The following is a 57,102-nucleotide window of genomic DNA, read 5'->3' on the forward strand; positions in this document are numbered from 1 at the left end:
CTTAATTACATAGTAGAATTCGCCTTTTGGAAATTTAATACATACATACTCATAAATAGAAATTTAATACATAGACACACATATATATTTACATAGTTATATTCGTTCTTAATTACATATATATGCGTATATTGTCATATTTACTGTGATTGTCAATATTAGATATTCCATCATAGTAGAATTCGCCTTTTGGATCGAGGACTTGCTCAACAATAAATCCGGAGAATTGTTCTTGAATCGCCATAATCTTTTCCTCCGGTATGAGTTTATCGCGCATCTCCCCGACCTATGGAAAAATGGGATAATTAATTTCGACTAATTAAAATACGAGTTCAAATATTAACAAGTTTTTTTACTTACTTCCTCCTCCCAATCTGTCCAGCCCTTTGGAGGACCTACCAGACCATGGATGTTCTCGCATACATAGTATGCGCACAATACAGTGCCTGGTTTCTGCCTCATACACTTTAAGAGAGAAGAAATTATCAGGTATTTACATGAATATATAATAAAACTAATGAATCGTGCAACGAATCATCCAAGCGCGTACCGGAAAATCTGTCTTGATCTTCAATTCCTTGTCAAATTTGCCTGGTTGATTTTTAGCGAATTCTTTCCAAATCCTGTGCATGATTAGAACAATTATAGTCAAGTAACAAAGTGATTCAAATTATCGGTCATGGACGGAGTAGTGGTAGAATTACTTTTTCATCATGTTAAGAAGATTTTCGTATTGTTCTGGAGGTCTCCTCAATGAGTCCATAACCACGAGTAGGCTCTTCTCGGGAATTATGACAATTAGGACAAAGTGTTCACTGCAAGATTATAGGAGGCAGTTCTTGGTAGTTAAGGTTTAAACAATTCGATTATAGAATAGAAAGAGTTAGACAGAAGGAATCACTCACGCAAAATTGTAAGGAAACAATATCATTTGCTTGTTGTGATGAACGCTTATGTACTTGAACAAGTTTTGGAATATGTCATCGGGTTTGTCCCGTAGAAGCCTCCAATTACAAGTAATTGGGTCGATGAAGCCGAGGTGAGAGTATCCCTTTCTTCTGCAAGTATGTATCTCCATTCTACATGATACCGAATAAATCAAGAGATCAGTATGTTGAGATCATGCAAAACAATACGTAAGGAGAGTAAAATACTTACAGAACCCACAAGCCGACCATAGAGATGTCGAGGGCCTCCTGATGGAATAGTTGGTAAATTTCTTCCCAGTTTATCCATATAATGGCCTCCCCCCGTAAGAAATCGTCATCTTTAATCTTTGCGCCCTGCATGAAGATGCAATCGGCCATCGCACGCATGTAGTGCTGGTGCAGCTTATACATTTGTGTTGGAAGCACAGACACTACTTCGGGGGGTACAAGAGTTTTGCCGATCTCAAACGTCCATTTGACGACCACATCGGCCTTTGGAATATCTTCTCCCCCTGCAATCTGAGCGGCTGTCAGGTTTGATTCTTTCAGAAATGTAACAAAGTCTTGTTCTTGCGTCGTCTGTCCCACTACGAGAGGCTCTATTGATTGTTTCTTTTGGGCTCCGAGCTGTGGAACGTCGGACGACGACGACTTTGATTGTCTCTTCTTTTTCTCAGTAGTTTTGATAATTGTGCGTTCGTAGTCTGAAGGGGGGTCTCTCGGAATGAATTTTCTCTTATTTGCTTCGCACATTCCCTTAAAAAATTTCAAATCTATCGGATTTATGACTTTCTCAGGCTCCGGCTTCGGCTTCGGCTTGAAGTGCTCTTTAACTCTTTCTTGAGTTATCCGATCGCATTCTTCAAGGCTCATGTCCCAGGGTTTAATAGGAGCCTCCTTGGTTTTCTTCTTCTTTTCCTTCTTCTTTGGAGGCTCCCTAGCCGGTGCAGCTACCTTCTTTGCCGGCGGCCGTTTCTGCTTCTTTGCCGGCGGCGGAGGGGGTGACCATGGAGGCGACGGTGACGCTTGAGTGTTCATCGGCGCATGAGATGATGGTGATGGAGAATGTGCCGGCGAACCTTGCCGAGACAGTGCTGCCCTTGGGGAGTTTTGCGGAGATGCCGGTCTTGGAGAGGCATGCTGAGATGCCGGTCTTGGTGTTTGATCATCCGACTTTAGGACAATAGAGCGCTTATCCCATAGGATGTAGCCATGAATGGCTTCTGCTAGTGTCCTCTCCCCATCGCCTCCAGGAATATCAAGCTCGAGCGTCTCCCAACCCTGGCACACCTGCTCCACGCCAACTCTTGTGTATCTAGGCGGAATTTGCTGCCCGTGGTACACGTCGCCTGGTTCGGTTGGCATGGCGGTACCGTACGCAACAGTGAACATTAAGTTCTTAACGGCAGTCTGCAGGTCACAAGGTGTCCGGTGGGTGATCTCATCCACTGGAAATCGCTGCGGGGCCGACGCTTCAACTGCGGCCTGGATCCCCGTGGGCTCGGCGGCGGCGACGTCTGTGGAAGCGCAGCTGCTTTTCCGCTGAGACAGGTGATCGGCTGCGACACTAGGCTCTGGAGGCAATGTTTGCGCTTGCTGTTGCTGGCTCATTGCTACGGCCACTTGGCGTTGAACCTCTTCCTCCAGTCTTTGATCGTGTGACATGAGCCGTTCCTCTAGCCTTCGCAGGTGCTCCCGCTCATCATTCTTTCTTCTTTGCCGGCTTCTATATGAATCAATGTAATCCCTGAACCCATACTTCCACGGAACCACGCCTTTGCCTTTTGTGCGGCCCGGATGCTCTGGATTCCCAAGGGCGTAAGTCAGCTCATCCCTCTCTCTATCCGGCTGGAATGTTCCCTCGGCCGCTGCTTGTACGGCCTCCTGTAGTCTCTGGGCTGCTCGCTGGATGTTTGGCCCATAGATGCAGTCACCAGTCAATGGGTCCAAGCTTCCCCCGTGACCATAAAACCAGGTCCTTGACCTTTCAGGCCAGTTCATGGTTGCAGGTTGGATGCCTCTGTCAAGCAGATCCTGCTCCATCTTCTCCCATTTGGGTACTGCAAGCTTGTAGCCTCCTTGGCCTAGAGTGTGATGGTACACTTTCTTCGAGACGTTGTCTTTGGCCTTCTGCACCTTCTGAAGCCCAAGCTCTGAAGACTTGTATTCCACAAATGCATTCCAGTGACCCCTGAGCTTTTCGAGCTCGCCGGTAAATACGGGTGTGGTCCCGGTCTTGATATATTTCTTCGTCAAAATTTTCTTGAATGATCGCAGTTGTTCGGCCATCTTACTCAGGGTCCAGCGCTTGCATATCTCTTCAGATTCAGCTGGAACCGTGAAGTTTTTCTTAAGCTCCCGCCAGCACCATTCTTTTTCTCTTTCGGGTACCGCATCCCGTTCCTCGCTTGGATTCGAAGCTTTCCAGAGCCTGAAGCTGATCGGGATGTGGTCCCTGACAATACATCCGGATTGTCTTATGAATTTTTTGGCGGCAGCTTCTGGAGCGATCGGTTCGCCATCTGGACCAACTTCCGTTATAATGAACCGCCCTTCCAGTTTTTTTGTTGGGCCTCGCTTCGTCTTTTTCTGCTGCGACGATGATCCAGACGGCTATAAAAAACATTCATAGTATTCATATAGATTCAGATGAAAATATGATTGTCACTACAAATAATTATAGTTGTGATATGTACATTAACACTTTGTTCAGCAGCAGCGTCATCCTGAATAGATGGTGCCTCAATTCCATCACCGGACATATTCAAATATATGTCGGTATTGCTGCCATCATCAGCTTGTTCAGCGACATCTCCTTGACCTTCGCCAATCATATTCAACAAGAACTGTTCGTCTTCCGCGTCTGTGTGTCGCGGGTCCATCGTAACTAAAATATGAATACAAATAAAACCCTTAAAAAATTATCTAAATAATCCACATATTTGCGAGCATTTGACTAAGTACCGATCGATGGACGAGGTCGAGTAATATTCTCTAAGTAATTCAAGAAATGAACTTGAAATATTCTATCGATAATTTCACTAAGTACCGATCGATGGATGAGGTCGAGAAATATTTCACTAAGTAATTCAAGAAATATACATGAAATATTTAAAAGAAATTTAAACTCACTTTACACATACATACATACATACATTCATACATTTAAAAATTTGTAAATATACCTTTATTTACACAACAAATTATGATTTCACTCTTAACAACAAATTATGATTTCACTCTAAATAACATGAACTCTAAATTATGATTTCAAATTATGAGCATGTCCCAAAGTTACATGAGTGTAGCTTCATAGCTACTGAAAATGAGCCATAATTGGTCGACGATGTCGATCTCAGTGCTGCAAACACTCGACACACTCTGAAAACTAAAAATTAAATAACATTGGCGAACTATATATACAGAGGCAGGAGCTTCCCAACGTAGCGAGAGGTTCTGGGGTTCAATGGAATGGAGAAGGTGTTGAGGGGACTCTCGTAGTAGGACGATCTTTTAGGAGATGAAACCTCGGTGTCAAATGCAGTGGGATTCGGCCTTTCTCCAGTATGATTCCATCTATTTTTAGGTACAGGCAGCTTTAGTAGTTTATGTACCAGGCGGCTGCATTACTTTTACCTTTTAGGTATAACAAATGTATTGTTGAATGATTGATCGCTCTTATACTAGTTTACCATGCTTCTTAGTACACAATTCTCGTAATTTTCTAGACCTTCATTGATCCTGTACAATGCTAAATTAACCATATAATTTGCTACTTTCTTTGAATTGTGCCGATTTCATCAGGTTCTTTTGTTGTGGTTGATTTTATGGACTTAGGTCTAAGTAGCACGAAACTAAAAGTTTTTTTATTAGTAATTAATGTTATAGAAAATTTATGGATCCATGTTACTTACTTGCCAAGAGTTTTCTTTCTAGTAAATCGAAGTCAGCAATTTACGTCAATTAAGTTGGACCCTGAATGTTATTATAGTAAATTCATAGATTCATGTCAATTACTTATCAATAATTTTTCTCTCATGCAGATCATAATTAGAAAGTTATGTTAGTCATTGTTGTGGTACTGTAAGTTTGACAGATGATTTACACGGTGCATTTGTGTCGATCCGTGAGCTTATTTCCTTCATTTCCTATTTGTGACAGATGATTTAAGTCAGATTCAGGGTGAACACTATAATAGTTTTGTGAAGCCTCATTTCCTATTTGATGACCAAGCATCAATGCACCTACATTTGAGAGCAGCAGACAAGCATGGTGACCAAGCATCAATGCACCTACGTTTTGATGACCAAGAACAGCAAGAAAACAAGTGAGCTGAATGGCTCGGGCGGGGGGAGAGGGAAGGGGATAAGGGGCGCAAGGCCTTTTGTCCCGGTTGGAGGCACCAACCGGGACAAAAGGGGGGACTTTTGTCCCGGTTGGTGGTTCCAACCGGGACAAAAGGCTACGCGGGCCTTTTGTCCCGGTTGGAACCACCAACCGGGACAAAAGTCCCCCCTTTTGTCCCGGTTGGTGCCTCCAACCGGGACAAAAGGCCCCCGTCCCCCCGCTGGCCCGGCTAGCCGTTGGACCCGGGACAAAAGCCACCTATTGTCCCGGGCCCAAAGGCTGCCGGGACAAATGGCCAGGAACATAGGCCTGTTTTGTAGTAGTGCCCCCACCACCGGGCCTACTGCCATTGCCAATCTCCCCTTTAAGTTTGCTCGGCCATGAAGCCCACTGCCCACCTCGAAATTCAAATCCCTAATCCTAACCCCCTCCACCTAGCTTCAACATCCGCCCCTGTCGGCGATGACCTTGCTGCCACGCCTATCCGCCCGCCTTCCACTGCTGCCCCCTCCAAGCACCCTCCTCTTCCACTCTAACAGCAATGCTCTGGAGGATAATGAGCTCATTCGCTGCTATTGGTAGCAGCAAATGTTCACTATCTAATCTGCCATGAGCTTAGATAGTCTCCCTTTCATGTTGGCGCGTGCGCTCGGTATCAAATGTGGCGGGATCACCGGTCACAATTCAAAACACAATAAGCTAAGAACAAGATGTGGATCACCACTTGCAGCCATCTCGTGCTTGCATTGGTGGTGTCCTGCTGGTCACTTCGGCAGGCCGTTGGAGTAGGGGATTTTTACATAGTTGCCATTATAACGGTTGCCATTCGCCTGAAAACTACTCTTGGAAGGGCTCCTACATATTGGCCACATGAGAAAAGTTTTACTCTTAGCTTTACCATTTTTGCTTAGTTGGCACGCCACACAGGAACGAAAACTAGCGCCCAGTCAGCGAGGGCAGGCGAAATGTCCTCCCTACCCTTGACCTGCTTCTCTCTCTCTGATAGCCAGGTTCTGCAAATCCTCTCCCTGGTAGGTGGGCCCTACCCATCAGCTTTGTCTCCCACCCTCGGACCATCCACACTCGCCCTATTCGTCACACACGGATGAGCTCCGCCGCCTACTGCGGACCTCGACGAGATCCTCCACACGCTGTCCCCGACCCTTCTCCCTAGCACGCGATGGCCCCGACCTGCTCCTATTGTGCCGTCACCCCCAGGTTCTCCTTCGCATGCCCGAGCACCATCGTGAGCGTGCAGTGCCACGGACGGGCGTGAGCTCCTCCGCGCTCGGGCTCCGCTGCTAGCGGCCGCCACCACGGGCCCGAGCTCCACAACGCTCACGCCACTGCTAGCCACCGTGTGCGAGATCCGCCGCGGGTGGGCGTGAGCTCTACGACGGCCGTTGGCAGGCTTCGCCCGCCGCGTGCGGGCCACCGCGAGTGGGAATTCCACTCGCGGCACCGCCGACGCGACTACCGCCGGTGCGCGCATCCCGTATGGGGATTCATTCCGAGCCCGAGCCCCTCGACAAGTTATGAGACCTCGAGACAGCGATGCTCGGCGGCGTGGATAGTCCGGCGGCGTGGATAGTCTGAGGGTGGGAGACGGAGATGACATGTGGGGCCCACCAATCAGTGAGAGTATCTGCGGAACCTGATTGTTGAAGAGGGAGAGGACGGGTCAGGGGCAGGAAAGATATTCGCCTACCCTCGCTGACTGGGCGCCAGCGTTTTGTGCCTGCGGCATGCCAGCTTGACAAAAATGGCAAAACTAAGAGTATAACTTCTCTCTTGTGGCAAGTATGTAGGAGCTATTCTTAGAGTGGTTTTCAGGCAAGTGGCAATAGCTATAATAGCAAATATGTAAAAAAACTATTGCTGCGGGATGCCGACCACCGCCAGTGAGGGCTTAATGAATGGTGCCAGCCGAGCGGTGCACGACGTCCGACCAAGGGAGACCCTCCTGCGACGAGTGCTGCAAGGCAGGGCGGGCTTACCCGACGTACCCATGCCCGCAGTCGGTCACGGGGAGCACCAAGACCATCTTGATGCTCAACGACTTTGCACTACTGCAAAAACGATTTGTAACAATGCTCTGAATTTTTATTAAGGACATATCAAAATTTGACCTGTTGCTATAAATGGATCGAAATTACTATAGCAACAGACCCGTCCCAAAACTTGCATTTTTAGAGGCGGGTCACCCCCTCACCCACCCCTAAAAATGGTCCATTTTTAGGGGCGGGTGAGGGGTGATCCACTCCTTAAAATACATTTTTAGGGGCCGGGTGAACCACTCACCCGCCTCTACAAATTTTTTAAAATTTATTTTAGAAATCCATTTAATTAAAAAATAGCAAAACACATTAAAAAAGTGAAATTTGTACCATAAGTCTATTGTGATCTATAGAACTAGAAAAAAATATTAAAAGTATATTTCGATATACATAGTAATTATGTGTGTGGAAATCATAAAGTAAGTCTTGAGTTGTATGAGAGAGTAGAGTGAGTGAGTCATATATTATGGTTTCACACTCTTAATATTATTATGTACCCTGAAATATAGTTTTGATATTGTTGTTAAATTCTACATGTCATAGTAGGTTTATGGCAAAAAATTCACATTTTTTAAGTGTTTTGCTATTTTATCAAATTAATTGATTTTTTAGAATAAATTAGAAAATTATTTGTAGGGGCTGGTAGGGCCATCACCCACCCTAAAAATGATTATTAGGGGCGGGTGACGGCATCACCCGCCCCTACAAATCATCTTCAGTGTTAATATAAAAAATATCATACCATATGGAGTCACAAAGGGATTGTGTGGTGCGGTGGTAAGAAAGAAGCGCGAGGCATCAGGTAGGCGGTTCGAATCCCAAGTGATTCAAGTGTGTATATTTCGCCAAAAAATGGTATCTCGGTACTATAGGGCTTGTGGTGGTGGCTGGTTGCCTGAAATATTTTTTATTTTTATTTTGCTGTTTTCGATTTGTTTTTGAACTTTTTTGTTTTCGGGACATGGATTTGTACCGTCCCTAAAAATCAATTTCTAGCAACGGGTCACACCATGACCCACCCCTAAAATCGATTTTTAGGAGCGGATCATGTCATGACCCGTCTCTAAAAATCATTTTTAGGGGCGGGTGCGTTACCCGCCTCTAAAAATAGCATTTTTAGCATCCAAAACTAGAGGCCGGCCGGGTGCAAAGTCCGTCCTTAAAAATAGATTTTTATCCGACCCTACAAATTATTTTTGCAGTAGTATTGAAAAACGCGGCAACTGTGGCGATCGGTCGGAGTGCTGACAGTAGGTTCCACTGGAAGCAGCACATGGTGGCGTGGCACGGGGTGGTACGCAGGGGCAGGTGCTGCGGCAACATCATAATGATGAGCGCCAAGGGCAGGTCCATGCTCGTAAGGTTGTGGATGAGTGCGTGACTCCCTCCAGGCCTCCACGGCTGCGATAAGCCGTACTCCTACCAGCTGCCGTGCCGCCCCCAACATCGTCGATGCATCTCAGGCCGGATTAGAGATGGCAACGGGTACGTATCCGTCGGGTATTGCCTACCCATACCCGTACCCGCTAGAACTGAGTTTTATCCGTCGGGTTACCCGTACCCGTACACGGGTAGGAAAATGTTTTCATACCCGTACCCGCCGGGTAATTTATACCCGACGGGTAACCCGTACCCGAAAAGCATACCCGAGAATTACATATAAATATCACATATTCATATGAAAAATAATTCATTTCAAACTAAAATTGGAGTGAGTGTGGAGTAGGATTTGAAGGAGAGTTCAACAATATATATACTAGGAGAGATTAATTGGATTTGGGCCAAATTCATGGGTCATATGGGCTAAAATGAGTTAGACACTTAAGATGGCTTATTTTTTTTGTGCGGGTATTTCTTACCCGCGGGTAGGCGGGTATGGGTAGTATACATCGGCACTCGTACCCGCCATACCCGACGGGTACAAGATTTTGCCCAATAATATACCCACGGGTAGAAAACTCATTCCATACCCGTCTTATTATCGGGTAAAACCCGTCGGGTACTCGGGTTTCGGGTACCCATTGCCATCTTAAGGCCGGATGGGATAGGCTAGGCACCACCGGCCGGGGAGGACGTGGGCTTAGGGGTGGTAAAGAGTCTTACAATTTGGCCTAGAGAATTTAAGAGCCGGATTTTAAAGAGTCGGACTCTAATTTTATATAATTTTAAATTAAAATATTTAAGGGTCATGGTGGGCTATGAAGAAGCCATTAGGGCTATGGCCCATTACCACCCCTGCGTGGGTAGTACCCCCATCATCTGGTCCGACGCGTGAGCCATATGGCCGTTTGGGTAGACTGCATGTTCTTTACCGCATTTACTATAACTGTGAGCGTGGCTGGTGTTGTGTGCTCATAGTATGGAACAAACCATTCATGTGTCAATCCCAGTTGATGCGTGATATATTTAGTATGTCATAAATGAATAATATATGTACAATAGCTGATTTGATTCCTTAACTTTTTTACTTTAGGCTCATAAACTATAAAATTGGTCAACCTAATCCTCAAACTTTCAATTTAGGCTCGATTTCATCCCTAGTTTTATTTTGCGTAACATGTGATGTAAAAATAAATGAATAGATATAAATAAATTCTTTAACTCAGGGCCGGAGCCAGCTAACGTAGCCACCAAGCTAATAAGCTCTATTACACGTTGATGTCAGCTACACATATCAATAAAGCAAAAAAATGATTCATCATTGATTTTGCATAAAGTCACCCATGTCAGCCGAGAAACTATGGTTGACTGTAGCTACGCCTCAGCTTTAACCCCCAATTTTTTCACGTGTTCTTTGATATCTAGTAAAAAAAATGATTCGATAGTCAATTAGAATGCACAAACAAATAAAAGTGTAAACCATTTATTCATAGATATATGATCAACTATAACTTTATTTTGCTACATTAATGAATAATGTGTTGGTATAGCACTTGAATTGATACTTACGGCACTTGGTAACATATCAAAAACTTTACATGCATTCCGGGATGATTTGGCATACAACATAGACGTGCCACGTCACACTAAAGTTGAAGTTGGACCCAAATGAAAAGTTTGAGAACTAAATTGACCTTTGGTGTAACTTAAGGGATGAAATTTGCTTATTTGATCAAAAATATAATAAACTTATGTGCTTTCGCGTACATGTTTGTGAATATTTATGCTATGCAATACAGGTAACAGACTTGGGTCAGACACCATGCATATGAGAGGCTTAGAGGTTTGGTTAGGATATCTACGGTTTGCCTCTCTGAAGGGACATGGAACAAGTCTATGTGGCCTCTCTCATGATTGTCTCGCAGGAAGTGGAACCGGATATCTATGTGTTTGGTTCTGGAGTGTAGGACAGGGTTCTTTGCAATTCTAATAGCGGACATGTTGTCTACAAAGATGGGAACCATATTAAAACTCAGTCCATAATCCTGCAAGGTTTGTTTCATCCAAAGTATCTGGGAGCAACAGCTAGCAGCGGCAACATACTCAGCTTCTGTGGAAGAAAGCGCTACGCTAGCCTGCTTGCGAGAGGACCAAGACACCAAAGATGTATCGAGAAATTGACAAGTGCCGGATGTCGACTTGCGATCCAACCAACACCCACCGAAATCGGCATCAGAAAAGCCCACCAAAACCAGAGAAGAATCCGCAGAGTACCAAAGACCAAACTCAGGGGTGTATTTCAGATACCTGAAGATGCGTTTCACCACCTGCCTGTGGGAGGTGCGTGGAGAAGCCTGGTACCGCGCACAAAGGCCGACGCCGAACTGAATGTACGGCCGCGTCGCCGTCAGGTACAGGAGGGAGCCGATCATGCTCCTATATTCCTTCTGGTCCATCGCCTCACCGTCCAAGTCCTCATCAAGCGCCGTCGATGTGCTGATCGGAGTCGGCTGAGGAGACAAGTCACTCATGTCGAACTTTCGCAGCAAGTCCCTAGTGTACTTGGCTTGATGGACGAACGTGCCCTAAGGAGTTTGCTTGATCTGCAGCCCGAGGAAGAATTACAGCTCACCCATCATACTCATCTCAAACTCCCTAGACATCTGCTCAGAAAACTTGGAGACAAGAGCGTGAGAAGAACCACAAAAAATAATATCATCCACGTATATCTGAACTAATAGAAAATTAGTGCCAGACCGCATGAGGAACAAAGTTTTATCCACACATCCCATTTTAAAGCCCTGAGCCAGCAAAAATATTTTCAGTCTATCATACCAAGCTCTAGGTGCCTGTTTCAAACCATAAAGTGGTTTCTGAAGTTTATAAACACGGTTTGGAAACTTGGGATTTTCGAAACCAGGGTGTTGTTTCACATAAACCTCTTCTTCGATAAAACCATTTAAGAATGCAGATTTAACGTCCATTTGGAAAACTTTAAAACCCATAGAAGCAGCAAATGCAAGAAAAATCCGAATCGCTTCCAAATGAGCCACTGGGGCAAAAGTTTCCTCAAAATCAATCTCTTCTTTTTGGCAAAACCCCTGGGCAACAAGACGAGCCTTGTTTCGAACAACCAACATATCCTCACCTTGCTTATTTTTGAAAGCCCACTTCGTTCCGATGGGATTACAAGCAGGTTGAGGCTCGACTAAGACCCAAACTTGGTTTCTTTCAAAATTTTCGAGTTCCTCATGCATGGCATTGACCCAATTAGAATCAGAAAGAGCGTGTCCAATATCTTTGGGCTCAAAAGAGGCAACAAACACTGAATGAGCAAAGCCAGCGATACTTGTTACCTTGGACCGTGTGACTCGCTCGTTGAGGTCACCTAGCATCTGTTGAGGCGGATGACAACGCTGAATGTGTCGCGGTGCTTCCCTTGTCGAAGTCGCCTCCTCCTCAACCAAAACTGGTGCCTCCTCTGGTGCAGCTGGTGAAGGCTGAGTCACCTGCTCGACTGGCCCCCGGGAAGTAGACGTAGTAGGATCGGGGCCGTCATCATCGTCCGAGCTCGTGGCGGAGGCGACTGGGTCCACAGCACGCGTGGTAGCCTCAGCATCACCCTCCACAGCTTCTTCCTCCTCATCTTCAAAGATGGAGGTGCCGAGCTCATCCTCTCCTGTAACTTCAAAGATAGAAGCATTGCACGGTGCAGTCTTGTCGAAAGTGACTTCACACGTCTCTCTGATGATGTTAGAATCAATAAGCAACACACGGTATGCTCTGGAATGAGATGCATAACCGATAAAAATGCCGTCAGACGAGCGAGACTCAAACTTATAAGATTTCCTTCTTTCAGCACAAAACACCGGCAACCGAAAACTCTGAGATGGTCAACACGGGGCTGGTGTCCAAATCGCAACTCATAAGAGGTCTTGTGCATGAAAGCACGCAAGAAAATGCGGTTGGACACATAACAAGCGGAATTGACCGCCTCAGCGTAGTACTTTCTAGGTGTCCTATGCTCATCGAGCATCGTCCTAGCCGTCTCAACCAGCGTCCGATTCTTCCGTTCTATAACTCCATTCTATTGTGGAGTGTAGGGGGAAGAGTACTGGTGTTCAAGTCCTTGATCACTGCAAAAGGTGTCAAAACGAGTATTTTTTGAATTCTGTGTCATTATCACTACGAATTGCTCTCATGGCCTGGGGTATCTCGTTTTTCAACCTCAAGATCAAGTCTCGAACAAACTCGAAAGCCTCATCCTTGGTTCTCATGAAAAAGACCCAAGAATAGCGAGAAAAATCATCTACAATCACAAGAACGTACCACTTCCCACCAACTGACATTACCCGAGAAGGACCGACTGTGTCCATGTGTAGCAACTCTCCAGGGTGAGTGGTCATCACCTGATTGACAGACGGATGAGAAGCGGCAATCATCTTCCCGTGGTGACACGGATGGCAAACAAGGTCCTTTTCAAACTTCAATTTGGGCAATCCTCGGATTAGGCCAAGTGAGCTCAGTCTCGACAACAAGTCAAAACTCAAATGTCCAAGTCTCCTATGCCACTTCCACAGATCAGAAGAAGGACCAGCCAACAAGCAACAAGAAGGACCAAAAGGAGTTCCAGAGAAATCGACCAAGAAAACTTGGTCACGAGGAACGATCCGGCAAACCAGGTCTCCTCTGGAGTCCAAAACTCGAGAACAAATCTCCTTGAAGCGAACTTCAAACCCCTCATCAAGAAGTTGCGAAACAGAGAGCAAATTAAAGCCAAGATTAGAAACCAAAGCAACCTCTCTCAGGGTGAAACGATCAGAAACTCTAATAGCGCCAACACCACGTACCTTGCCCTTACCATTATCCCCAAATATGATGTATTCTTTGTGGCGCATTGGGGTGAGGCTGGAGAACCATTTGTCATTTCCGGTCATATGGCGCGAACAACCGGAGTCCATGATCCACCTGTTCTCCAAGCCTCCATTCTGCACATCAGTAGTGAGACAAAGGGTGAGCAAATGTCTCAACACTGGGGTTAGCAAAGTGTGAAGCAAACCAGTGTCGAGCCATTTGCTCTACAGAAGGGTTAGCAAAATCGGTAAAAGCGTATCCCCTGTCCCGTCTACCGCGAGCCTGACGACCACCACCGCGAGGAAAGCGTGGTGCATCGTAACCTCCTCCAAAGCCTCGGTCTCATGGTCCATTGCCGTACTGAGGACGACCAGGACCACGACCGGCAAAACGACCACCCGCTGGAGCACGGTAACCACCACCGTCTCCCTGTCCTCCACCTACACGGCGCGCCCTAGCATCTTGCCTACCACCACGCCGAGGAGGACCATGCACCCGAGCAGAGTACATGTCCGAGTTGCGTCTCTCCTGCTCACGCCTCACAGCCCGCTTCCTCCTGAAGCAAAACTCCTCCAGGTGACCCTCTCTGTCATAGTACTCGCAGTGGTACCTCACCTCTCTCTTGGGAGGTGGAGGCCTTACCTGCGGACGGGGAGGAGCAGCCCCCTTCTTCTGGGCAACCTGGGCTGTGGCAGTAGGGAGCGTATCGAGGGGATTCCTCAGCTCATTGGGCTTTGAAACCCAAACCTGCTTCTGTGGAGGTGCTTTTTATGGTTCTTTCAGCACATTATCCACGGGGTCAACAAGCGAAGGCTGCGTGCTCGTGCTAGCAGTGTTTAGAGCACTTGGAGCTCCAGCAGCCTTGCCGATCTTACCATACAGCTTGTCAAAGTCTGACTTCGTGTATGTGTAACTGACCCTAAAACCATCACCATGCTTAAACTGCTTGATCATCATGTCCAACTGCGGCTCACTGCTAGAAACCCAACTCCGAATCGAACTAAGATAGGTATTCTCATTCTCCAAGTTGGCTTTCTCTACCGCAAGATTATCCAAATTAGAAACCAAACCAGGGCAAATATTACAATTAATAGGTGGGCTAGACTTCCCGACCTTAGTCTTCCCCAAAGACTTAATCAAGGCGTTCTTCTCATCTAGCTCCGACCTAAGCATGGGACAAAGCTTACAGGCACCAAGCAGAACAGGCCTAGATCTAAGCTCCTCTAGCTCACAAACAACAGTGGCAAACTTAGACTGCAAAGAAGCTAGATCAGACTTAAAAATGGGACACTCATCGCATTCAAGCACATCACTAACGATGGGAGCGTCCTTAGACAGTTCAATCTCATGCTTGGCCTTAGCTAGCTCATGAGACACGTCAGCAAGCGAAGTCTTGGCAACATCCAAGTTCGCAACGTTCTCATCATGCTTGGCACAGAGAGCAACAAGATCATTCATGTGAGATATGCAGCCAGCACACTCATCCTCACCAGATTTCTCTCTAGCGCAAGCCAGCTCAGCCCTAAGCTTTCTACGCTCTCTAGATGCTTCCTTAAGCAGCCTCTTCTGATTGTCGAGAGCGGCGTACAACTCCCTAACCTTAGTATCAAGCAGGTCAATAGTGGAGTTTACCTCTGAATCACTCTCGGATCCAGGTGAAGAGCCGTCGTGCGTCAGTGTAGCATGTCCACCTGGAGACGCACGAGCACCATTGGCTTCACCCGCCATGGTGCAGAAACCCTTGCGCCGACCGGCCGCCAAGCAAAAGCCGATGAAGCCAGTGGCATCCTTGTCCTCCTCCTTCTTCTTCTTCTTCTTCTTCTTCTTCTTCTTCTTCTTCTTCTTCTTCTTCTTCTTCTTCTTCTTCTTCTTCTTCTTCTTCTTCTTCTTGTCGTCGTCATCAGAGGTCGGTGAATAAGAGCGGTCGGTGTCGGAGCCCTTGTCGTGGCCGCTGAGCTGCGCCAGAAAAGCCTTCTCCCGCTTCTTGGCCTTGTATTGGAAGCGCTTCTTGAGCGACTCCTTGTCGAAGCGTCCTCCCCGGTCACGACTGCGGTGCTTGTGGCACCGACGCTCCTTGTTGGACCCTCCCTCGTCGCGGTCGCGGTGGCTGTAGTAGTCGAAGTTATTGTTCTGGCCACCGCTAGACTTCTTGGGGCAGTCGGCGATGAAGTGGTTCAGATCGCCGCAGTGCTAGCACCCGGGGTTCTTCTTTCTCTGCCTGTTGTGGTAGACACGTTGGAACAAAAGGCAAAGAGGCAAGAGAAAAGCCAAGAGCAGAGTTAGCGTTAGAGCCTGATCCACCTAGACCAGTCACAAGATCGATGCTCTTGGAAGGAGGGGCACCATTGAGCTTGGCTCATGTCTGGTTATCCACCTCCGTGGCCTTGAGCTTGTTGAAAAGCTCATTCACGGTCAGAGTCTCATAGCCTTCAGACTCGATGATCGTGTTCACCTTGAAATCCCACACAGAGCGGTCAAGTTCGTAGAGCAACTTGAGAGCCTTCTCGTGCTCTGTGTAGTCAAGGGTATCAGCAGATCTGTTCGCACTGACTTTGTTCACAATCAATTGAATCCGACTGAACATATCGCCAATGCTCTCACCCGGCCCCTGTGTGAAGTTCTCATATTCACGCCGGTGAGTCTCGAACAGTCTATCCTTCACTTGAGGTGTGCCCTTGTGGTAGTTCTCAAGGCACGTCCAAACTTTGTGGGCTTCCTGAAAACCCTGGACGCGTGAGAACTCCGCACGAGAAATGCCAGTGAACAAGGCATTGACAGCCTTGGCGTTAGCCTCGTGCTTAGACACCTGAAAAGGAGAGGTCCGAACGGCAAGCACCTCATACGCCTAGTTCTTGGTGATATCCCAGACCTCGGCTCCCATGCTTTGCAAGAAGGCACGTATGCGAACCTTCCAATAAGCATAGTCCTCGCCGGAAAACACTGGGATCTTACCAAGACTCGCCATGGTCGCCATATGGTTTTCGAACCAGTTAAGGTACTGAAAACCTCAACCAAGCTCTGATGCCAATTAAGGGACCGAAAAGCCGACCAGAGGGGGGGTGAATGGGAGCCAATTGAAAATTCTTGCAATCGGAAGCTCAGCCTAAGATCTCAAGTTCGCACCCAACCCTCAAATCCTAGGTGAAGTGTAGAGTAGCTATGGAGAAGCTACACTAACACAAAACAGCCCTAGGAACAAGCGAAAAGTAACGCAGAAGCAAACAGCGAGAAGAAGCAGCTGAGGAACACACACGGTACACACACCAGTTGAACCGACGTGCACAGGGGCACCTCGTCGGTTTAACCGACGCACAGAGCCGGCAGCACGAGAACGCAAGCACCGGTTGATCCGACGCAATGGTTTGAACTACGTCGGTTCAACCGAAGTTACACACTGGATGATCCGGCAAAATCAAATTTAAACACCAGTGCAGTTGTCCAGAGAGGCAACAAAACTGAACCGAACACCCACCGGTTGAATTGACGTTCACCGAAGCCTATACGCCGGTCAAACGGGCAGAACAACACCAAAAAGACACTCGCCGGTTGAACCGATGCACTTGCGAGAGAAAGCACCGGTGCAACCAGACGACAAGCAGAAAACCCTAACGTGAGAAACACCTATACATCGGTTGATCCGATGCATACAACTTCAAAGCGTCGGTTCATCTGGTGCTAGATGAAATAGAGTCCAGAAACGCTTTTCAGCCCGTGTTCTTTTGAAAACTTGATGATCGAGTGACCAAATCAAGTTCAAAACTCACCAAATTTCGTAGGCATGATCACAATGGACTTGTGAATACGTCCACGGAAGGAATCGACGAATTACTACATGGTTTGGGAGAAATCGACGAAATTCGAAGCAAGATTGGGGTTTTCTTAAGAACGCAAAAACTTCGATTCGTGGTGACTCGTGATTCCGGGGGGTTTAGCACTAGGCTAGATGGTTTTGAATCACTACAAAGAGTCACGAAAACATCAAGAATCAAGTCATCAACTCGTGCTCATGAATCGACAAAAGAAAATCGAAATTCAATCAAACGAGGCACAAGATGAACAAGAACGAGATGAATTCAAAACCCCGGAGGGCACAAAGAGGGATGGGCCTCCTTTCCCGAACAATCTTAGTACAAAATCCTCAAGTATCCATGGCTAAAAACCCTAGGCCTAGAGAGGTGAGGGAGAGAACCGAGAGGGAGAGAGGGGGGTGGTGCCAGGAGAAGGGAAAGGCGGTTCTGTTCTGGTTAGCTGGCACACACGGAGAGAGAGGAGAGGGAGAGGGGTATTTAAGGTGCCCACGCAGGGGTCCAAAATACCCTCGACTCAAACTAGACACTAAAACGCCCGTAGGGGCAAAACCGGAAGTATGTACACGATCTCATCCGACGGCGGAGTTTCTTTCTTCGACTCGAAGCCTTCTCCGCGATGCCGTCATGTCGATGAAGATCCGGTTCGCAGTTTGGGGGGGTCCGCGAAACCCGCAGCGAGCCCCTAGACGCCGTCGACGCCCGTCGCCTCCATCAGTCCCGAGACCGACGCCCATGCCTCCACGACTTGGCGTCTTCAACCGCCGTCCGCCTCCTTGGTTTTGTGGCACAAACCAAGAAACCCGCCTTCCGTCACCGCTTGCGCCCTCGATCCAGGAGTGGACGCCACAGCTGCCGCCCGGCCCGAGCTCCAGTCCCGGCTGCCCTTCACCGCCGTCCACCGCACGGTCCATCGGCCACAGCACCTCCACGGTAGCTCTCCGTCGACCCTTGACGCACGTGTACCTGCAATCCAAAGACCAAGCGCACGATCACACCGCACGGTTGACAATTCACTCATCACAAGTAGGATAGAGTACTCAACATTCCTCATTAATTGTCTGTGGAACGAGTAGATAGATACGATGTCAGTAGGGTACTTAATTAATCAGTCATTATCCCATGCTTAGAAAGAGTAAGGTCAGTTGGTTGGCCCTTCCATGGGCCCGTCGCTCTCCGACGGCCCAACTTTTTTTTCCCGTCCGACGTGTCCATCTTCCTCGAACTCACAATGGCTGACCGCGCGGAACGGACCATGCACTTGGCTCGTTGCACGTTTGTGTATCTTGTTGCTCGAGTTATGCGGAGCCACAGAGGAGAGGGTACGGAAAAAAGCCTTGCGCTCTGCCTATCTATGCTGCATGGCTGCATGCATCATGGAAATTTAATGGAACTCCGATCAAGTTATACCAATTCTAAAGCACACGAGAGTAGCTTAGATGGACAGATGTCACTCACTCGCTAGCTATAAATAGGGTAGGGCAGGGATCTCCAGATCAGTGCTCAAAGGCTCACAGCTTACTCACAAGAATGAAGATTTATAGGACCAGGGTACTCGGGTACCCGTTATCTGTACCATTACTATTAATCCGAGATCTATGCCAGGGACAGCAAGCTGTCAGGTAGCGATGGATGTAGTCACGTCATGTACATAGCTACGGTATGGTATATGATGTAACATGTACCCATTAAGTATATGGTATCGATTCTGTACCGCACACTCCGTTCCTTTGTACAGATTTTATCCCCCAACCGATCATTTGAACCATTCCTCCCCCTCTCTCCTCTCTCTCTCTACACCGACAGTCGCTCTTGCTTCCACCATGGCGGCGGTGTTGGTCTTCTTGGCGGAGGCGGCGCGGCATACCAAGGCGATGGTGGCGACTCCATCGTGAACACCGCCCGCTCGGCGAGACCTAGATCCAGGGCCGGCGAGGCTGGATCCGGTGGCAGCGGGTCGAGATCTGGCAGTTGATGCGGCCGGAGGCGCTTGCCTCCCGAGCCTAGATTCGGCGCCGACGAGGTCAGATACAGTGGCGCGGGTCTGGATCCGGTGGTTGCCGTGGCCGGCGGAGCGTAGGCGGGGCGAGATCCGCGCTCAAGCTGCGGATGCGCGGGTGGCCCAGCTACCTGGCGCGGCGGTCGGCGCGCGGCGCGGATAGCCCAGCATCACGGAGAGCTGTGCGGCCACGCGGGAGGTGGCGCTGTCGTCCCCATGCGAGAGCTCCCTGTACCATGGGTAGCGTAGCAGCCTGTTGCTGATGTTACCGCCCAGGGCGCGGTGACGGGCGGGGACGGCGACGTCCGGCTGTGCTAGATCTGGTGTCGGCGGCCCGAGATCTGCAGGCTCCACGGGGTACCGTGGCGAGACGACCTCCCTCGAGCTTGTCCTCAACGGCGAGCTGGCACCGCCCCAAGAAGCGGACAGCCCAGAGCCCCCACGCTGCCACGCGGTGCTCACCCCGGCAGAGAACCTCTGGCTCGCCGAGGGCAAGGTAGTGCCCATCGCCACATCCGCGTCGGCGCTGTCCAAGGCCGCCGCGCAAGACGACCGAGCCCTCGGGTTGCCGCACCGCCGCCCAGGGTCAACGAGGCCGAGCTTGTGTGCCACCATCAGGCCCAGGGTCGCGTGGGTGCCCGTCATCGATCCGCAGGTGGACCTGACCGCTGACAAGCTACGAGCTCAGCCACACCCGCTTGCCCCATCCCGACGGTGACTTCATGACCGCCCCATCCAGCCACGGTGAGTCAGTGACCGCTCAATCGAGCTGAGCTCTCTCTCACTCTATGCGTGTGTGTGCGCGCATGTCAGCCAAAATTTGAGCAATTCATGTAGTAGTAGCATACTAGCATCCGTGTATGGGCCTCCAAAGAATTAGTGGAGATTAGCTCATTGAATGATTTCCTACTGAATAAAAATAGGTTATGGAGTTGGTCAGAATGGTTGGTGTTGCATGAACACAAGGAAAAGTTATCATTTTTTTAATTTTGATTCATGACTTTGTTTTTGGCTCATTTTATTTGCTCTGTACCAGCCCCAAAAATATCATGGATGTTTTGTGATTTTTGCCTTCCTACTTCACATTAGTCCGTAAAAAATGCTAAACACTATGAAACTCCGTGTGTTGGTGTGGTAGCCAATTTTAGTCACAAAGTTACAAGTCAGAACTATACATATGTTGGATCCTTTTGCACATCGACAGAATCAATTTGTTACGGTGGATCTGTTATGCTGGTAATCTATAGTGTGTAAATTTCATACTGGTACATGAGCCATTTTTTCTTGCCAATTGCTTTTATTGGGTGGAATTATCCTAATTTTTGTTCTGATATGTGTGCAGCTGGGCAACACCCCCCAAAACTTGATTCTCTTTGCTCCGCTTCCTGCCGTCCTTGCTTCCTTGACCTGACGTCCTCACCTCCGTGATCTCTCGTCGCCATGACCGAGTCCTGTGAAGGGATGGCCCCCCGAGCTCTGTACCAGCATGGCTCCGTTCCGTCGAGGCACACCATGACCACGACAGTCTGCTTACCGTGGAGTACATCACACTCCCAGAGGAGGTTTGTGCACTCCGCTGATCTGATTTTGGTTCTAAAAAAATTTTGATTCGTGAGTTGTAGATCTCATCGGCACTGTCGGAGTGTGGTTGTGGCCTTTGAGTGTGGTTGTCTAGGTATGTATAAAGTTCTGGATTGTGTAGTGTAATCAGCGAGAAAATGTGTATTGGCATGTATAAAGAAACATATGCGAAATTCCGGATCATGTAGATTAATCAATAAAATTCTCATCAGTTCTCTGGTATTTGAAGGTAGAAGGTATGCGCTTCATTTACGGATGATGTTTGTCCTTTCCCATCCTACTATTTTGGTTGGTTAATCGTCTGCTTGAGTGTACCTGCTCATTCAGTTTTTTTGCTTCATATTCAACATCTCTTTCTGTGTAAATTGCCTAAATGCACTCCTCTAAGGCTCTAATTGTTCAACGTCTCTTTCATGTGCGCATTGCTTCACGTGGTACTATGATTAAAGCATGTTGTTGTTTAACTAGTTAATCTTTCTCATTTGAGATGAATTTTTATTGTTGTTTTCAGTAATTCAATATTTAAATCGCTGCTTAGGTGTGCTATGAGGGATGAGGCAGTACTATCAGGGTTTGCTATCTGAATAGCAACCAACAGTCTGCAGATGTGACGCCTTGCCTGAGGCCACACTATCACTTTCTTCCCCTTCAAGCTGAGGGTGCTAGCTAGGCTCACCATCGAAGCCAGCCACAATCCTCATGCTCAGGTTTGTCAATTGTAGCAATATTTTGGTTCTTCAGGTTGGTCAGAATGTAGTTGAGTTTTGGTCTAAAATTCGCATTTTTAGTTCTCAGAATGTTTGTGCGTATTGGTACATGCACATTGTTTGTTTTGCTTAATCATTCAAGAGAAAAAAAACCCCGAAACAAGCATATTCTGACAATAATTGCATTATTGTTGTCTTCTTGTACAACATTTGTGCATTCATGTTTAAATAAAGTGGTACACATTGTCGTGGTGCTGCAAACCACAGCCGGGTGGTGGAAGGCACCCGCCCTAGCCCTGAGGGTGTGTACTCGGGGGTTAGCTGGTCTTAGATCGATCTCACTCAAGAACACGATGAACACAGCAGGATTTAGAGTGGTTCGGGCCGCCGGAGCGTAATACCCTACGTCCACTGTGTGTTGTATTGCCTTCCCATGAGAGTGAGAAGGTTGCAAGAGCTTGAGTCTGTCTGAGAGATCCCCCCATAGAAGGAGGGTGTGCTCTCCCTTTTATATGTCCAAGGGGAGCACGTACACTGAGCGGGGCCCCGACATGTGGACCCGGCGATGTATTATAAACTACACTTTGGCCTTCAATGCCTCAGATCCGGAGATCTTGTCATCGGCTTCTGTGTGTAGCTTCTGACCAGGGATGGTCTTGAGCTGTCCTGTCAGAGTAGAGTCTAGCCTCTACAGCCGCGCGTCGAGGTCATGATGAAGCGCCGAACTACTGACTCAGTCCACTGTAGCAGCGTGCACTGTTGCTCCAGTCAGTAGCTGGTCATCATGACTCGTCGCCCATGCGCACGGCGCTGAGTCTTTAATGCTTGTCTTGGTAACTGTCGAGCCGCCTCGGTAACTGGTGATCCACAGTGTGGACTGACAAAAGCTGCCCCGTGCCCAGAGGCAGCAGAGCCCACCTCAACCACTCGCACTTAATGCGGGTGGGTGAGGGAGCTTCCAGCGGAAGGCTTGCGCCCGCGCCCGCGTGACACGTGGCGGCTCCGGACCCCTCCCGAGCAGCTAGCTGAGCCGAGAGCTCACGGGGGTCCGGATAGGCACGTGGAGGTCCAGGACCCATCTGCGGGAGTCCGGATGGCACGTGGAGGTCCCGGACCCATCTGCGGGGGTCCGGATGGCACGTGGAGGTCCAGGACCCATCTGCGGGAGTCCGGATGGCACGTGGAGGTCCCGGACCCACCTGCGGGGGTCCGGGTCCGCGGCCATAGGTACTGAGTATTTCCACCTCTAGGACACGTGGTGACACCGGACCCGTCCCCGAGCGGGAAGCGGGTCCGGGACCGTTGGTCCGGTGAGATGGAGTCGGACCCCAGGGGTCCGGCTGCTCAGCTCCTTAGGGCGTAGTTACGGATAACTACGCGAGTCTTGGCACAGTAGGAGTGGGTACCCCAGTTGCAGGGTACCGACAGAGGCCCCCGGGCCCGCCTCGGGAGAGGCAACGAACCCGCAGGTGGGGCCACTACTGTGACCAACTTGGCTGCTTCTGGCACCCAGCGGTGCGCACCGCAAGGGTCTTGCCCCGCGTCGTCCATCCTTTGGGTCACCTGCTGCATCATCACGTTTGGACCTGCACATGACTCAAGGTAGATGCTTAGTAGCGTGCCCACGGGTCCCAAATCCTGTTGGCTGTAATCCTTTGAGATAGACAGCTAGGTTCAGTGATCGGAGCTCAAGGGGCCGGCCTTTAGGTTAAGAGAAAGTCCGGACCACCAGGTTCCCAGTCCTAGGTACTACGGCACTCATTCACAGGAGGTGGTGCGTGCAGGCTTAGGGTACGGAACCAGGCTAAGCGGCTACACGGCTCCGGACCTCCCCAGAGAATGAGTGCGCTTCCCTGAACCTGCAGGTTCCCAGGGGTCCGAACCCCTCTCTTCCATGAGGGGTCTCGAGCTAAGTCACTAACTAGCCAACTCAATTCGGACCACAATCACCGCACAAGAGTAAGAAGCCATGTGGGGGTTAGCGCAAACAGAATGCGTAGATCGAAATTGGAATGTAACATCCTTAGAGGCGAACTGAGAATAAACTTTTCCTTTATAACTAGATGTACATGAGATGTGCGATGTAAGCCAGAACACGGGTTTATGAGGCCGGAGCTGTCCGGACCTCCGGGCCCCCAGTCTTAGGTACTACGGTACTCACCCTAGGGAGGTAGAGCATGCAGGCTTAGGGTACGGAACCAGGCTAAGCGGCTACACGGCTCCGGACCTCCCCGGAGGGTGAATACGCTTCCCTGAACCTGGTTCGCAGAGGTCCGGACCCCTCCACGGGGGAGGCTCACCGAACTGGACCACACGGAAGTACTACATAGTTACAAAGGAAAAGGTTTTATTCCCTGCTGGGCCTCTAAGAGTAGGACTTACAGAGATGTAGAGTCGGGGGTACGACCGGAGTCGGCTTTCCGCCGGAGAGAGCCACTAGAGCCGGCTTTCCGCCGGAGCGGGCTTGGTGCGACCGGAGTCGGCTTTCCGCCGGAGCGGCTTGGTGCGACCGGAGTCGGCTTTCCGCCGGAGCGGCTTGGTGCGACTGGAGTCGGCTTTCCGCCGGAGCGGCTTGGTGCGACCGGAGTCGGCTTTCCGCCGGAGCGGCTTGGTGCGACCGGAGTCGGCTTTCCGCCGGAGCGGCTTGGTGCGACCGGAGTCGGCTTTCCGCCGGAGCGAGCTTGGTGCGACCGGAGTCGGCTTTCCGCCGGAGCGGGCTTGGTGCGACCGGAGTCGGCTTTCCGCCGGAGCGGGCTTCCTCACATGAGTGAGGTATGCTGCGAGCTGGGATTTGTCGCTCCGCCGCTCGCAGCTTGTGAGGGGGCCCTTGACGGGCGCCCTGACTCTTGCCGACGTGCAGCGCGCGCCGCTGCCGACGGTGGCTGCTCCACGGGCACGGTTGCACCTGGCGCAGGAAGGCGAGAGGCGTGTGGTGCGGATGACGCCACACCCTCCGTCATCTCCAAATGTCGTCGTGGTGGGTGTGCTCAACCATCCGAGCCATGGAGGTGACCAAGAGATGAACTAAAACTAGCTAAAGCACCCCCTACCTGGCGCGCCAAATGTCGTGGCGCTGCAAACCACAGCCGGGTGGCGGAAGGCACCCGCCCTAGCCCTGAGGGTGTGTACTCGGGGGTTAGCTGGTCTTAGATCGATCTCACTCAAGAACACGATGAACACAGCAGGATTTAGAGTGGTTCGGGCCGCCGGAGCGTAATACCCTACGTCCACTGTGTGTTGTATTGCCTTCCCACGAGAGTGAGAAGGTTGCAAGAGCTTGAGTCTGTCTGAGAGATCCCCCCTAGAAGGAGGGCGTGCTCTCCCTTTTATATGTCCAAGGGGAGCACGTACACTGAGCGGGGCCCCGACATGTGGACCCGGCGATGTATTATAAACTACACTTTGGCCTTCAATGCCTCAGATCCGGAGATCTTGTCGTCGGCTTCTGTGTGTAGCTTCTGACCAGGGATGGTCTTGAGCTGTCCTGTCAGAGTAGAGTCTAGCCTCTACAGCCGCGCGTCGAGGTCATGATGAAGCGCCGAACTACTGACTCAGTCCACTGTAGCAGCGTGCACTGTTGCTCCAGTCAGTAGCTGGTCATCATGACTCGTCGCCCATGCGCACGGCGCTGAGTCTTTAATGCTTGTCTTGGTAACTGTCGAGCCGCCTCGGTAACTGGTGATCCACAGTGTGGACTGACAAAAGCTGCCCCGTGCCCAGAGGCAGCAGAGCCCACCTCAACCACTCGCACTTAATGCGGGTGGGTGAGGGAGCTTCCAGCGGAAGGCTTGCGCCCGCGCCCGCGTGACACGTGGCGGCTCCGGACCCCTCCGGAGCAGCTAGCTGAGCCGAGAGCTCACGGGGGTCCGGATAGGCACGTGGAGGTCCAGGACCCATCTGCGGGAGTCCGGATGGCACGTGGAGGTCCCGGACCCACCTGCGGGGGTCCGGATGGCACGTGGAGGTCCAGGACCCATCTGCGGGAGTCCAGATGGCACGTGGAGGTCCCGGACCCACCTGCGGGGGTCCGGGTCCGCGGCCACAGGTACTGAGTATTTTCACCTCTAGGACACGTGGTGACACCGGACCCGTCCCCGAGCGGGAAGCGGGTCCGGGACCGTTGGTCCGGTGAGATGGAGTCGGACCCCAAGGGTCCGGCTGCTCAGCTCCTTAGGGCGTAGTTACGGATAACTACGCGAGTCTTGGCACAGTAGGAGTGGGTACCCCAGTTGCAGGGTACCGACACACATGTACTGAATTTCTTCTATATTTATCTTTACTCTTGAGTTTTGAAAATATTTCTGGTTTATAGTAGGTACACCGGGGCAGCTGGCAATCAGGGGGCAGCGTTGTGCGTTATGCGCGCGCTGCGATGGTCATCGGTACCACATCTGCGTCTTCCTCCGCGAGCAGCAGTCGATAGGTACTTCTAAGAGCAACCTCCTCTCCTTTTATGTCTTCACATTTTCTCGGTGTTTATATGCCAATATGTACTTGTATGTCATATGCTGATTTGTGTTTTGTGTTTCTCTCGGCATGTGGAGGAGGAAGGTGCGAGCAGTTGAGATTTGGGGAAAACAAAGAGCAGAGCGAGGAGTGCTCCTGCCCTGATACTACTATTTTCGTGGAGAAGAAATTGCTGAGACAAAGGGAGAAGACTTTCTTCGTGCTTGTCGATTTGAGAAATGAGAAGCAGATAGAGCTGCTTCTTGCTGTGCTTTGCCGGTGAGGAACATAGAGCTACATATGGTACTAGTGAGTACTTACACAGATGGTCCTAGTGCATTCAGGTACCAGCGAGCACATAAAGTTAGAAAAAAATATGGTATAGATATGATTTCAGGTACCAGTGAGTACTTATTTTTCTCCCGCTTGTTGCTGGGACTCCTGCGCTTCAGTTCCGTCTCGAGGCCGTGATCTCACGGAGCATCTGTTTTCGTTTTAGTTTGGTCCAGATAACTATTTCCATTTCCATCTGTAATCAAGTGGCAGTCGTTAAGTTGAGAGTTGAATGTATGCTTTCACGTTCTGTAGGTACCATCCCCTCCCCAGTGCTTCTCCAATTGTAGATCAATCATGTATTTTGCTACTAGATGGTACCGGATAATGTCTCTTAAATAGATGTTCTTGCTATTTTCCGAGAAGCTAATCTGTTCTTGTACGTCTGCTACTTCAATTCAAAATTCAAAAAAAATTGCAATTCAAAATTCAAAAAAAATTGCACTGAGTTTAGTTGGCTTCGTTCTATAACACTTGCTTAAAAGAACACTAATAAAGGTATCACAATGTACCATACAAATGAGTACTTGTATAAATGACACTAGTGTATTCGGTACCAGCACACGTAAATTCAGAAAAATGGTGTAAATGTGACACTACAAGTATTTATTGTTAAGGTAACAGCATGTATCAACCGGTACATGCTTATTCCACTATCAACAAAATATTATCGCTGGCAGGAACTACAGTCCAAAAAAATAATAAAATAATAAAATATTAGTAACAGCTAACCACAACCACACGTTAGTGAGCACGCTACTAAGAAAATATTATTGCTGGCAGCAGCTGCAGTACAAGATAAAGAGTTGATTGAACGGTTAATAAAATAATCTCCCACGCGTGAAGAACTGCAGAGGGGCTGGCAGAAACGGTCTGGCTTTCTCTCGCATCCATGCTGTCCTTCACTCCGTGCATAGAAGAAATACGTTAGTGAAAAAATAGAATACAAGGAAATACAGCCACATAGGACAAGAATGCACAGATCTCGGTGCAGACCGTGCGGACAGGATAACGACTACTCGAGTAGCCGGGCTTAAAAACGAGTTTTCGGACGGGTCACCGCATTTCGTCGACACCGTTGAGCATCATGACGTTCTTGGTGCTCACAGTGGCCGGCCGCGAGGACGCGTATGTGGGGTAAGCCCGCCCGGCCTTGCAGCACTCGTCGCACGAGGGGACGCCCTTGCATTGATCAGCCGCAGTGTGCCGCTGGCTGGCACCTGTCTGTCGGCGAGTCCTCGCTGGTGGTGGTCGGCATCGTTGCTGCAACGGCCTGCCAAGGTGACTTGCAGGATGCCAGCCAATGCAAGCACGTGACGTACAGCTTCTGCGGGTGGTCCACATCTTGTGCTTAGCTTGTTTTCTTACGAATTGTGACCAGCGAAGGTAAGAAGGTAAGAATGAAGCAAACATACCATAAGGAACTAAAGGCTAATCAATTGGAGACTAATCTATTTTCTTAGCCATCAAGGGGTGCACACGTTTTAGGTGGGAGAAACTGTGAAATGCAAAATGCATGATGGAAGAAAAAGAATGGATTTGTAGTGATAAGAACAAAGGAAATGGTGATTGGGTGAACTTGTACGGCTACTTGCTTGTTTGAGTTATTGGATGCTTTATATTTACACACACACATCGTACGCGCGCGCGCGCACACACTAGTAGAAGTATATTGGGTTGGGGACCCTTAGCATCATGGGCCCTGACGGTTGCCTCGGATGATTATACTACAGGGCCGGCCCTGGCCTTACGCTAAAATGGCTTCGTTGGTGAAACCAAGGCCGCTGAAGGGAAAAACTGGTTTCACCCGGCTTCTATTTTATTTTATCACTGACTTATAAACGGATTCATGCTATAGTACCTCGATTTGCGTGAAATGAAGCTAAAATAAGCCATATCAAATGGGCACAAAGTATGGGTCTAGGCGGTACGACAATGATACATAATGGGTTGAAGTGAAATCGGCCAAAAGCTAGAGAGGAAACTCGTGGTCGGGCAATCCACCAATCAGCTTTATTTTTCTGAGGAAGTCCAATTGACCCTTATACCTCTGCCCAGCGAGTCCGATATGCTTCAATTAGACCAATGGTCTAAATTGATGAAATGAACAAAGATAGGGCTCATGACATAAACTAGAAAGAAAATAGTCTATCAGCGTAGCAATTCGAGTGAAACAGAAATGTCCACAACTGAACACTAAACCTCTAGACATAATTTAAAAACCATCAGGAAGAAGAATCTCGCAGTTTAACAAGTTGAGTGAACAGGGTTTTCCCCATGCTTTGTTTATTCATTAAAACAGATTTGGTACAACATGACATTCAGGACACACAGAACACTCAAAACATTCACGAAGAACTCAAAAAACTGTAGTACACAGGTAGTTGTTTTAGTTCAAAGAAAGTGAGGATGCAGTCTGGCCAGAGATCAAGTACTCATCATGCGTCCGACCAAGTGATAGGGTAGTCGCCAACATCGTCACCGGTGATGTCCAACGCGTCCCACACGGACTGGGACGCGTCGACAATGTTGGGCTCACATGGCGGCTGGAAGGCATGTGGCTTGTCGCAGCCGTGCAGGCTGTCACACTCGTCCACTACCTTGGCGAGCACGGACCTATCCTTGGCGCTGATCCGTATGTTCTTGCCGCAACGCTTGCCCTTGGCATACCACCCCGTGGAGAGCGCCACCACGTGCTCTGTGTTCAGGTGGTACTTGTTATCGCACTCCGACGGGCCACCGCCATCACCACCCTCCTCAAAGTTGTTGAGCGTCATGACGGCCCTGGTGTTTCTGGTGACCGGTGGCGAGCACTGGTACTTCGGGTAGACGTGCCCGGGCTTGCAGCACTCCCCGCAGATGTGGCCCGTGCTCGGCCCCTCCAACGAGCCGCTCGGGCGGCACTTGGCAAAGAGGTGATGAGCTGCGATGGTGCCGGCGCAGAGGCTTGGGAAGGTGACGAGCAGGATGCCTGCCAGAGCAAGCACGAGGAGGCTGGCTGTTGAAGTCATTTTTGTGATTGTATTGTTGTAACTTGTGTGGGTGAGCTGGGGGCATTGATCCTGAGATCCCTGCCTATTTATAGGTAGGGAATGAGCAACGTCTGTCAATCTGAGCTAGTCCCGTGCATAGAATCGTCGTGTCGTGAGCAACGATGCTTGGAATTGGTAACTTCTCTATAGAGACGCAAGCCCGCCATTCTTTACTTGATCGGAGTTCAGGTGGATTTTACGGCGTTGTAAATTTTCAGTCAGATGATGCATGAAGACATTCAGCATAGATTGGCAGAGCGCATGCCTTCTGCAGTACCCTCCCCTCCGTGGCTCCGCCAGAGATGCAACGAGCCAAGCGTACGGTCCGTTCCGTGCCGCGGTAAGCCATTGTAAGTTCGGGGAAGGCGGACACGTCGGACGGAGAAAAAAAATTTCGGCGCCGGCGGAGAGCGACGGGCCCATGAAATGAAAGGGCCAGCTGCGAACTGACCTCACTCTTTCTGTAAGCATGGGGTAATGACTGATTAAGTACTCTAGATAATTGTGTTATCACTAGTAATTGCTTTTATTACGATTTTTAGGAGATATAATTATGTTATTATTTTTTTTAGAAAGTGTCCGAGTACGTATTTCATTATGAGGGAAGCAATAAGACCAGTACAAATCTTAATAGGCAGAAGCTATTAAGGTGGTTACAAAGCGCCACCAAGCAAGTGGCAGACGACCCAACATTGAAGCAAGAACAACGGGGGACACAAAGGAGCCGACAAACCTAGACACGACCGCAATTGAACCTACTATATGAAACACGAACATTAAAAGAGTGCAAAGGTTACCAAACTCAAAGGTGGCAAATCATCCACTCGACGAGCTAACCTAGGCAACAAAGCATCCGCTCGAAGCGACTAACAACTTGCACGACCACAGCGGCAAAGCATCAGCCAGTGACGAGGGGCGACAAAGTGTCCGCCAGCGAAGAGGGGCCACAAAGCATCTGCCAGATGACAATCTTGGCAACTGGACAAGGTGGACGAAAAAGGCAAAGGTAGGCCCAGAAGCATAAACTCCCCAAGGAGAGCTGACTACCACCACCAGGTTCAGGCGAAAGAGGGCTGACCAAGGCCGCGATTGCAACGGCAACCAGTAGATCTTCCAAGGTGATGCCTCAAAGGAGGGAGTGGCGCCACAGGTGCCGCCATTTTCCGACCAGTGGTCAAGGCTTTTGCTCGGAAAGCACACCACAAGTAGATCATGGGCTTTCCGAGCAAAAGCCTTGACCACTGGTCGGAAAATGGCGGCACCTGTGGCGCCACTCCCTCCTTTGAGGCATCACCTTGGAAGATCTACTGGTTGCCGTTGCAATCGCGGCCTTGGTCAGCCCTCTTTCGCCTGAACCTGGTGGTGGTAGTCAGCTCTCCTTGGGGAGTTTATGCTTCTGGGCCTACCTTTGCCTTTTTCGTCCACCTTGTCCAGTTGCCAAGATTGTCATCTGGCAGATGCTTTGTGGCCCCTCTTCGCTGGCGGACACTTTGTCGCCCCTCGTCACTGGCTGATGCTTTGCCGCTGTGGTCGTGCAAGTTGTTAGTCGCTTCGAGCGGATGCTTTGTTGCCTAGGTTAGCTCGTCGAGTGGATGATTTGCCACCTTTGAGTTTGGTAACCTTTGCACTCTTTTAACGTTCGTGTTTCATATAGTAGGTTCAATTGCGGTCGTGTCTAGGTTTGTCGGCTCCTTTGTGTCCCCCGTTGTTCTTGCTTCAATGTTGGGTCGTCTGCCACTTGCTTGGTGGCGCTTTGTAACCACCTTAATAGCTTCTGCCTATTAAGATTTGTACTGGTCTTATTGCTTCCCTCATAATGAAATACGTACTCGGACACTTTCTAAAAAAAATAATAACATAATTATATCTCCTAAAAATCGTAATAAAAGCAATTACTAGTGATAACACAATTATCTAGAGTACTTAATCAGTCATTACCCCATGCTTACAGAAAGAGTGAGGTCAGTTCGCAGCTGGCCCTTTCATTTCATGGGCCCGTCGCTCTCCGCCGGCGCCGAAATTTTTTTTCTCCGTCCGACGTGTCCGCCTTCCCCGAACTTACAATGGCTTACCGCGGCACGGAACGGACCGTACGCTTGGCTCGTTGCATCTCTGGCGGAGCCACGGAGGGGAGGGTACTGCAGAAGGCATGCGCTCTGCCAATCTATGCTGAATGTCTTCATGCATCATCTGACTGAAAATTTACAACGCCGTAAAATCCACCTGAACTCCGATCAAGTAAAGAATGGCGGGCTTGCGTCTCTATAGAGAAGTTACCAATTCCAAGCATCGTTGCTCACGACACGACGATTCTATGCACGGGACTAGCTCAGATTGACAGACGTTGCTCATTCCCTACCTATAAATAGGCAGGGATCTCAGGATCAATGCCCCCAGCTCACCCACACAAGTTACAACAATACAATCACAAAAATGACTTCAACAGCCAGCCTCCTCGTGCTTGCTCTGGCAGGCATCCTGCTCGTCACCTTCCCAAGCCTCTGCGCCGGCACCATCGCAGCTCATCACCTCTTTGCCAAGTGCCGCCCGAGCGGCTCGTTGGAGGGGCCGAGCACGGGCCACATCTGCGGGGAGTGCTGCAAGCCCGGGCACGTCTACCCGAAGTACCAGTGCTCGCCACCGGTCACCAGAAACACCAGGGCCGTCATGACGCTCAACAACTTTGAGGAGGGTGGTGATGGCGGTGGCCCGTCGGAGTGCGATAACAAGTACCACCTGAACACAGAGCACGTGGTGGCGCTCTCCACGGGGTGGTATGCCAAGGGCAAGCGTTGCGGCAAGAACATACGGATCAGCGCCAAGGGTAGGTCCGTGCTCGCCAAGGTAGTGGACGAGTGTGACAGCCTGCACGGCTGCGACAAGCCACATGCCTTCCAGCCGCCGTGTGAGCCCAACATTGTCGACGCGTCCCAGTCCGTGTGGGACGCGTTGGACATCACCGGTGACAATGTTGGCGACTACCCTATCACTTGGTCGGACGCATGATGAGTACTTGATCTCTGGCCAGACTGCATCCTCACTTTCTTTGAACTAAAACAACTACCTGTGTACTACAGTTTTTTGAGTTCTTCGTGAATGTTTTGAGTGTTCTGTGTGTCCTGAATGTCATGTTGTACCAAATCTGTTTTAATGAATAAACAAAGCATGGGGAAAACCCTGTTCACTCAACTTGTTAAACTGCGAGATTCTTCTTCCTGATGGTTTTTAAATTATGTCTAGAGGTTTAGTGTTCAGTTGTGGACATTTCTGTTTCACTCGAATTGCTACGCTGATAGACTATTTTCTTTCTAGTTTATGTCATGAGCCCTATCGTTGTTCATTTCATCAATTTAGACCATTGGTCTAATTGAAGCATATCGGACTCGCTGGGCAGAGGTATAAGGGTCAATTGGACTTCCTCAGAAAAATAAAGCTGATTGGTGGATTGCCCGACCACGAGTTTCCTCTCTAGCTTTTGGCCGATTTCACTTCAACCCATTATGTATCATTGTCGTACCGCCTAGACCCATACTTTGTGCCCATTTGATATGGCTTATTTTAGCTTCATTTCACGCAAATCGAGGTACTATAGCATGAATCCGTTTATAAGTCAGTGATAAAATAAAACAGAAGCCGGGTGAAACCAGTTTTTCCCTTCAGCGGCCTTGGTTTCACCAAGGAAGCCATTTTAGCGTAAGGCCAGGGCCGGCCCTGTAGTATAATCATCCGAGGCAACCGCCAGGGCCCATGATGCTAAGGGTCCCCAACCCAATATACTTCTACTAGTGTGTGCGCGCGCGCGTACGATGTGTACACACACACACACAATCAAACAAGCAAGTAGCCGTACAAGTTCACCCAATCACCATTTCCTTTGTTCTTATCAATACAAATCCATTCTTTTTCTTCCATCATGCATTTTGCATTTCACAGTTTCTCCCACCTAAAACGTGTGCACCCCTTGATGGCTAAGAAAATAGATTAGTCTCCAATTGATTAGCCTTTAGTTCCTTATGGTATGTTTGCTTCATTCTTACCTTCTTACCTTCGCTGGTCACAATTCGTAAGAAAACAAGCTAAGCACAAGATGTGGACCACCCGCAGAAGCTGTACGTCACGTGCTTGCATTGGCTGGCATCCTGCAAGTCACCTTGGCAGGCCGTTGCAGCAACGATGCCGACCACCACCAGCGAGGACTCGCCGACAGACAGGTGCCAGCCAGCGGCACACTGCGGCTGATCAATGCAAGGGCGTCCCCTCGTGCGACGAGTGCTGCAAGGCCGGGCGGGCTTACCCCACATGCGCGTCCTCGCGGCCGGCCACTGTGAGCACCAAGAACGTCATGATGCTCAACGGTGTCGAGGAAATGCGGTGACCCGTCGCAATGCGACGGCGTGTTCCACTAGAAGGAACACGTGGTGGCGCGGTCGTCCACAACGGTGGTACGCAAGGGCAGGTCATGCTCGCCATGTCGAGGATGATTGCGTGACTCCCTCCACGGCTACGACAAACCATATGTCTACCTAAATTATTATTATTATTAATTAGAGGTTCCATTGAAGCCTCCATTCTAAAAAAAATCTAAAATAACATCATAATCTTCAGATAAATTACCCATACTCACCTATAATATTATAAAAATAATACAAATAACTCATAAATCATGTATATAAATTATCAAATTATATCATTATTAAATAACCCCTAAATCAGAATCCAAATTATATAATTATATCAAAATATTGAAGTGTATAATAAATTAGTATAAAAATATTACCCTAATATGTGTCACCATGTAATCATGTACGATAAAAGATATAAGAATATCAATTCACAAACAATTGGTTCAATTAAATATATATCTAACACATGGAGGTATGATGCAAAATAAAATCTATTGCGACTAGATAATAATAAATATGTATTTTAGAGTATGTGTTAGTATTTAATATGTGAAATGGACGTAAAATAGATAATGATAATTATTAACTGTAAGTCTTATTTTTATATTAATTCTAATTAGCCCGTGCGGAAGCACGGGTTGATAGGCTAGTATAACAAACTTATGCGTATTTGCGTACATGTTTGTGAATATTTCTGCTATGTACTATAGATGCTACAGAGTAACACACTTCAGTCACACACCACGCATATCAGAGGCTTGGATAGGGATGGCTGCGGATGAGAAACCCGGTGGGGGGCAGGGGAACGTACCCGCGCCCACCAGGGTTGAAATTCCCCACCACCCGACCCGCGACTCGTCTCGGGTCTCAATTTCTCCCCATACCCGTCACCCGCATGCATAGTGGGTACCCATTGGGTGACCCACCCTCGAATAACAAACGCGAGACGAAGTCCCTAGCTTGGATTTACAGCGGTAACGGCAGCGAGCTGGAGCTCGGTGCTCCTTCTTTCGGCGGTGGCGGGCTCAAGCTGCCAGCTCCAACCACCAACGCCACCACCAGCAGGGGGCATGATTCACGGGCACGGGCTCGAGCCTCGAGTTCCAGCAGTCGAGCTGGAATAGGGAGGGCCGAAGAGGGGCGGGGCGTTGAGTGTCAGCGGCGTGCGTTACACCCCGGCGGCGAGCAGGAGCACGACGCCCCTTCTTTCGACGGTGGCGGGCTCGGGCTCCCGGCTCCAACCAGCGACACCATTAAAGGCAGCAAGGGCGGCGAAGGCCGAAGTGGGGCAGGGAGTAGAGTGCCAGATCCAGAGGCCAAAGTCCCTGGCGGCGGCTGGGTGGAGGGGTGGCGGGATTTGGATTGGGGTGGCTGGTGGGGAGTTTAGGTTAGGGTTTTTGGTAGATATATATACACAGGGTTTGGAAGCTGGGTCCACATGTCATACTAAAAATGATTGCCCCAATCGAGTAACGGGTCTAGCGTGTGAAAGAATGTACCCGCATCCGCTTCACCCGATGGGCGAGGAAAATACCCGTTAGCAAGCCCGTTGGGGCAAAAACTGCCCATACCCGCACCCTAATAGGGTTTTTACCCACGGGTTATCGTGTTGCGGGTCCCCATTGCCATCCCTAGGCTTGGAGCCTATGTTTCCACTAGGATTATGGAATCCATATTTTGGATGGTGGATCATGTGGGAAGCCTTATGGCACTACTACAAAAAAAGTTTGTAGGGGCGGGTGAAAATATATTTTTAGAGACGGGTACCACACCCGCCCCTGCTTTCCACAGCTAAAAATAGCTGTTTGCAGGGGCGGGTGCGGTACGCGCCCCTGGAAACCAATTTGTAGAGGCCGGTGACCCCCTCACCTGCCCTTGGAAACCAATTTGTAGAGGCGGGTGACCCCTCATTCGCCCTTAGAAACCGATTTAAAAAATAAAAAAAACACACCAAACGGTGCTGGCACGCGGTGCGGCGGTGGTCGGCGCCCTTGCAACTCTGGTCGACCCACACATCTTGCTCCGGCGTGTCCAGGAAGAGCTTCACGTCTGCCTCTTGCTCGCTCGAGCTTGACCTGGCCTCGCACCTTTGCGTCGGTCGGAGCACCGCCGCTGTGCCTCACACAGGACAGTCTCCGCCGACGTCCTTGCCGTTCCTGATGGCCACGCCGCCACCGCGGGGCCCATGATGCAGGTACGGCCGCCGTCGCTCGCCAGTCCGCTATTATATTGTGATCCAAATTCTGTACAAGAAAAAGGCCAACTTTCGACGGAGCGGAGCGGAGGCCCACGCCAAATGGTCATGATGAGTGGGTACTTGATTCTGTATGTTCCTTTCATATCTGCACTAACAGAGATTGGTTCAGTTCCTATGAGTCTTTGTTTTGCAGAACGGTGATTTTGTGCGCATGGGAGATGATAACCCGTGTGAAATTGTTGGCATCGACTCTGTTCAGATCAAGATCCATGATGGCATGATTCGCACATTGAAGAATGTGAGGCACATAACAGGGATGAAAAGAAATCTGAGCTCGTTGATCACTCTTGATAAAGAAGGACTCAAATACACCGGTTCAGGTGGAGTTGTGAAGGTATCTAAAGGTTCTCTTGTATGTTTGCTGGGTGATCTCAATCTTTCAAATTTATATGTTCTCAAAGGTTGTACTTTGCATGGTTCTATTTCTGCTACTGCTGTTACTAATGCTGAACCTAGTAAGACTGACCTTTGGCATATGCATCTTGGACACATGAGTGAACTTGGTATGGCAGAATTGATGAAGAGAAACCTGCTGGATGGCTGCATTCTGAGTGGCAAGAAGTTCTGTGAGCATTGTGTATTTGGTAAGCATAAGAGGGTCAAATTCAATACCTCTGTTCATACCACAAAAGGTACACTTGATTATGTTCATGCTGATTTATGGAGTCATTCTCGTAAGCCTTCATATGGTGGTGCTCGTTATATGCTTACCATTATTGATGATTACTCTAGAAGAGTCTGGTCTTATTTTCTGAAAAACAAAGATGATACTTTTGCTGCTTTTACAGAGTGGAAAGTCATGATAGAAAGGCAAACTGAGAAGAAGGTCAAAGTGCTTCAGAATGATAATGGTGGAGAGTTCTGTTCAGATGCTTTTGATGATTATTGTAAAAAAGAAGGCATTGTTAGGCATCACACCATCCCATACACTCCGCAATAGAATGGTGTGGCCGAGCACATGAACAGGACCATTATCTCGAAGGCTCGTTGCATGCTGTCAAACTCCCGCATGAACAAGCGTTTTTGAGCTGAGGCTGCTAATACTGCATGTTATTTGATCAACAGGTCGCCTTCTATTCCACTCAACAAGAAGACTTCTATTGAGGTATGGTCTAGTACACATGCAGATTATTCACACTTGAGAATTTTTGGCTGCACTGTTTATGCTCATGTTGATAATGGAAAATTAGAGCCTAGAGCTATTAAATGTCTGTATCTTGGTTATGGTTCGGGAGTCAAAGGATATAAATTGTAAAATCCTGAAACTAGAAAGACTTTCATGAGCACAAGTGTTGTTTTCAATGAGTCTGTGATGTTTACTGATAGTTTGTCCACAGATAATGCTTTAGTTGAGAAATTGCAGCCACAAGTTAGTGTGCAGGTGGGGCTTATGGATGATCAGAAAAATGAAATTGTTGGTAATGATGTTTCAGATAGTGTTCTTGATACTGTTCAGCACTCACCTCTAGTTTCACAATCTGGTTTGCAGCACGAGAAGGATGTAGATTTAGCTATTGCTCTTCGCAAATCAAAGAGGAGTTGTGGACCTCCAAATCATTTAATTGAGGAGTGTAATCTGACTTATTATGCTTTGAGTTGTGCTGAACAGGTGGAGGATGCTAGTGATCCAGCAACGTATTCTGAAGCCATTGATTCTGTTGATAAGAAGAAGTGAATCTCAGCTATGCAGGAGGAGATGCAGTCTCTTAAGAAGTATGGCACATGGGAGATTGTGAGCTTACCTAAACAAAAGAAGCCTGTTCGCTGCAAATGGGTCTTCATAAGAAAGGAGAGTTTGTCTCCTAGTGAACCTCCAAGATTTAAGGTAAGGTTAGTGTAACACCCCGGTGTTAATTTTGTGCTTAATTTGCTAATCATGATCCTAATTTGGTCATTAGAGTTAATTAAGCAAGCATAGTGTTCATCAACTTAGCTATGTTCGATCTTATTTTTCTCCCTAATCCGAGCTCCAAATCAACTTTCGCCCAAAACAAAAGTTGTAGATTTTCTCTTCCTCTACAACTTCTATTTTGGTCAAATTTCAAGTCTCTATATAAAATTTTGAGTTCTGGACGGTCATAATCGGGGTAAAATGTTTCAAGCATGGGCACTGTGCTCCCCTGTTCTTTCCCGTACGCTGCCCATACCACGACCCGGCGCCGACGACTCCACGCGTCACCGTGCCGGCGATTCTCGCTCTCCGTGCGGGCGTCCTTATCCTCTTCCCGAGGCCGCGTTGCCCGTTCCCGAATCTTCTCAAGCTCGCCTCCTCGCCACCTCCTCTGTGCGCTCGCTGGCCGCCTGCTCTGCACGCCGCGCGCGTCCCGTTCAGCCGCGCGCCATCCGCCTGCCTGCGCCCATGCCGCACCTGTGTCGCTGGCGCACGCCATGCGGTGCTCGCCCTGCCTTCCAGCGCTGAGCCATGGCCGCCGCGGCCACAGGCCGAGCTCGCCACCGCCGCACGCCATGGCCGCCGCCTCGCCGAGCTCGCCGTGGAGCCCTCGCTTCGGCCTCCCCCCACCCAACTGAATCCGTTAGCGAGCTTCCCCGTCTTCCGCGGATACTCATCGGCCCGGCCACCACCACCCAGGACCTCCGGTGCGCCGCCGCCGCCGCGACCAAAGCTCTGCCGAGCGCCGCCCCAAGCTCTGCCATCGTCGATCTCCTTCATCGACGCTTCTCCCCGACAACAAACTACCACCGGAGCTCTGCACGTGGTGAGGAAGCCCCCGGTCTCGTTTCCCCTCTCTCTCCTGCACCCGTGCCTCAGCAATTGCTCGCCGGAGCATCATGCCCGCACCCCGCCACCGACGGGCATGCTCCGGCCGTCTCCTCGCCGTTTTGACCCCGCCATCGCCTTCCCCATGCTATCCTCTCCCTCCCCGGCGTTTTCCCCACCCGAACCGGCCCCGGAGCGCCATCCACGGCAACTCCGGCATTCCCGCCACCGCACGTCGCCGACTGCCGGCGCCCCGCGCCGCTCGCCCGCCTGGAGCCGCCCCTGAGCTGCGCGCCGAGCCGCCAGCCGCCCGCTCGTGTCTAGAGCCGTCGAGCCGACCGCCCACTGAGCCGCAGCCGCGCCTGAGCCGAGTCGAGCCGCCTCAACCCTCGGATCTTGATCCAACGGTCTAGATCAGATTTAGACCGAGCCAACCAGAGCCGTCCCTGGTGCTTTTGCAAAAGAGACCCTATGTTTCTTTAGAATCAACCCGCAGTCCACACTAGTTCAAAAGTAATTCCAGGAAGGTCCTTTTCTTTCTGTTTTAGCCCCTGAGCTTTTTGAAAATAGAACCCGCCGTCCAGGACCCTCCTTTTTGCTATCTAGCCCCTGGATCTAACCTTTATTTATGTTCTAGCCCCCTCATTTCTTCAGATCCAGCCCCTGGAAGCTCTGTTTTTTCGCAATCAAGTCCCCAGAACCTTGTTTTAGCCATATCTTCCTCGTTTTAGCTCCGTTTAAGCTATTTCTTGTTGCGTTAGTTTTGTTTTAGCGTAAGCCATCTTTTAGTAGTGCAGTTGTGTCATGGTTCCTGGTTTTAAAATTAAATATAGATTTAATTTGATTAATATTCTCTCATCTAGTTTTTCTAATTACAAGTTAATTAGATGTTTACTTTGGTTGTCATAACTAGTGTTAATATGCTTAATGCTAATTTAAATGTGTTGTCTAATACTTTGTCTAGTTCCTAACTATAGTTTTCTTTTATATTGTTAGGTAAATCCTTTTTCTGCATGTGCACTTTTCAGAAATATATTTTGTTCAGTTGTAGGTTATTCCAACTCTGTTATGATCAGTTCGTAGGTTGCTTTTGTTGGGCTTGCTGAAGTTAATTGTTAGTAAAATAAATTGTTCTATTTGTTCTTCCTTGCTTTATATCCTTGCTTAGCCTTTTCTAAGCAAGCTAGTAATGCTTTTTAGTAGGAAACACTTCAGGCTAAAATAAATTGAACCTGAACTCTCGTATTGTAGCACCAACTCCTTTGCCTTTTGAACTTGGTTGTTGTATTCACTCGATAAATGATTGCCCAGTCATGTCTTTCCTTTAATTGCATTGCGTTTGCATCATTGCATATCATTTAGGTACACTAGATGTGCGACATGTGGAACCGGAGGGCAATGTTGAAGCCGAGCCAGAAGATGGTGCACGGGTGGACCAATCCAGAAGACGGAAGGACCGACTGGAGTGCATGCTTGGGCTGGGATGATGTCAAGCCGGTGCAAGATTACAAGCTAACTAACTGACTTTGTTTCAAACCCAGGCAAGCCCCGGAGCATAACCCTTAATTTCGGTATTCAATGTTTATTATATAATTATTGTGCATTTCCATTTCTAGGAGTTGATTGAAATCGTAGATGCATGATCCTTAGGTTTCCTCAGTTACTCTACTAGTGTGCAGGTCGTTAGTACTTCCATGCTTAATTAGGAATCGGTAGAAGTCAAGTGATTCCTGTCACTCACGAGCTATAGGTCCTTGTTACTTATGGTAAAGTGGTTTGAGAATGAATATGTGAGAAAAGAAGAATGGAGACCGGGAGGACAGAAATTGGATTATGGATATGGAATGTATGGAAAGTGGACCTCCGCCTGTGTCGATTGAGGACCGTACCGTTGTTGGCACATTGATCGATGATTGAACAGTACTAACCACATGCCGGAAGTAGGAGGTAGTCGAAACCGGTAAGCTGTAGACCTGAATTACAACGATAGCTCGAACTGCGACCTGCTACTCTGGGAGTGGAATGATGGCGGGTGTTGGAGTGTATGCCGCCTCCGGGTACTCCGGGAGTTCACCGAGAGGGGCCCTTCACCCGGGTTTTGGCAGGCGTGGTTTAGGTGTCGTGGTAATGACGAGAACAGTTGACGCGTGTGGCCCGGCGTGGTTTGCATGTGTCGTGTGAGTTAGGTCCACCTTGCGAGGTTAAATCGGATCGATTCGCCGTGACTCGCGGTTATGAAAGCCTTCATCTCTCTGTCACATCGTAATAAACCAGTGGAACGAAAATGGCAATGTGATGAGATATGTTTGGGTTACTCTTGAGAAAAATATAACGTGATACACCATGTTTGCTCTAATTGTTATGCAAACCTAGTTGATATTTTTATATTAAATTTGAGCTAAAATATTGAAAGTAAGGATCCACTATTAGTCGCTTTCAAGCAAAAATAAACTTCAGAGCCAAAAAACTTTGCATGTCTAGATAGTGGGCTAAGTATACCCATGTCGGGTAAATCTTGCTGAGTATTAGTAAACTCAGGGTTTGTTGTTACCCTATTTTCAGGTAGCTGTTGCTGGTTGGAGCTAACCAGGGTTCACATTGGTGGGCTCGATGTGACATCCTCCCGTCTTCGTAGTATCGTGATTTTTGAATCAAACTTCTATTTAAATTCCGCTGCTTTTTGAACTCTGATATTTTTAGATAAATTCATTTTGTTAAGCTCTATTTTGTAATTTAAATGTGAGAAACTTCTGTTTGCATGTAATCATCTGTGCTCGCCTTCGGGTGAGACTTCCAGTGTTTTTTGATCCTTAAACCGACAAACGTCCGGATTACACCATTTTAAGTGCACAGTAACTTGATTAACCATTAAGATGATAGATAGCGCACTTAAAACCGGTTTAATTTGGGCGGTTCTGCTACAGTTAGTTGCAAAAGGCTTCAACCAGATTTCTGGTGTTGATTATAATGATGTGTTCTCTCCAATTGTGAAGTATAGTTCAATTCAAACTTTCTTTAGTATTGTTGCTATGCATGATCTTGAATTTGAGCAGTTAGATGTGAAGACTGCATTTTTGCATGGAGAGCTTGAGGAGAAAATATACATGGATCAGCCAGAAGGATTCATAGTGCCAGACAAGGAGAATTATGTTTGCAAATTGAAGAAGTCCTTGTATGGTTTGAAACAGTCTCCTCGTCAGTGGTATAAAAGGATTTATTCATTTATGTTGTTATATGGTTTTAAAAGATCTGAATATGATAGTTGTGTTTACATTAAGATTGTTGATGGACCACCTATATACTTGTTATATGTTGATGACATGCTTATTGCTGCCAAGAGCAGAAAAGAAATCACTACACTAAAGAAATTATTGAGTAGTGAATTTGATATGAAGGACCCTAGTGCTGTTAAGAAAATTTTTGGTATGGAGATTACTAGAAATAGAATATCTGGTTTACTATTTTTTAGTCCGCATAATTACATTAACGAGGTTCTTTAGTGTTTCAATATGCATGATGCAAAACTAGTTAGTACTCCTATTGCATCTCACTTTAAATTGTCAGCCGCTCAGTGTCCTAGTTTTGATGAGGATGTTGAATACATGTCAAAAGTCATATATTCTAGTGCTGTTGGTTCTTTGATGTATGCCATGGTTTACTCTCGTCTAGATTTATCATATACCATGAGTTTGGTTAGCAGATACATGTCTAATTCTGGTAAAGAACACAGAAAGACAGTTCAGTGGATTTTCAGGTACCTCAGAGGGACAGCCGATTCTTGTTTGAAGTTTGAGAGAACTGATCAGGGACTCATTGGTTATGTGGATTCAGATTATGCTGCTGATTTGGATAGGCGTAGGTCACTCACAAGATATGTGTTCACTGTTGGCAGTTATACTGTGAGTTTGAAGGCTACTTTACAGTCTGTTGTTGCTATGTCTACCACAGAAGTAGAATATATAGCTATTCCTGAAGCGTGTAAGGAGTCAGTGTGGCTGAAAGGTTTGTTCGCCGAGCTGTGTGGAGTTGATTTTTGCATTGATCTATTCTGTGACAGTCAAAGTACTATTTGCCTCACAAAAGATCAGATATTTCATGAGAGGACAAAATATATTGATGTCAAGTATCATTATGTTCGTGATGTTATTTCACAAGGTAAACTAAGAACATGCAAGATCAATACTTATAATAATCCAGCTGATATGATGACTAAACCAGTTCTTGTAGCTAAGTTTGAGTTATGCTCAAGCTTAGTTGGTTTAACAGCATAACCCAAGAGACTATTTGGCGCCAGAAGTTCTTTTCTTTATTGTGTTCAGACGATGATGTGATATGCTACAAAATGAAATTTGTCTCAAGGTGGAATATGTTATATTGTGATCCAAATTTTGTATACGAAAAAAACCAACTTCTAATAAAACAGAGGCCCATCGCCAGGAGGCTTGGGCTAGATTAGAATTTGCTCCACAGTTTATTATTTCTCTTATAAGCCGCCGCTTGACGTTGTAAATACACACCCGATATAGTGAAGTTCTTGCTAGCTGTCGCCCGTAATTTTTATCCTTCGCATTGGATCTTTCTATTCTTTGTCGTTTGTTTCGTCGTCACTTCTAACATCCGCCGCAGCTCATCCAGGCCGCCGGCGCTTGCCAGGCCGCTGCCAGGCTCGAGCCCCCGTGGCCGCAGCGGCCTGCCTCGCGCTGCTTGCTCCTCCTTCCTGGTTCGAGCTGCACGTGCGTCCTTCCTGGTTCGAGCTTGCTCCATCTCGGGACGCTACGTGGAAGCACACGATTCAAACATCAAGCAAACGTCAAACTTTCTAACAAATAATACTCCCTCAATACTCCACTGATTCAAACAAAATTTGAGCCATAAATGCACGGTCACAAGATCTAATAGATCCAGGAAAAAGATCGCGAAACAATCAAGAAACCACTGTGAATCGAGTGAAATTCCGAACGTCTGTTCTAAGAACGTGATTTTGGGAAAACTCAAAACCCAAGCCGATTTGTGAGAGATTCGAGGAGGGATTAAATCAAAGATGCACACAAAAATCCTAGCAACAAAAGCCCTCAAACAATTTCATGAATCCGCACTGAAATCACCAGCTTCAGCGCGCCCAGCGCAGCCACGCACTCACCGGCGACCCGGGCAAGCTCACAGCGGGGTCGCGCGCGCCGGTACCCACCCGCCGCCGCTGAAGCTCCGCGCGGGCCGGGCCCCCTGCCTCCTGCGCGTGGCCGCCGGCTCACAGGAGAGAAGGATTGTTCGGGAGAGATAGAGTTTCGGTGAGAGGAGACGCAGATATTTCGAGAGTGAGGTGAGAAGATAAAGGCCAGCTCTGACAAGGCGCGTGCGCTGGGTTCGAAATTTTTAATGCGTGCCGACTGAGTTTTCCAGGGCCGGCCGGTGACATCACCCGTCCCTGAAAATCAGTTCTTTAGAGACGGATGGAGGCATCACTCGCTCCTGAAAATGAGTTCTATTTTCGGGGGCAGGTGGTGCCGTCACATGCCCCTGAAGATGCATTTTCAGGGGCGGACGAAATGCTACAGTATCAAGATTTTTTTGTAGGAACAGGGTACATTTGCACCCGTTCTTGGAAAAAAAATGAGACATCTCTAGAAATCGTTTCTGTAGTAGTGTGGTAAATGTCTAAAGGTTCAAAACATATATGATTAAGTTATATATCTGTTTGGCAAAATGTATATAGGTGGGTGTGGGTTTGTTTGTTGGGTTTGGCTATCAGTGCCCTGTGCCCTTAATTGTCCGTGGGCCGAGTAGACAGAGTCGATGTCAGTGGGTAATTTTCCATCAAGTTTTGTGAGTAGTAGTGTAGAGGTAAATGTGATCATGATACAACGAACTGGGTAGCGTTGAGCTTCTTCAGAACCCCGCTGCTCCGGTTTCGTTTCTTCGTGGCACGACGCTTGGCTATATATCACTCGCAGATCAAACCATCAAACCTTACGTTAGGGAGCTTCAGATAAACAACCATCAGGCCCATTGTGAGGGTGTGCGAGGTGAGGCTGTCTGCACTCGTTATACTCTAAATCTATCCTCTAAAAGTAATATTATATTCTAGTCATCAATATTCTCTTATCTATATTTAGTTTCCCTGCATACATTCATCCTCTATATTCATCATCTATACCAACTACTATCTGTGGGGTCCACACGATAGAATTATTTTCTCTTTTTTTTCCCTCCCACCCCAATCTCTCTCCTCACTCCCGGCCTCCTCTCTCTCTCCCACCCGCCCCCTCCCCTGTTCCGGCCAGCGGCCGTCCTCCAGCGGCGCCGCCCCTGCCGGCGGCTCCGCTCCCCTCCTGACACCAGGCAGCGAGGCTCCGCGGCGACGGGCGAGTGGGCGGCCGGCAGCACGGACGGCGGACCCTCCTTGCGGCTCGGCGGCCAGTGAGCGCGAGGCGAATGCGCCAAGGCGGCCGGCTGCCCTCCTCCCTCCCCATCGCCTCCCTCCCTCTTCTCCATGCCGGCAAGCTCGGCCACGACGGTGAAGACCATGGCCGCAGCGGTGTAGGCCGCACGAGATCCGGCCTCCCTACTGCGCCGGCCGTGCAGAGAGGAGTGGCCGCGGCGGGCCGACCACGGCTCGGCGCAGCGGAGAGGAGCGGCCGTGGCTGGCCGACCGCGGTGCGGCGCGGCGGAGAGGAGCGGCCTCGGCGGGCCAAGCGCGACGACAGGCGGAGCACGCGGCGGCCAAGCGCGACGGCAGGCTAAGCGGCGGCGAGCCAAGCCACAGAGGTGCGCGCACGGGCGGCCGGCTGGAGCGCCGTGGGCGGTGCGGAGGCGACGGCGGCTCGCCCTTCCCCTGCTCCAGCGGTGTCGACGTCGGGCGCGCGACGGGCAGCGCGGCGCGTGGATCTCGTGCTCACGCGCGCGGGGTGCGGCGGCGGCGGCCACGGTGGCAGCAGACGCAGATGACATGGCCGCAACTCTACGCCGGGCACGGAGCTCGCGCGCGTGAATGAGGACGGCGTGGCGGCCGTCCAGCGGCATCCGGGCATGGGAGGAGGCGGGGAGGAACTGTCGTAGGCGGGCCCCTCCTCCCTCGCCGGCGGCGGCCTCGTCCCTCATCGAGCTCCGCCGGCCTCGTCCCTCTTCCTCCCTCGGGCTCCGGCGGGGCCTCCTCCCTCGTGCACGGCGGAGGCCATGGTCGAAGCTCGGGCTCGGATCTGCGCACGCCGGCCGAGCTCCGCGGAGGCCTTGAGCGCGGGTCCATGGCGGCGGCCTCGAGCGCGTGGACCATGGCGGTGGCCTCCTCGAGCTGCAGCGCGAGGCGGGGCGGAGGTGCGCAGGTGCGGCGGTTGGGGACGGCGCGGGAAGGACGAAGGGCCCCGCCTCCGGCAGGATACCGGGTCGTCCGTATTGCGCTCTATTCGCCGTTTGAGCGGCCGTCCGGGACGAGTTGTGAAATTTTCAGTGATATAAATTGCTCTTAGATTTACTATATGAATGACATCTTTTAGTAGAACACTAGAAAGGCCCGCGGCTTTGCCACGCGGGACCCGTATTCCGTGACGTAGTAAGTAGTTGATGCAAACTATAGTTGATGCATCTAGCAGTTCCCGTCGCTTTGTTATTTTCGTATAGATGTCGTGGTATATATTTTAGGCATTTTGTATTTATTGTGGTAAAAGAAGGGGTGAAATAATTAATTACGGAGGGCGGTGGTGCGGAGCATATGTAGTTGTGAAAACATGACCTAATTAATAGGTGTGATGTTTTTTAAAAATTTTGTGGATATATTAAAATATATTGCGCTATTGTAGAGGTAGCATGAGAAGCTATAGAGAAATAGTAGTATAATATTACATTTTAATAAAATAAGATATTATGTTGATCAAATTATGAAAGTAATTGTGGTCAAAGGAGTGGTAAGATAATTAGTTAGATACTTAATGTATTATTGAAATAATTTTGCAATTAATAGTGTGTTATTTTTATAATGAAGCGGTGGATATACTAAATGTATGCGTTATTGTAGAGTTAGCATGAAAAGCTATAGAAGAACTGTGGCAATATTATATTATTAGCAATTTAAAATGTTATGTTTGGGTCGACCATTGCATAACTTGTCGCTTCAACTACCATCTCCTATCTTCTCATTTTTTTTATTTTTTCTATGTGCGCCATTCTTTGTTTGTCTTCTTTTTTTCTTTTTTCCCATCTATTTTTTTTCTTTTACTTTTTTCCTTTTCCTTCTTTTCTTTTTCTCCTCTCTCTATTTTCCTCTTTTCCCCACCATCGGCGCCTCCGACTCTCTCTCTCTCTCGCAGCTCCTCCTCCTCCTCCCTCTCTCTTTCTCCGTCCGCGGAGGTGAAGCACATCCTCCTCCTCCTTCTCCCTTTCTCCCCTACTCCCGCGCCGCCCTTTCCGCTGGCCCGCCTCCCCTATTGCCGCCGCCGGCCTCGGCTCCCCTACTCCCGCCTCCTCTGTGCCCTCTCTCCCCTGGCTCGGGCGCGGCGGCGTTGGGCGCGAGGGCGAGGACGAGCAGGCGGCATTGGGCTATCTCGGCGGCGGGATCGGGCCCTCCGGCTCCCTCCATCGCTATCCCCTGCGCGGCGGGCTGGCGGGCGACCGGAGGGGAGCGCGGCGGCCGGAGCGGAGGCGGCGGCGGCGCGCGCACGGCGGGGCTCGGGCGGCGTCGGAGTGGGTCCGCGGGCCGCGCGGCGGCGGCCAGCGCGGTCGAGGGCTGCGTGCGCTGCCGTTGTGCCATGCTCCCCTCCCTTCCCTCGGTCCCTCCCCGTTCTCTCTCTCTGTCTCCCGGGCTCGGCCGCGGCGGCGGTGGCCGCGAGGGTGAGGACGGCGAGGACGAGTAGGCGGCGGCAGACCATCTCGCCGCCTTGTTCGGTCCTCCTGCTCCCTCCATCCCCATCCCCTGCGCGGTGGGCGGAGCAAAGGCAGAAGTAGCGGCACGCGCACGTCGGGTCTCTGGCGGCAGCCCTCGGCCTCGCCGCGTCCAGCCGGATCGACCGCGATGATTTTTTTCGATGACGTGGCCTGCTTCTCCGCTCACCTTTTGGTCCAGGAATCGTAGTTAGAGATGAGATCGGTAAAATATTTATTTTTCTTAACTTTAATATCATATATACTTATAAATATAGTATGGAATAATATAAATTGAAGTTACGTAATTATCTTGATAAAATTATTTTAGGGCCTATTTTAATTTCGCACTGGGCTCAAATTTCTAGAGACGGCCCTGACGCGGCAACGTAGCTAAATATCTCCTCCAAATCCTTATAAGCAATCAAGTACATGGTAATAACATAATTATGTCTCCTCAAAATCTTAATGAGCAATTACTGGTAATAACACAATTAACTAGAGTACTTAATCAGCCATTATCCCATGCTTACATAAAGAGTGAGGTCAGTTGGCAACTGGCCCTTTCATTTCATGGGCTGGTCGCTCTCCGCCGGCGCCGAAACTTGTTTCTCCGTCCGACGTGTCCGCATTCCCCGAACTTACAATGCTGGTTGACCGCGGCACGGAACAGACCGTACGCTTGGCTCGTTGCATGTCTGGCGGAGCCACGGAGGGGAGGGTACTGAAAAAGGCTTGCGCTCAGCCATTCTATGCTGCATATGACTGAAAAATTACAAAGGTAAAATCCACCTGAACTCCGATCAAGTAAAGAATGGCGGGCTTGCCTAGTAAAGAATTGCGGGCTTGCGTCTCTATAGAGAAGTTACCAATTCCAAGCATCGTTGCTCACGACACGACGATTCTATGCACGGGACTAGCTCAGATTGACAGACGTTGCTCATTCCCTACCTATAAATAGGCAGGGATCTCAGGATCAATGCCCCCAGCTCACCCACACAAGTTACAACAATACAATCACAAAAATGACTTCAACAGCCAGCCTCCTCGTGCTTGCTCTGGCAGGCATCCTGCTCGTCACCTTCCCAAGCCTCTGCGCCGGCACCATCGCAGCTCATCACCTCTTTGCCAAGTGCCGCCCGAGCGGCTCGTTGGAGGGGCCGAGCACGGGCCACATCTGCGGGGAGTGCTGCAAGCCCGGGCACGTCTACCCGAAGTACCAGTGCTCGCCACCGGTCACCAGAAACACCAGGGCCGTCATGACGCTCAACAACTTTGAGGAGGGTGGTGATGGCGGTGGCCCGTCGGAGTGCGATAACAAGTACCACCTGAACACAGAGCACGTGGTGGCGCTCTCCACGGGGTGGTATGCCAAGGGCAAGCGTTGCGGCAAGAACATACGGATCAGCGCCAAGGGTAGGTCCGTGCTCGCCAAGGTAGTGGACGAGTGTGACAGCCTGCACGGCTGCGACAAGCCACATGCCTTCCAGCCGCCGTGTGAGCCCAACATTGTCGACGCGTCCCAGTCCGTGTGGGACGCGTTGGACATCACCGGTGACGATGTTGGCGACTACCCTATCACTTGGTCGGACGCATGATGAGTACTTGATCTCTGGCCAGACTGCATCCTCACTTTCTTTGAACTAAAACAACTACCTGTGTACTACAGTTTTTTGAGTTCTTCGTGAATGTTTTGAGTGTTCTGTGTGTCCTGAATGTCATGTTGTACCAAATCTGTTTTAATGAATAAACAAAGCATGGGGAAAACCCTGTTCACTCAACTTGTTAAACTGCGAGATTCTTCTTCCTGATGGTTTTTAAATTATGTCTAGAGGTTTAGTGTTCAGTTGTGGACATTTCTGTTTCACTCGAATTGCTACGCTGATAGACTATTTTCTTTCTAGTTTATGTCATGAGCCCTATCGTTGTTCATTTCATCAATTTAGACCATTGGTCTAATTGAAGCATATCGGACTCGCTGGGCAGAGGTATAAGGGTCAATTGGACTTCCTCAGAAAAATAAAGCTGATTGGTGGATTGCCCCGACCACGAGTTTCCTCTCTAGCTTTTGGCCGATTTCACTTCAACCCATTTATCTATCATTGTCGTACCGCCTAGACCCATACTTTGTGCCCATTTGATATGGCTTATTTTAGCTTCATTTCACGCAAATCGAGGTACTATAGCATGAATCCGTTTATAAGTCAGTGATAAAATAAAATAGAAGCCGGGTGAAACAAGTTTTTCCCTTCAGCGGCCTTGGTTTCACCAACGAAGCCATTTTAGCGTAAGGCCAGGGCCGGCCCTGTAGTATAATCATCCGAGGCAACCGCCAGGGCCCATGATGCTAAGGGTCCCCAACCCAATATACTTCTACTAGTGTGTGTGCGCGCGCGCGTACGATGTACACACACACATATTAAGCATCCAATAACTCAAACAAGCAAGTAGCCGTACAAGTTCACCCAATCACCATTTCCTTTGTTCTTATCACTACAAATCCATTCTTTTTCTTCCATCATGCATTTTGCATTTCACAGTTTCTCCCACCTAAAACGTGTGCACCCCTTGATGGCTTAGAAAATAGATTAGTCTCCAATTGATTAGCCTTTAGTTCCTTATGGTATGTTTGCTTCATTCTTACCTTCGCTGGTCACAATTCGTAAGAAAACAAGCTAAGCACAAGATGTGGACCACCCGCAGAAGCTGTACGTCACGTGCTTGCATTGGTTGGCATCCTGCAAGTCACCTTGGCAGGCCGTTGCAGCAACGATGCCGACCACCACCAGCGAGGACTCGCCGACAGACAGGTGCCAGCCAGCGGCACACTGCGGCTGATCAATGCAAGGGCGTCCCCTCGTGCGACGAGTGCTGCAAGGCCGAGCGGGCTTACCCCACATACGCGTCCTCGCGGCCGGCCACTGTGAGCACCAAGAACGTCATGATGCTCAACGGTGTCGACGAAATGCGGTGACCCGTCGAAATGCGACGGCGTGTTCCACTAGAAGGAACACGTGGTGGCGCGGTCGTCCACAACGGTGGTACGCAAGGGCAGGTCATGCTCGCCATGTCGAGGATGATTGCGTGACTCCCTCCACGGCTCCGACAAACCATATGTCTACCTAAATTCTTATTATTATTAATTGGAGGTTCCATCGAAGCCTCCGTTCTAAAAAAAATCTAAAATAACATCATAATCTTCAGATAAATTACCCAAACTCACCTATAATATTATAAAAATAATACAAATAACCCTTAAATCATGTATATAAATTATCAAATTATATCATTATTAAATAACCCCTAAATCTGAATCCAAATTATATAATTATATCAAAATATTGAACTGTAATAAATTAGTATAAAAATATTACCCATAATATGTGTCACCATGTAATCATGTACGATAAAAGATATAAGAATATCAATTCACAAACAATTGGTTCAATTAAATATATATCTAACACATGGAGGTATGATGCAAAATAAAATTTATTGCGACTAGATAATAATTAATATGTATTTTAGAGTATGTGTTAGTATTTAATATGTGAAATGGACGTAAAATAGATAATGATAATTATTAACTGTAAGTCTTATTTTTATATTAATTCTAATTAGCCTGTGCGGAAGCACGGGTTGATAGGCTAGTATAATAAACTTATGCGTATTTGCGTACATGTTTGTGAATATTTCTGCTATGTACTATAGATGCTACAGAGTAACACACTTCAGTCACACACCACGCATATCAGAGGCTTGGATAGGGATGGCTGCGGATGAGAAACCCGGTGGGGGGCAGGGGAACGTACCCGCGCCCACCAGGGTTGAAATTCCCCACCACCCGACCCGCGACTCGTCTCGGGTCTCAATTTCTACCCATACCCGTCACCAGCATGCGTAGTGGGTACCCATTGGGTGACCCACCCCCGCATAACAAACGCGAGACGAAGTCCCTAGCTTTGATTTACAGCGGTAACAGCGGCGAGCTGGAGCTCGGTGCTCCTTCTTTCGGCGGTGGTGGGCTCAAGCTGCCAGCTCCAACCACCAACTCCACCACCAGCAGGGGGCGTGATTCACGGGCACGGGCTCGAGCCTCAAGTGTTAAGCAGTCGAGCTGGAATAGGGAGGGCCGAAGGGGGGCGGGGCGTTGAGTGTCAGCGGCGTGCGTTACACGCCCGTCGGCGAGCTGGAGCCCGGCGCCCCTTCTTTCGACGGTGGCGGGCTCGGGCTCCCGGCTCCAACTAGCGACACCATTAAAGGCAGCAAGGGTGGCGAAGGCCAAAGTGGGGCAGGGAGCGGAGTGCCAGATCCAGAGGCCAAAGTCCCTAGCGGCGGCGGCTGGGTGGAGGGGTGGGGGGATTTGGATTGGGGTGGCTGGTGGGGAGTTTAGGTTAGGGTTTTAGGTAGATATATATACACAGGGTTTGGAAGCTAGGTCCACATGTCATACTAAAAATGACTGCCCCAATCGAGTAACGGGTCTAGCGTGTGAAAGAACGTACCCGCACCCGCTTCACCCGATGGGGGAGGAAAATACCCGTTAGCATAGGCCCGTGGGGGCAAAAACTGCCCATACCCGCACCCTAATAGGGTTTTTACCCACGGGTTATCGGGTTGCGGGTCCCCATTGCCATCCCTAGGCTTGGAGCCTATGTTTCCCCTAGGATTATGGAATCCATATTTTGGATGGTGGATCATGTGGGAAGCCTTATGGCACTACTACAAAAAAAAGTTTGTAGGGGCGGGTAAAAATATATTTTTAGAGACGGGTACCACACCCGCCCCTGCTTTCCTCAGCTAAAAATAGTTGTTTGCAGGGGCAGGTGCGGTACCCGCCCCTGGAAACCAATTTGTAGAGGCGGGTGACCCCCTCACCCACCCCTGGAAACCAATTTGTAGAGGCGGGTGACCCCTCACCCGCCCTTAGAAACCAATTTAAAAAATAAAAAACACGCCAAACGGCGCTGGCACACGGTGTCGCGGTGGTCGGCGCCCTTGCAACTCTGGTCGACCCACACATCTTGCTCCGGCGTGTCCAGGAAGACCTTCACGTCTGCCTCTTGCTCGCTCGAGCTCGAGCTGGTCTCGCACCTTTGCATCGATCGGAGCACTGCCACTGTGCCTCACACAGGACAGTCTCCGCCGACATCCTTGCCATTCCTGATGGCCACGCCGCCACCGCAGGGCCCACGATGCAGGTACGGCCGTCGTCGCTCGCCAGTTCGCTGTTATATTGTGATCCAAATTTTGTACAAGAAAAAGACCAACTTCCGACGGAGCGGAGGCCCACGCCGAACGGTCATGATGAGTGGGTACTTGATTCTGCATGTTCCTTTCATATCTGCACTAACAGAGATTGGTTCAGTTCCTATGAGTCTTTGCAGAACAGAGATTTTGTGCGGATGGGAGATGATAACCCGTGTGAAATTGTTGGCGTTGACTCTGTTCAGATCAAGATCCATGATGGCATGATTCGCACATTGAAGAATGTGAGGCACATACCAGGGATGAAAAGAAATCTGAGCTCGTTGAGCACAATTGATAAAGGACTCAAATACACCGGTTCAGGTGGAGTTGTGAAGGTATCTAAAAGTTCTCTTGTATGTTTGCTGGGTGATCTCAATCCTTCAAATTTATATGTTCTCAAAGGTTGTACTTTGCATGGTTCTATTTCTGCTGGTACTGTTACTAAAGCTGAACCTAGTAAGACTGAGCTTTGGCATATGCATCTTGGACACATGAGTGAACTTGGTATGGCAGAATTGATGAAGAGAAACCTGCTAGATGGCTACATTCTGAGTGGCAAGAAGTTCTGTGAGCATTGTGTATTTGGTAAGCATAAGAGGGTCAAATTCAATACCTCTGTTCATACCACAAAATGTACACTTGATTATGTTCATGCTTATTTATGGAGTTCTTCTCGTAAGCCTTCATATGGTGGTGCTCGTTATATGCTTACCATTATTGATGATTACTCTAGAAGAGTCTGGTCTTATTTTCTGAAAAACAAAGATGATACTTATGCTGCTTTTACAGAGTGGAAAGTCATGATAGAAATGCAAACTGAGAAGAATGTCAAAGTGCTTCGGACTGATAATGGTGGATAGTTCTGTTCAGATGCTTTTGATGATAATTGTAAAAAAGAAGGCATTGTTAGGCATCACACCATCCCATACACTCTGCAATAGAATGGTTTTGCCGAGCGCATGAACAGGACCATTATCTCGAAGGCTCGTTGTATGCTGTCAAACGCCCGCATGAACAAGCGTTTTTGGGCTGAGGCTTCTAATACTGCATGTTATTTGATCAACAGGTCGCCTTCTATTCCACTCAACAAGAAGACTTCTATTGAGGTATGGTCTGGTACACCTGCAGATTATTCACACTTGAGAATTTTTGGCTGCACTGTTCATGCTCATGTTGATAATGGAAAATTAGAGCCTAGAGCTATTAAATGTCTGTATCTTGGTTATGGTTCGGGAGTTAAAGGATATAAACTGTAGAATCCTGAAACTAGAAAGACTTTCATGAGCAGAAGTGTTGTTTTCAATGAGTCTGTAATGTTTACTGATAGTTTGTCCACAGATGATGATTTAGTTGAGAAATTACAGCCACAAGTTAGTGTGTAGGTGGAGCTTATGGATGATCAGAAAAATGAAGTTGTTTGTAATGATGTTTCAGATAGTGTTCTTGATACTGTTCAGCACTCACCTCCAGTTTCACAATCTGGTTTGCAGCACGAGGAGGATGTAGATTTACCTATTACTCTTCGCAAATCAAAGAGGAGTTGTGGACCTCCAAATCATTTAATTGAGGAGTGTAATCTGACTTATTATACTTTGAGTTGTGCTGAACAGGTGGAGGATGCTAGTGAGCCCGCAACGTATTCTGAAGCCATTGATTCTGTTGATAAGAAGAAGTGAATCTCAGCTATGCAGGAGGAGATGCAGTCTCTTGAGAAGTATGGCACATGGGAGATTGTGAGCTTACCTAAACAAAAAAAGTCTGTTCACTGCAAATGGGTCTTCATAAGAAAGGAGAGTTTGTCTCCTAGTGAGCCTCCAAGATTTAAGGCAAGGTTAGTGTAACACCCCCGGTGTTAATTTTGTGCTTAATTTGCTAATCATGATCCTAATTTGGTCATTAGAGTTAATTAAGCACGCATAGTGTTCATCAACTTAGCTATGTTCGATCTTATTTTTCTCCCTAATCCGAGCTCCAAATCAACTTTCGCCCAAAACAAAAGTTGTAGATTTTCTCTTCCTCTACAACTTCTATTTTGGTCAAATTTCAAGTCTCTATATGAAAATTTGAGTTCTGGATGGTCATAATCGGGTCAAAATGTTTCAAGCATGGGCATTGTGCTCCCCTGTTCTTTCCCGTACGCTGCCCATACCACGACCCGGCGCCGACGACTCCACGCGTCACCACGCCGGCGATCCTTGCTCTCCGTGCGGGCGTCCTTATCCTCTTCCCGAGGCCGCGTTGCCCGTTCCTGAATCTTCTCAAGCTCGCCTCCTCGCCACCTCCTCTGTGCGCTCGCTAGCCGCCTGCTCTGAATACCGCGCGCGTCCCGCGCAGCCGCGCGCCATCCGCCTGCCTGCACCCACACCGCGCCTGCGTCGCTGGTGCAGACCATGCGGTGCTCGCCTTGCCTTCCAGCGCTGAGCTATGGCCGCCGCGGCCACGGACCGAGCTCGCCACCGCTGCACGCCATGGCCGCCGCCCCGCCGAGCTCGCCGTGGAGCCCTCGCTTCAGCCTCCCTCTGCCCAACCCAACCCATTAGCGAGCTTCCCCGTCGCCCGCGGATGCTCGTCGGCCCGGCCACCACCACCCAGGGCCTCCGGTGCGCCGCCTCGGTCGCGACCAAAGCTCTGCTGAGCGCCGCCCCGAGCTCTGCCATCATCGATCTCCTTCATCGACGCTTCTCCCCGACAACAAACTACCACCGGAGCTCTGCAACGTGGTGAGGAAGCCCCCGGTCTCGTTTCCCCTCTCTCTCTCCTGCACCCGTGCCTCGGAAATTGCTCGCCGGAGCATCATGCCCGCACCCCGCCACCGACGGGCATGCTCCGTCCGCCTCCTCGCCGTTTCGAACCCGCCATCGGCTTCCCCATGCTATCCTCTCCCTCCCCGGCATTTTCCTCTCCCGAACCGGCCCCGGAGCGCCATCTGTCGTGGGCTTTTTAGGGGTACCCACAGCCGGGTGGCGGAAAGCACCCGCATAATCCCAGAGGGAAAGTACTCGGGAAAGTGCTGAGCGATTAGGCCAATCTAGCTTGGGGGAAAGAACACAAGAACACTCAGGTTTTTTAGTGGTTCGGGCCGCCGGAGCGTAATACCCTATGTCCACTGTGAGGTGTATTGCTCTTGGTGTGAACGAATCTATCATCTGCCCTTTCTCTAGCGAGCGTCTCCCTTTTATAGACCAAGGGGACGCGTACACAGGAATTCAGACCCTGACAGGTGGGTCTGACGTGGATGTATAGTATATTGCACAGAAAGCTTTAATGGAGCTACAGCGGTTGAGAATCTCTTCTTAGATACGCTTCATCACCCTGTCGACTATCTTGACCGAAGGGAGTCTTTATTTGTCCCATCAGATAGGCGCCCGTTGGGGCAATGTAGCATGCGGCGTAGTCTGTCGAGGCTACCATGTAGACGTCATAATAGGCGAAGCCGAGCCATCATGCCCAACTGGCATAGTAGGCTGACATACGCAGTGTGGGCTTCGCCAGCGACTGCATTGTGCGCCTTGGTAACACACGACCAATAGTGCAACCTGGCAAAAGCCGCCTCGGGCTCTGATGTGGTAGTGCGCACTTCCGCCTACCGCTTAGAATGCGGTAGGTAGGCGTGGCTTCCAGTGGAAGCCACGCGGCTCCACGCGCGTGCCCGTACCTGTGGGCACGTGGCGGCTCCGGACCAGCCCATGCGGGGTGTCGGATAGTATATGGTGATCCGAGACCCGGCGGGGGTCCGGTACTCCCTAGGAGGTCTGGGGCCCCCAGCTGTTTTGGTTGAGGGCTACCTTCCCCGGGACACGCGGCGCCACCGGACCTTCCCCAAGTGGGGAGCGGGTCCGGGCCGTTTGCCGGGAGAGTAGGGCTCCGGACCATAGGGGTCCGGCTGCTCGGCCGTCAGTGCGTAGTTAAGGATAACAATGAGACTCTTGCCTAAACACAGCAAGAGGGGGTATCCCAGTCCTGGGGTACCGACAGTGGCCCCCGGGCCCACCTCGGGAGAGGTACGAACCCGCGGGTGGGGCCACTATCATGATGCGTTCTAGCACAATTTGGCTGTGTTGGCGTGCTCATGTCGCGAGCGGGTGCTCCGGACCCCCTAATGGCCGGAGCATATGTTGCCAGGTTCGGGTACTAGAGCGCTCTCCGCAGGGC

General features: G+C 49.3%; 4 protein-coding genes and 1 long non-coding RNA gene across 5 annotated transcripts; 3 read left to right on the top strand and 2 right to left on the bottom strand.

Annotated features, from left to right (window-relative positions):
- The first annotated feature begins 19,930 nt into the window (after nucleotides 1–19,930).
- Nucleotides 19,931–21,185, top strand: LOC120654165. Its single transcript, XR_005667010.1, has 2 exons — nucleotides 19,931–20,116; nucleotides 20,715–21,185. It is a non-coding gene; the product is annotated as an uncharacterized LOC120654165 (long non-coding RNA).
- A 7,509-nt stretch (nucleotides 21,186–28,694) lies between these two features.
- Nucleotides 28,695–29,474, bottom strand: LOC120654166 (putative ripening-related protein 2). Its single transcript, XM_039931713.1, has one exon. It carries the CDS (start codon nucleotides 29,448–29,450, stop codon nucleotides 28,878–28,880), a length of 573 nt encoding a protein of 190 aa, XP_039787647.1. The 5' UTR covers nucleotides 29,451–29,474; the 3' UTR covers nucleotides 28,695–28,877.
- Nucleotides 29,475–31,880: 2,406 nt separating this feature from the next.
- LOC120656571 (putative ripening-related protein 2) lies at nucleotides 31,881–32,660 on the top strand. Its single transcript, XM_039934696.1, has one exon. It carries the CDS (start codon nucleotides 31,905–31,907, stop codon nucleotides 32,475–32,477), a length of 573 nt encoding a protein of 190 aa, XP_039790630.1. The 5' UTR covers nucleotides 31,881–31,904; the 3' UTR covers nucleotides 32,478–32,660.
- Nucleotides 32,661–47,227: 14,567 nt separating this feature from the next.
- On the bottom strand, nucleotides 47,228–47,590 carry LOC120653652 (bcl-2-binding component 3, isoforms 3/4-like). The gene has a single exon (XM_039931350.1). It carries the CDS (start codon nucleotides 47,588–47,590, stop codon nucleotides 47,228–47,230), a length of 363 nt encoding a protein of 120 aa, XP_039787284.1.
- Nucleotides 47,591–48,699: 1,109 nt separating this feature from the next.
- On the top strand, nucleotides 48,700–49,481 carry LOC120656570 (putative ripening-related protein 2). Its single transcript, XM_039934695.1, has one exon. It carries the CDS (start codon nucleotides 48,726–48,728, stop codon nucleotides 49,296–49,298), a length of 573 nt encoding a protein of 190 aa, XP_039790629.1. The 5' UTR covers nucleotides 48,700–48,725; the 3' UTR covers nucleotides 49,299–49,481.
- Nucleotides 49,482–57,102: the final 7,621 nt, after the last annotated feature.

This window comes from Panicum virgatum, chromosome 1N, assembly GCF_016808335.1.
Source record: "Panicum virgatum strain AP13 chromosome 1N, P.virgatum_v5, whole genome shotgun sequence".
Classification (NCBI taxonomy): domain Eukaryota; kingdom Viridiplantae; phylum Streptophyta; class Magnoliopsida; order Poales; family Poaceae; genus Panicum; species Panicum virgatum.

Excerpts from the sequence above, each read along its gene's own strand:
- LOC120653652 (XM_039931350.1), bottom strand. The coding sequence starts at position 47,590 with ATGGCACAACGGCAGCGCACGCAGCCCTCGACCGCGCTGGCCGCCGCC.
- LOC120656571 (XM_039934696.1), top strand. The coding sequence starts at position 31,905 with ATGACTTCAACAGCCAGCCTCCTCGTGCTTGCTCTGGCAGGCATCCTG.
- LOC120656570 (XM_039934695.1), top strand. The coding sequence starts at position 48,726 with ATGACTTCAACAGCCAGCCTCCTCGTGCTTGCTCTGGCAGGCATCCTG.
- LOC120654166 (XM_039931713.1), bottom strand. The coding sequence starts at position 29,450 with ATGACTTCAACAGCCAGCCTCCTCGTGCTTGCTCTGGCAGGCATCCTG.